General features: G+C 39.5%; 1 protein-coding gene across 3 annotated transcripts; it reads right to left on the minus strand.

Moving 5' to 3' along the window:
• Nucleotides 1-20831: 20831 nt before the first annotated feature.
• Ythdf3 (YTH N6-methyladenosine RNA binding protein F3) lies at nucleotides 20832-56089 on the minus strand. 3 transcript variants are annotated; one of them, XM_059254046.1, is made up of 6 exons: nucleotides 55980-56060; nucleotides 55529-55553; nucleotides 52356-52501; nucleotides 49950-50035; nucleotides 34139-35737; nucleotides 20832-23762 (listed from the first exon to the last, which is right to left on the minus strand). In XM_059254046.1, exons 3-6 carry the CDS (start codon nucleotides 52411-52413, stop codon nucleotides 23730-23732), a joined length of 1776 nt encoding a protein of 591 aa, XP_059110029.1. In that variant the 5' UTR covers nucleotides 52414-52501; nucleotides 55529-55553; nucleotides 55980-56060; the 3' UTR covers nucleotides 20832-23729. The 3 variants fall into 3 exon arrangements, with proteins under 3 accessions (XP_059110029.1, XP_059110030.1, XP_059110031.1); XM_059254047.1 differs by having other exon boundaries at nucleotides 20832-23898; XM_059254048.1 differs by lacking the exon at nucleotides 52356-52501 and having other exon boundaries at nucleotides 55980-56089.
• Nucleotides 56090-67421: the final 11332 nt, after the last annotated feature.

The following is a 67421-nucleotide window of genomic DNA, read 5'->3' on the forward strand; positions in this document are numbered from 1 at the left end:
CACAGAGAAACCCTGTCTCAAAAAAACAAGACAAAACACACTTGGTGGGGCAAGCGTGAGCAACACTTTCCAGGCATTCTACAACTTGACAGCAGATCAGCTAGAGAGTAGCTCGTCATCAAAGTGAGTGAGCCAGGAACACACTGAAGTTCAATTTTATTTTATTTTCTTTAAGTTATTTATCTATTTTACATCCTGACTGTGGTTTCCTTTCCCTCCTCTCCTTCCTTTCCCTCTCCCTACCTCCCCTCTGCATCCCTCTCAAAACCACTCCTCTGTTTCTGCTCAGAAAGAGGCAGACCTCCCATGGGTATCAACAAACATGGCATATCAAGTTGCAGTAAGACTAAGCACCTCCCTTGTATTTAGGTTGGGCAAGACAATCCAGTATGAAGATAGGTTCCCAAGAGCCAGAGAAAGTGTTAGGGACAGTCCCTGCTCCCATTGTCAGGAGTCCCACACATAGACGAAGCTGCACAACTGTGACATAGAGAGAGAGCTTAGGTCAGTCCCATGCAGGCTCCCTGGTTGCTGGTTCAGACTCTGTGAGTTCCTATGAGCCAGGTTAGTTGTTTCTGTGGGTCTTCTTGTGATGTCCTTGTCCCCTCTGGCTCCTACAATCCTTCCTCCCTCTCTTCATCAGGATTCCCCAAGCTCTGCCTAATGTTTGACTGTAGGCCTGCATCTGTTTCCTTCAGTTACTGGATGAAGGCTCTCTGATGACCATTGGGGTGGTCACCAAACTTATCACAGGAGATGACAGCTCAGGCTCTGTATCCACTAATGCTAGGAGTCTTAGCTGGGGTCATCCTTGTAAATTCATGGGAGTTTCCCTTGCATCAGGTTTCTACCTGTCCCCGAAAGGCCTCTCCTTTCCAGTCATCTCTTTCAGTACTCTCCCCCTCTACCCACACCCTAATCCAGTCCCGAAATTTCCCATTCCCACCCACCCCCAGTCCACCCAGGAGATCTCCCCCTTCTTCTCCTCTTCCCAGGGAGATCCGTGAGTCCCCTCTTGTGCCGTCCTTGTTACCTAGTCCCTCTGGGTCTGTGGACTATAGCATGGTTATCCTTTACTTTACAGCTAATATCCAATTATGAGTGAGTACATCCTATGTTTGTCTTTCTGGGTCTGGGTTACCTCACTCAGGATGATTTTTTTTTTCTAGTTCTGTCCATTTGCCTGCAAATTTCCTGATATCATTGTTTTTAACAGCTGAGTAGTACTCCATCTGAAGTTCAGTATTGACAGACCACAAATAAGACAGTTACCTAAGAACTTTGGTGATTAGAACTGAAGGTGAGAAAGAGCCTATCAGCGTAGACTCCACTGCAGCTCAGCTGTGTGACACACAGGCTGGCTGAGCGACACAGACACCACAACAGGTGGAGAATGTAGGGTCCGCCTGAACTTAGCCAACGGTGCTTGACAAGTGTTCTGTTTCTCAGTGTCAAAGGGGGGTACCATAATGGAGAACCACACCTCCAGCTTCAGGAACCTACGTCATCCTCTTCCATGAAACTCAACCAGGTCCTGCCATCCTTTCCTTGCCAGGATTACCTGGTGATATGGTGTGGTCCTGGCTGATCCTCACTGACACAGAGCCATGGAAAAGGACATACAGTAGAGTGTTGGGTCAGAGCCACAAAAGGAAGTGGAACTCCCTTTCTAAGACTGCAGCCAGACAACAGAGCTGTCATGTGTGAACTCGGACTTCATGTTCGCACAGCAGGCACAGCACCTACGGAGCTGTGTCCCTAGTCCCTGATTTTCGTTTTTGTTATTGATACACATATATCTGGGCATGGTGGTGTACTCCTTCAATCTCAGCACCTGAGAGGCAAAGGCTAGCAGATATCTGGGAGTTTAAGGCCAGCCTCAGCCACACAGAAATTTTAAGGTCAGCAGGGCTACCTACCCTGTCTCAAAACAACAATACACACACACACACACACACACACACACACACACACAGAGAGAGAGAGAGAGAGAGAGAGAGAGAGAGAGAGAGAGAGAGAGAGAGAGACTTTTTTCTTGAATGATTTTTAAGTTTATTTTGTTACTGTTTCTCTCCCTTTTCACTTTGAGAGTCAAATTCTTTCATTCTCCCATCTTTCTTCCTTAAATTACAGCCTTCACTTCCACATTGCTCCAGCTACTCCCTTTTCTCCGTTGCTTTCCATCTCCAATTTCTTCTTTAATTTTTTACTTGTTTATTCCCGTCCTCATCATGCCTACTGTTGTTAAAATTGTGATATTATAGTTGGCCCTTAATACTCACTTTCTTTCTATATCTGGTTCCTTGTTATCTGTAGCTGATGCTATTTATTCCCCCTTCTCTATGCAGTGTTGGGGATCAAGCATGACACCTTGAATGTGTTGTGTAGATGCCGAGATATGCTCCCGATGCAGCTAAGAGGCAATACACCTTTCTCTGTGCATAACCCACACACACCTAAATTTCAATGTGAAAACTTGAACTCAAACTATTGGGAAGGGATGGCCAGAGAGATAGTTCTGCTCATTAAACACCTGCTGCCACACTTGGCATGAGTTCTAGTCCCAGGACCTCCTGGCTAGAAGGAGAAAGGCAACTCCAGCAATGTGATTTCTGGTCCCACAGGCATGCTGTGGCATGCTAGCAACCCCTACCCCAAATAGTATTCAATAAAATTTAGTTTGTTTTTTTTTTTTAAAAAAAAAGGAGCTGAATTTAAAAAAAAAAAAAAAAAGAAAGAAAGAAAGAGATGCTCTGTGTGACAACCAAGATCTAAGTAAGGAGGACGAGAACCCACTCTCAGACAAGCCCCTGCTGCACCAGCAGTGACGTAACAGAAAGGCTATGGACACTGCCTGTGAGGGACTGCAGCACAGGTTTCTCCCTGTAAGACCCCATGGTGTTAATAAGATTACAGCAGTAACTACAGGGGCCAGTGAGATGACTCAGTAGGTATAGACACTTGCTGCTGAGCCTGATGACCTGAGTTCCATCCCTAGGACCTGCATATCGAAAGAGAGAACTAACAAGTTATCCTCTGACCTCTATTCACACGCTAGGGCGGGTGAGCACACACACAGGCATGTACATGTATTACACATACACAAATAAATAGATGCCAACTTTTTTTAAAAGACATTAGTAATCTCAGAAGGTGCGCTCAGACTCTTCTACAATACACGTCCCTGATCTACTAGAAGTATCCCACTCTTGTCAAACCTACAGAAAAGTTGAACCCTTGCATATGGAAGAGAATATACTGAGTCAAGCTGTATTAATCACTGCCAACGAAGCAACAGAGGCACTGGAAATCACATCGAAACAATATCTGTAATCATCAGGGTCCTCTAGATGAACAGAATGGACAGAATGGATATAACTTAAAGGGGGCATTTATTAGATTGGCTTATGTGATATTGTCTGGGTACTCCAACAATGGCTGTCTTAGAACAGAGAAGCCAAACACTCGGTTGATCAGTTCAGAAGGCTGGTTGTCTCAGCAGTCTCAATCTGGTGCTGAAGGCCCAGATGATTCCTACAGAGCTGCCGGTCTTCAGTCCACACTGATGGCCTGAAACTGGGTCCTAAAGTCAGCCCAGGAATGCAGCAGCTGTAACGATAGGGTAGATGATGAACCTATCAGAGATAGCAAAAGAGTGAAAGCATGCAGGAAAAGCAAGGCTTTCCTCCTTCTAAACACCAATTTAGAAATACAAGAAACATGAAAATACAAGTGTCATGACTCTCCAAAAGCTGTAATTGTCTAGCAACTGATTCCAAGGTTAGTGCAGTAGAAAAATTCTTGATAAAGAATGATCATTGCCGGGCGGTGGTGGCACATGCCTTTAATCCCAGCACTCGGGAGGCAGAACCAGGCGGATCTCTGTGAGTTTGAAGCCAGCCTGGGCTACAGAGCGAGATCCAGGACAGGCACCAAAACTATACAGAGAAACCATATCTTGAAAACCAAAAAAAAAAAAAAAAGATTCTTTCCAAAGACCACCAGATTCTAGGAGACTTCAGAAAGACCCAAACAATACAGGTAATTCCTACCCCCACTAGTTACCGACCAGAACTAGATAAGAAGACCCTACTACTGAAGCTGCCACATACCCTGGTAGTAGACATGGAGAAATCAATCTAGAACTCAGAAGCATTCTGATTGCTAGCCCCCAAAGTGTCCAAAGATGCTATGTAGGCTTCTGAAGGACAACTTATCAACTGCCTTACTCTTCTGTGGGCTAGTTAGTCTGGTGCAGAAGTAGCATGTCTGTTACAGGGTATCCAACTACTTTGCAATTGGAGTTGAGGCTCACTCCACAGGAGGAAAGCTACATCTGACATTGTAAACCTGGTAAAAAGCCTGTGCCTGTGGAGGTCATGGGCAGGAGTCGGGAAGCTATTGTTGTGATTTGTTGTTGTTACATTAGACAGGATTTATTCCATTGGTTTTTATGATATGGACTGGATAGTCCAACAGTTCATTGCTAAGAATCTGGTAGCTGCTCAGTCGACCACAAGGCTGCATGGCTTAGCAATACACATCTGGTATTGAAGGCCTGGAGGATTCCTGGCACTGGCCTTCAGATCAGAAGGTTCTGATGTCAAAAGAAAGAAGGCAGCGGCCGTGAAGTAACAGAGTAGCTGTTGTGATTAGCAAGGAGCAAAGACAATAAAGCAGCCCACATTGTTATTCAGCTAAATGGACATGGTGTGCCCCTCAGCTGGCCTTCTAAATTATTAATGCATGCCCATAGATTAGTGCTGCTCTCAACTCTAGTCAGAGAAGCTTCCTTTTTGCACTGGACAGCAGTTACTGCAGAGACATAGCTAGTCAAAACACAGAATAAATAGGCCATCTAAATCACACCCTTCAAAGTGCGGGGAACATCATGGAAGAGAGGATTTTAAGGAATTTAAGAGCCAGAGAAAGGGGAGGAGCATTGCAGGAAGCTGTCACCTGGGTAGCCCATGTCTCCTCAGGACCTATGATTACCTACCTTCACAGACCTGCACAAGATTGGACCCATCATCATTCCCTCAAGAATTCAGGAGCAGTTTGTGAGGTCTTTCTCCTCCTGGGAATTTAGAGGCAGTTATTGGTTGCTAGCAAGAGGTGGGAGTGTGGAGGGAACACATGAGAATCCACACACCTTCCTGAGAAGCTACTGGCAGTTAACTGGTTGCTGGGAGGAGACTTATTATTCAGTGATGTACCATCATTATGTTGCCCATGCATGGTTTTGTAAATCTCCTCTCACCCATGCTCATGTAAGCAGCCTTAATCAAAGTCACGTTGTCCTTTGATGGTCTCTGACCATCAAAAAGTAAGGAACAGTCTCTTTGGCCATGATGCCCTGCCCACATGCATGAGGTCAAAAAGTGTACCTGCAACCGTGAGCCAAAGTGAATTACTCCTCCATTCAGTGCTTTTCCTCAGATATTTAGGTCATTATGACAGATCCCATTAGTACTTTTTGTTTTACTCCAAAACCCCTTTCGCCAAAATGTGATAAAAATCTGAGTTTGCAGCCTACCAGGCATGACACTGGGAAGGAAACTTCACTTCCTTTAAGTTATCTCACTTGCTCACAGGCATATTGATAGCACTCTTGTGGGGTTGTAAAGGGCAATGCACTGGGCACACACCAAGAGCTATTGCTGCAAGTCCACAGGATACAGTTGCTGGTTTCCGCTCCATCAAATTCCTGCCAAGCTTTCTGACCCCAGGACCGCAGATCACCCTTTTTCTTTCAACTTACGCTAATTCTCTCCCTGAGTTGGCTCTTCCTCTTAACCATTTCTCTAAGTTCTTCCCTGTTACTGTTCATCCCAAAGCCAGACCCACGTGCTGATTTGGGGTTTCTTACAGAAACAACCCACTTCAAAGAAATGACTTCTTGTGGTTTCTAAGCAACAACAAAATGTAGGGACCTAAGCAAACAACCATGCTGTGTTCACTCTCACCTTTCTGTAGGTTGAGCCAACTCAGTGGGGATGTTCCGCTGTGAGTGGGGAATGACCAAGCCATTTACAGGTTCTCTAGGGTGCTGAAATGGGTCTGGCTCTATGCACGCAGCATCATGTGAGCTCTGCCATAGGACAGCAAGATTTACATATGTCCAAGTGGGTATCCTTAAACTGTAAGACTGGAAGCTGAGAGACATTTTAAAACTTGGGGTCATTAGGTAAGATGATCCTATCCACTATGTTCTTTTGGTTACACAGTCCCAAGGCCTCATTCAAGGGGAAGATTATCCCTATTTCCAAAAGAGGGGAGCCAAGCATGACAAAGGAACTATGGCCATTTTTATCCATTCCAAAGAGGTTTAACAAAAGCATCACAGAAAGAACTTGCTACTATATTGGCATATTGACCTTCTTGGCAAAAGCTTTGCCATAGTACCTGGGAAGAGAACTGACCTTTTCACCGCATACTGGGCTCCTACACAAACCATCTTTCAGTTTTATTCAGGCACACTTTCTTTGGCTCCATTTCCCAAGATAACTATCTTAGATAAGAAGAAAAGAGAGAAGAGTAGGCAAAGTTTAAAACACGAGACACCAACTATCACTTGTCCTATTGCTGATAAAAAAGAAAACGGGGGGGGGGGGGGGAGACAACAATCTGGAAGCTAACACCAAGCACATTTTCAGTTTCTTGCTGGGAGGAACTGTAGCAGCTGACACTGAATTTTTACAGCATCTATTTCTGCCATGCATTTCACTCACCTTGGGGTGGCAGTTTTTCACACTGTTGTGTGGACCAGGTTCAGGGAGCAGGTCGCAGAGAAGTGAAGTATGCCAGGTCTGCTGTAGATCAAAGTGCTTCTCAAGAAGAAGGAGGAACAGCCTGACTAGATCACGTTATGTAAATGATAACAATTAGATTCTGGCAAGTATTATCAGACTTGGACAGAAGCCATGGGTTGACTCATTTATTGTTCATTCAAAAATTCGTGTTGAGAAGATTCTGATACTGGGCATATGCAGCTTACAAATTTCAAAGCCTAAGCGTGATAAGAGGCAGCAGGAGAGAAGTGCATCCGAAAAGGGTAACTGGTAAAACTGCAGGACCACACATCTTCCCTGAAGCACAGCACTGCCTTGACCTCTCTGCTTTCCTTCTAGAAGATAAGTCGTCCAGGCGGGAGAGGGGGCTCAGTGGATAAGAGCACTGGCTGCTCTTCCATAGGACCTGGGTTCGATTCTCAGCACCCACATGGCAGCTCATAACTGTCAATAATTCTGGTTCCAGGGGATCTGACACCTTCACACAGATATACATGCAGGCTAAACACCAATGCACATAAAATTAAAAATAAAATAAAATAAAATTTAAAAAAGATAAATCCTCATGCCTACAAGTGGCCACAGTAAAAAAATAAATGAGAATATGGCTTCTGGATTGGTGAAACATCTTAGGAGGTAAAGGTTCCTGCCACCAAGCCTGAGTTCAATTCCCAAGGCTCGCATGGTGGGAGGTAACGACCTCCTACAAGCTGTCCTCTGAGTTCCACATGTGCATCATTTTCTCGGGCCACCAGATACATACACATATAAAACAAAGCAATATCATTTAAAAAACTTTAAAAATATGATTTCCTGCTAATTAGATTTTTTAAAAAAAATACATAGTGTAAACATAACCTGAATGGCTACATTTTCTTTTAACTGTTTTCCCAGCAGGGTGCCTAAAGCCAGCATTTAGATTCACCTTTTAGAAAAACCAATAGAGAGCTCTGGGAGACAAGTGAGCAGGCTACAGTACCCAGCCATAGATAGGCTTGCTCTTCCAGGTACTTGACTGAAAGCATGGCTCAGAGTGAATGATGCAGAGAAAATGCGTTCACAGAAAACATGATGTTTTATATAAGTGTTAAGAACATATAGAGAAAGCAATCACCATGGTCAGAAGTTGTGGTTTTTATGGGTATCCCCCAAAGGGCTACATTAAAGGTCACGTTATAAGGTGGTAGGACATGTAAATTGGGCCTAATGGGAGGTCCTTGAATCACTGGAATAAGCTTTTGAAAGTCTTTCTCTTGTTTCCTGGCCCTGAGGTGAGCAATTCTGTCCTGCTGTGTGCCCCCTTGCCACTATGACTACTACCTCTACCGAACACATCAATAGTATCAGTTACTCAATGCTGACACAGAACAGCACGAGCTGAGGCACCAGATGCCAGCCTAGGCAAGAGAAACCCTATCCCAAACAATCAAGCCACAATTAGGAATAATGCCATAGGGATTAGCAGACTTTGATAATCCAGATTTATGCAGTGGAATCAATTCATGTCTAAAATCTGGATAAAACTATCATTACTTTTCTGACATCAATTATAGTTATAGAAGTGATGGGGATGATAAGAGGGAAGATGGGGAAAGCCTTGATTTTTTTTTTTTTTTTGCAATCTCTCAGTTTGACATAGCCAGTCTCCAATATGATAAACTTTTCCTGAATATTGATAATTGAGATGAGAAAGCTTAAATCAAAGCATTGTATTTTGGATAGTAGATATTGATCAAGTAGGAATGGACAGCAGAGGGAGCTGTTCAAATCCCCCAGAACACCTGTTAAAAAAAAAAATCAAACCAAAAAACATAGTGGCATGTGGTTATAATTCCACCACTGCAAACACATGCAGATCCTTGGGGCTCCCTGGCCAGCCAACCTAGAAAAAATTGTGTCAGGCCAGCATTCATTCCTGTGGAATGATACCCAAGACCCAAGATACACACACTTCGGCTTCAACAAGTGCATGCATACACATACACATTCATGTACACACACAAAATTTTTAAAAAGCATAATTTGTAGCAAAAACAAACAAAATCCAACAAACATAAAGAAAAATGCAGTCAAGTCTCAATAGCTCCCTCTGCTGTCCATTTCTGTAATTGTTTTTGAATTATCTTTTTAAAACTAGATGCCAGATTAAGCCAATTTATAAAAGCAGAGTTATGCAATACCTGACACTTTATCGAGTTTGAAGCCTGATCATACATCATTTTTTCAGCCCTTTTCCTGTATGCTAGAGTACAAATGAGGAATGGTTAGGTTCCCAAAAAGTGCCATCTATACTTAACTTTAAAGTTTCACTTTTGTCCTCTATTTTACGATACCTCAATCAGGAACTGAAAATCAGTCTTACTTAGAGCTGACTTTGAAGGGGGAACTAGAAAGTCTAGGCTTACAGTCCTGTTGTGGTCACTATCCGGGAGATAATTAGGACTAAGGCATGTTCTGTACATGGCCAAAAGTGGTGATCATGCATTTAAGTTTACTGGACTGTGCAGGAGGCAAAATTGCCCAATCTAAGATTCCTCAACCTCAGAGTGTCAAATGACAGAGAACTGCTCCCTTCGTCAGAACTAGATCCTGAGATAACTCCTGCCTGGAAGTTTTTTATTGTTTTGACCACTGTGTAGCCATTTTGATTTTTGTTATGAAAGGAAAAGCAAGACTAAAATAGTATCTTTATTACCCTCATAAAAATCCATCTCAATATACAAATCACGATGGCAGGTATGGACCAGTAAGTCTCAGCTTTTCTCGGAGGCTGAGCTAGGAAGATCCTTTGAACTCAAGAGGTCAGAGTCAGTCTGGATAACATACTAAATCACTTCAAAACAGGAAAATCCAAATTTGCTTGTTAAATTTTTATTAAGTGTCGTGAGAATGATGGGTGGTGAGATGGTAGGAAAGTAAAGGAAAATCAGCAATAAAAACTGACACTATGAATCCATTGCAATGAATATGCTCAATGAGAAGTACACCTGACTCTGTGTATTGAGATCAAGAGGAGACAGAAGTTCACTGGTGAGATGGCCAGAGGTCCTGTGTTGGAGCTTATCCAATAGAACTGCCGAAGAAAATCCATCTACATTGAGGAGCATGGAAACCAAGTGGGCCACCAGGTGGCACTGAGCAGAGGTACTCTCAAAATGAGTCCCAGTGCCAGGAAGATCAGAAGGGACACTGAATGGTTTCATGTGACAAGAGATACTGCAACAGACTGAATGCAGAAGACAACCCAGAACATTCTTCTAGATGAAGCAGTGTTGTGGGGGTGGTCTTTCTCTATGCTGTGAATATATGTTGCTACCATTGATTAATAAAGAAGCTGCTTTGACCTATGACAACACAGGTTACAGCCAGGCAGGAAATCCAAGAGAGTTATAGGAAGAAGAAAGGTAGGGTCATAGGAGACACCAGTGGCTGCCCAAGAAGCAAGATGTAAAAGTACCAGTAAGCCACCGGTCATGTGGTGATACATATATTAATAGAAATGTGTTAATTTAAGATGTAAGAACTAGCTAGTAATAAGCCTGAGCCATAGGCCAGTTTATAATTAATATTAAGCCTCTGAGTGATTATTTTAGAAGCTGCTGTGGGACCACGGGACTGGGTGGGACAGAGAAAGGACTCAGTCTATGTTTGGTGCCCAATGTGGGGCAAGAATTTCCATATAAAACCTGAGAGCTTAAAGAAAGTTCTAAAATGGAGCCAAGAACAGCTTCCTAGTTCAGGTCTCATTACAGGCTGTGGTACAGAATGTGTCCCCTGGCCATGGTAGGTTTCAGCAACAACATGGCGGACACCTGCAGTCCTGCAGGTGTTTATAAAATAATCACTCAGAGTCTTAATATTAATCACAAACTCTTTAGTCTATGGCTCAGCCTTATTACTAGCTAGTTCTTACATTAGCCATTTCTATTCATCTATGCATCGCCACCTGTCTCCTGGCTTTACCTGTGCTCCATTACATCTTGTTCTCTGGCAGCTTGCAGAGTCTCCCCAGCTCTGCCTTTCTTCTCCCTGTATCTTTCTTGGATTCCCTGCTTGACTATAACCTGTCTTACCATAGGCCAGAGCTGCTTCTTTATTAACCAATGGTAGCAACATATATTCACAGCATACAGAAAGACAGCACTTCCCTTTTGCTGGCTAATCAAAAAGGAAGATTTTCATTTTAACATAGTAAAATTACATATAACAAAACAGTTATCAAGCAAGAATTACAGTTATAATATCTAGTCTATTTGTACTTAGCAAATTTAAAGAAAATATTCTATCATCTCTCCTATTTTTGTGAGTCTAAAGTTTTACATCTAATTTATCTTTTATCACAACTAAGGAAAACTGTAATTGTAACTATCTAGTCTTCAACTCCAACAAAGGCCTCAGAAGGATATAATATTATCTGAGTAAACAGGAAATACATTGCAAGCAATTTCCATAATTCTGGAAATGACAGAGACACCTGGCTGTCTGGACAGTCATCAAAATTATTTAATATTTGTTCTAACTTACAATAGGAGTAAATGTCAGTACCTAACTCACATAAACAAAACACTATTAGTTTGCTCAATGTGTAGAGAGGTCTTGAGACATATCAGTTAATATTTAAGAATATTCAACTTTACATCACCATGAATTATGTAACAGTACAAATTTGACACTACTGACAGTACTATTAGCAAATTATCTGAAAAATCAAGTAAGAGCAGAGTAATTTTAGGATCAAAGTTACTCAAAATCCAGCAGAAGGCAAAGTGTGCTGAACTGGGCTAATATAACCACTGACACACATGTCTTTTTAAACCTGAATCACCATGCTATCCAAAATAACTTTTGTAAAAATCTCACTTTCTAACTTTGTTGTGATGGTTATTCTTGGTTGCCAATTTGACTGCATCTGGATTTAACTAAAACCCAAATGATTAGGCACACCTGTGAGGTGGTTTTTTTTTTTAATTAAATAATTTGAAGTGGGAAGATCTACTTCTAATCCAGATTGGTTGAGGTGGGAAGGTCCACTTTTAATCTGGCCCACATCTTATGCTGGCAGCCTATATAAAAAATATGGAAGGAGGAGCTGTAACATGAATTCTAAATGGTCTTTTACTAAAAATCCAGAGCCTGATATTGGGGTGAATGCTGAAAGATCAGAGACAAAAGAACAAGCCACCTCTTACCTCTAGGACTCCTCAGCCTGAAAAGCTTTCCTCAGCCAAAAGACTTTAGTTCCTGTCTCCTCACGCCTTTCTCTGGGCCCCCATATCATTTCCTGTCTCAACTTTCCTCGTGCTGGGATTAAAGCCATGTGACTCCCAAATATTGGGATTAAAGATGTGTGCCACCACTCTGTTTCTCTCCTAGACTGAGTTAATCTCATGTAGTCCAGGATGGCTTTGAACTCACAGAGATCCAGACAGATCTCTGCCTCCCAAGTGCTAGGATTAAAGGTGTGTGCCACCACTGTCTGGCTTCTATGTTTAATCAAGTGGCTTGTTCTGTTCTCTAATCTTCAGGCAAATTTATTAGGGTACAGAATATATCACCACATTTCCCCTTTTTTTGTCTAAAATAATAAAAGGTTATAACCAATATAAGAAAAACTATACACAATAAGTATAATAAGTATATACAATATATACAGTCAAGAATTACATTAACAATGTCCAGTCCATTAACATTAGACAGGTTCAGAGAAAGTATTCCATTATTGATCCTATTTTTTGAGTCCAAAATGTTGTACCTAATTCACTTTCTATCATAACTTGTATTACCAACCGAATACTATCTTTTGATGTCTTTCAAACTTAAACACTTTATATCAATTTAGTGAGCTTCTTTTCTGAATTTGTTAACAAGGAAAATTATAACTATCCAGTCTTCAATTCCCTCAGAGACTCAAGAAAAAAAAATATTACCTAAGTAAGCAGGAAGTACAAGTAAGCAACTTCCAAAAAATGTGAGAAATGACAGAAATAGCTGGCTGCCAGGACAGTCACCCAAGGTTCTGACATGATACAGAGATTTTGCACTTTCTTTTAACAAGCATGCTTAGGTTTAGAGGAGAGAGCTACACTCCAATTCCAAAGCCAGCTTTAATTTTTAATTGAACTGGAACTACATAAAGACCATTTGCATTATGTGTCTGTAGAGAACAGCAGAAACATTTAGGAAGACTTATGAAATTTTATCCTGCTAGATATGCGATATACCAATAGGCCAATTTACTCTTTTTCTTGGGACATTTTTTTCTGGATGATGTCCTTTTTCTTTAAATGTTTTATTGGTCCAATGTTCTTCAGATTCCTTAGCCTTCAGTCTCATAAAAGACAAAAACAAAAAAACTTTCCCCAAGCCTAACTTTAGGGAGGTTCCCAATTAAGAGGTCTCTCTTGTTCAAATCGAACCTTTATCAATTTTGATGGTATCCACGGCTTATCTACTCCTGTAGAAACAAAAGCAAAATCTCGTCCCCAATGTAACACATATCCTGGTTTCCATTCTGAAGTCAGCACATCCTTAAAGTATATAGGCTAATTTAATTCTGTAGTTTTTGCTATTCAATGTCTCTCTGCAGCTGTTGTTCCTTTCTTATTAGCATTGAGAAAATTCAAAGTTAACATCATTATATAATCTATGTCTGGGGGGTTTTGTTACCCCTTTCTGTTTATTTAGCATATCCTTTAGAGCTCTGTTTGATCTTTCTATGACTGCTTGGCCTGTAGGATTATGTGGTATACCTGTAATATGCTTTATATTGTAATAAGCAAAAAACTGTTTCATTTTACCAGAGACATATGCTGGAGCACTGTCAGTTTTAATTTGTGCAGGTGTGCCTGTGATGGCCATAACTTCTAGCAAATGCATGATTACAGAATCAGCCTTTTCGAAACTCAGAGCAGTTGCCCATTGAAATTCTGAATAGGTATCAATGGTGTGGTGTACTTATTTCAATTTTCCAAATTCTACAAAATGAAACACATCCATCTGCCAGATTTCATTCCTGAGTACCCTTTGAGTTACATCCTGCTGATAGTGGAGTTTGATTGTATAAAGAACCAGTAGGACTGGTCAGTGTTGGCACACGCCTTTAATTCCAGCACTCGGAAGGCAGAGGCAGGCGGATCACCTGTGAGTTCAAGGCCAGCCTGGTCTACAGAGCAAGATCCAGGATAGGCTCCAAAACTACACAGAGAAACCCTGTCTCAAAAAAAAAAAAAAAAAAAAAAGAACAAGTAGGACGTTTCCTTATAATTGCCTTGGCTTGTTGCCAGGTTGTGGAAAAATCCATTTTTAAACCCTATTGACATGTTTCTTATGAAATCCTGAGGCCTCCAGCACATTTCCTATCAATAATTGATCAATCTCGTCATTGCCTTGTACTAGAGGGCCTGGCAGACCATATGAGATCGGATGTGAGTTATATATAAAGAATGATTCCTATTCCTGATTCTTTCTTGTAACCAAATAAATAACGAAGTTAATTCTGACTCATTGCCTGCTTGCTCTCACATTGCTAAACAAGTCCATTCCTCCACTAGCATTAAAGCCTACAGCTTCAGGACTCCAGAGTATACTGAAGATCAGATGAGACATCCAGCCTCATGGACTGAACAATTACTGGATTTTTGGGCCATTGGTAGACAGCCATTGTTGGACTAGCTAAACCACAGCTTGTAAACCATTCCAATAAATTATATATATATATAAAATTTATTATATGTAATTTATTATATATGAATGAGTGACATGGAAGAAGGAAGCTTCCTTCTATATATGTTCTCTTCCTCTAGAGAACCTTGACTAATACAGTCATCTGAAATAATCAACACTGATCAAAAATTAGTTTATTTCTACATATTATTTATTCTATTTGTTTTTATTGCATGACCTTAAAAATAGTGCCTGAGAAGTAAGAGGGCATTAAAACAAAGCAAACTTAGCTCACAACCCAAGGCTACAGAATTTCCTGCCGTATTTAACCATTAACTCCCTCTTACACTGCCAGTTGGGGGAAGGGATGGGTTGTTATTAAGTTTTGAGAAAGGATAGAAGGTGGTTTAATTTCTCAAGGCAGTCCTCAAAGCCTGCTCTCCCAGTGGCACTAGACTCCACAACTGTTGCCGGGTACATTTCTTCTCTCCAACTTTTCATTACAGAACATGTCACTAAGACGTCTGAAATAAGTATGCAAGGACCAAGAATGTTGTACTCTCTAAGTGGCTTAAGCACTTTTCATTTTTTTGCATTTGAAGAAGCATAACAGTTTATGATTATATGTGTACATGTGCAGCAACATGCAAAAGAAGTCAACTTATTTACTGCAAAGAAAAAGTAAGCTTCAGAATTTTAGTAAAAAGTATTTTAGGTTAAAACTTTAAAAATGGACAGCATTAAAGGAAGTATGTTTGTTGAGGAATGAATTATAAAATGTGACACATACAAACCTTAAACTGGTTAAAATATAATTTAATTGCATTGGTTAACACTGGTTCAAGACATTTTCCTTTGAGTAAACAATGTGCTGAGTTCATTTCCCTGATGTCTTTCCTCTATGACCTCTAAAATACATCAAGATTTCTCAGTGGGGTAAGAACTGAAAGACTCATTTTGTAAACACTATAAGCATAAACTCTTCCATTTTTACAATTTCCCAAAATACTTTTAGAGTTTCATGTCTACCTGAACAGCTCATCTTTATCAGGTATATTCAAAACAGCCAAATTATCTCATAAACAATTCTGTCATATTTGATCAATTCACATACTTAAAACTTCCAATGCAAACAAATACAATGGGAGAAACAAACTTATTAAGAAACACTAATGAGTCTTGGTAAGAACAGGAAATGTTTAGGGTATCTGCAAAGAATGACTCCAGGACTCCTCCTGGATGCTCAAATCTGCAGGTGTTTAATTAAGTCTTCCATCACACTTCCAATCACCTCCAGCTTCCTGTAATACCTAACACAATGTAAATACTGGTAAACAGCTGCTAGCCTGTAGTATGGGAAATGATAAGGAACACACAGTACACAGACATAATTTTTCTGAATTTCAACCCATAGATGGTAGACTCCTCAGACTTAAGATCCAAACATATGGAGGCAAACTGTACATCTCAGCTCAGGGCACTTCCCACACAGCACAAAACCAGTTAACCCAGTGAGTCCAAGTAAAAACAAGCTTGTGCATATTTGTTGGAGTTAGTATCTCAAATACCGGCACACAATACTTTTATATTGAAGGTAACAATTTCACTTGTAAATGTTAGATATTTTCCTTAGTGTGGCACTAGAATAAAGCTGACATTTCATTTTGTGTATACCAAATGCTGCTTCCTTTTAGAACTGCAGGATTCCACTGTTGACAAATGAGGTAACACATGCACATTTATTTCAGCTCTGCGACTGGTCAGTGAGGCGTTTAGTTTGCCTACATGACAAAATCAAGGGGGCATTTGTAGTAAGAAAAAGACAATTTCTACTCTCCTTTCCGGAACTACTTCAGTTGTTTACTGGCTTCTCTTAACCATTTTGCCTCCACATTTACTTTCCATGTAGTCTATTTGACCTTGTTTTAAAGTCAGCTCCAGGAAGATAAAGTACTGCTAACACTTTCCTTAGAAAAGCTATGGGTGATTATTACTAAAAGCAATGATGGGCTGGAGAGATGGCTCAGAGGTTAAGAGCACTGACTGCTCTTCCAGAGGTCCTGAGTTCAATTCCCAGCAACCACATGGTGGCTCACAACCATCTGTAATGAGATCTAGCACCCTCTTCTGTATACATAATAAATAAATCTTTAAAAAAAAAAAAAAAAAAGGCAGTGAAAGACAAAGTAGCAAAGAGACATCTGCCCTCCTAGAGGGCAACCTTTTCATTTTATTATTATTATTTTTTTTTTAGTTAAAAGCGAGGTTTATTTTGTGGGGTAACTTACATGTGAAGGGATTGGTTACAGGGTCTGGGAAAGGTGTAGCGCAGTCCGGAGGTGTTCTCTGGAGAACTCTGCTCGGTCTACCTCCAGTGTCCAGGGTCCAGGAACCAAGAGAGCCGGCACATCTGGATCTTGGGTCTTCAGGGTCCTCTCTCGGCCCTGCCTTGTAGGCGTGACAGTTACCTCAATGAGTTAGCCTCAATGGGGGTTGGAACTCACAGATCAAAGCTGGAAGGGATACCCACTACAATTGTATCTTGTTTTTTCGAGACAGGGTTTCTCTGTGTAGACCTAGCTGTCCTAGAACTCACTCTGTAGTCCAGTCTGCCTGCCTCTGCTTTCCAAGCGCTGTGATTAAAGCCTTGTGCCACTGCCCAGCTTTATTTATATATGGAAGCCTGGCTACTCTGCATTTGGGACTGGGGATGTTGGATTGGGAGTGCAGTTTATGACCAACATTCTAGTAGTGTGTGTGTGTGTGTGTGTGTGTGTGTGTGTGTGTGTGTGTGTGTGTAAAGGCTAAGCAGCCAAAATACCACCTTGCCAGACAGCCTCCTCATCCCACCCCCACACACAAAGAAACAAACAAAGGATACATAATTAACAAAGCTTTATTACTACAGTGATTGTTCTGGGTTCTCAATAAAGCAGTAAGAAAGTAGTCCATTTTCACTGCAACCTCTAAGCTGCACTCAAGCAGTAAAGATCACCCTAAAATAACCTTTAAGGGCACAACAGACCCTACATTCTTCATCAACAAAAAAGGACAGTTCATATTTGAGGGCTCAAAGCAAGCCCAGGGATAGAAATAAACACACGATGGTATTATCTCATTTAACCATTTTGAAATAAATCTTATTATCATTATTGTACTATTTTGCTCTCTTAACCCACCAGAAAATATAGACTGACTTAGGTAGGGGTTTCAGATTCCAGGAACAGTTAGTTACCCACCTCCAAAACTCATGTTCTTGGCCACTATATTAAAAATCACCTTACAATGTTCAAAAGAAGTTCATCAACATTATGTCAAGCAAAGCCAGCCAGGCACAGAAAAGTAAATACTGCATAATCTCACATGACCTCTGAGAGCATAGGACAGTGGTTATCAGAACCTGGGAAGAGTGGGGGAGGGGTGGGTGGTCAGTAAGGACAGCCTTACCACATAGTAAAGCTACAACTGACAGCAATTAATGCTTACGTCTGAGTGACAGACATGACTATTTTCACCTGACCGTTACATGTTGCACACAGTATCATTGAACCTCACAAAATATGTACAAATGCCATGTTGATTTTTAAAAGCATATATAAAAAGACTCAATTACAAAAGATGCTACACTGTTTTAAACACCTTTTCTCTTTTAAAGAAACACACCAGTCTAATCATAGCAAACATCTACCTCAAATTTTTCTCCAGCAAAAGCTCAATGACTATTAGTTCCTACTCACACACAACAGCCAGAATTTCCCCCATGACCTAAAATTTGCTTATCTTTTACCCCTTTATTAGAATCATTGCTTCTTCATACAATTATGCTTGAAATAGGTCAGTCCTATTAGAAGTCCTTCAAGATCTCTGCTGTCCCCTTGAGAAAGTGAGATGTATCTTTCTAAAGGGGAAGTACTGACATACAAGCATTCAGGAATTGAGAGTGAATAATTACATTTCTCTATTTTATAATTATAAATCTTTGTTAAATACAAGAATTACAGTATTAATTCTCCCCTCAAATATAGACTAGAACTTCCTTTGAATACACTGGAGGAGTAACCTGCAGGGCATTGCGGTGATGCACACTTTCAATCCTAGCAGAGGCAGCAAAGGGCAGATTATAAATTTGAGGCCAGAATGAGTCACAGAAAGAACCTATGCTTTAGACATTTTCTAACACTAACCAAATACCTTGGGGAAACAGAAAATTTTTGGTTCCTGGTTTTATCATGGCAGGAGGGGGGCACATCATAGTGGCCAGGAAGCAGAGATGTTTACATTTCTTCTCCTTTTATTCCCTCTGAGCCCTCAGTCTATTAGATGATGCTACTTCCACATTCAGGGTCCTCACCTATTTAATGGTCCCTGGAAAAGTCTTCACTCACACAGAAGCAACCCAGAAGTACTTCTCAGTTCAAACAAGCTGACATTCATGATTAGCCATCATACCCTTGTCTCATAGGACAAAGGGAAGCTAAGTGGGCCAGCAGTAGAGTACTTAGAATGTGCCAAACTCTAGGTTTAACCTCGGGCATCATACACAAGAGTAAATTTAAGAAACCTGACATTCGCCACCTCAGCCAGTCATCACCAGTCACATTATTGACGTGACAGAAAAAAAGCCCTTCATGTGTGTAGTCCTCCTCCCTAAAACTTATAACCCAAATAAACAGAATTACCTACCAGCTACATTCCAAAGGAGGAATATTCTCTACAGTATCAATCATTATCATCAAACAGAAGCCCAAGAAACCACTACAACCAAGGAGATGTAAAAACCATAAGTGCCATGGTACTCTTGGGGGAACCTGACAAACGAACATTGGGTAAAAACTAAGAAAAATTTTAAAGTGTACATTGAGGAAATAAAGGATCCATACTCATTAATTTCTAAGATATCAGGAACTCAGGGAGCTGGGTATAAAGTAGGTAAGAAGTCTAAATATTCTTTTCAGATTTTCTCTAAAATTGCTCTAACCTGATTTATGAAGAATAAAAAGATACTATGAAATGGTAGAAGAAAAAAATCTGGATGTCTTTGGGACACGTTTAATACTCTTCACACACAAAAATCACATGGTTGGCCAAACTTACTTTCAAAGGAAAAACATTTGACATCATTAGACACTACCATAGCCTACAAATCTAATTGTCTACATAAATCCTGTTACAAAATCTCAAGAAATGCACAATCTTAGCTGTATTCTATTTGCACACTAACAACTAAGAGACTGGTTCGGTATCATCCCATCAGTTAGATGTAACTCAACTGACTTATTCCTACATCCCCTAAATGCAATTCCATCATCCAGTGTTTCCAAATGCACAGTATGTAAAACTCCAACTTTAATATATGAACTCTTCAAATATATGTTCTTTGAAGGACCAAGTAGGATGGCAGAAGAGGTGGGGATCCAACCTGGGCAGTTACTCTGAATCCCTATCTTCATTTTATGTTTTCATGGGAATAGTTTTTCACTTAAATTTAGCTCCAGTGTTACATAGATAACCAACATTAAGTCAATTCTGGATTTAGTGCACTACTTACGAATAAACTGTACCTAGCCTACTACCACTACATACAGGTACTACACAAGAATTCTGTCTGTCATTTTAGCAGGGGAAAACTCTACTACATTTTGAGATTATATACTGGTAAGTACTATAAAAGTAGAAAGTAAAGATAACCACCTTGATCAGCTAACTCTTGGAATATCTTAGTTCCTAGAACAGAAATTCCCAAATCCAGCACTGAGAAGCAAGATCAGTGAAGAATACTCAGGTTCTAACTACAGGTGACTAATGACTACCCTCAATTCTATGTACACTAATGAAACACATACTTTCTCTTGGGAAGACCAAAAGGAGGCTCCTGCTGCTACTGCAGTGGGTGCACTGGACACAGCCAGTGATTTTTGTATACACACAACTGGCTTTGAGAACACAAAACTAAAATGTTAGTTTTCTCACCCAAACAAATGCTTTATAGAGAGCTAAGTTAATGATGAACATACCATTCAGATAAATTCCATGAATTCTAAAAGATAATGTAAAAACTGTTAGAAAAGCATTCCTTGGGGCCAAGAAAGAGATAGGCTCTTAGACAGCTGGCATTACTACTTCCTCCTGCTACATTAAAAAAAAAAAAAAGGCCTTCTCTTCCTCTTTTCTCTTAAGTATTAAGAACATGTAAGCCAATAGGCTGGTTAGATTGAATAATGGGATCCTCCCTGTCTTTAATTCACTCAATCTAAATGACCAACTAAAATGAGTAACTTACATGCATTTGCCAATCAGGAAAATCATAATAGGCAAAAGATATTTCCTAGCAAGCAGCATATATTTATAAAGATAGATAAAAAGGAAAGAACACAGATATGAGTGAACAATTTTTATTGAAACCCTCAAAGATTAAAGAGGACCAAATGGTGAGTTCGGTACCATAACAAAAAAAAAAAATCTCACCTACTGTACCATCATTCACAGGAATGAACAAACCCAAACACGACAAAATTCAAATTCTCATTTGTAACTGCTACAAGTGAATGTAAATGAACTAATCATTTCATCATACCCTTCCTTTAATCATATGAAAAAGGGAATTTACATGGCATAACAAAAGATATGCAAAACTTAATGAAAACACAATTCTCTTAAAATCTCACAAACTTACTTGTAAAGGATGCAGAATGCACTTGAAATGATTGAATGACTTAAGCTGATTGAGTTTTTTTTTTTTATTGCAAACTGTTTGAACATCAGCTTAACCTTCATGCATGGTACTCAAAAATAACACAGCTTTTCAATTAGAAAGATCACGTTAAAATGAGGAATTAAGCACTAAAAGGCTGAGTTTTTTGTTTTTTTGTTTTTTTAAGGAATTTTCAAGTACCAATATGTATAGTGAGAGAATACTAATTTTGGTTACACTTTCCCCCTTACTGTTAAATATACAAACTATAATACCTTTAAAAATAAAATACCCACATAAGATAACTTTAATAAGAATCATTCAAATGACAAATTGGAAAAAACATTAAGCAAGAAATCACGGGACCAATAATGTCTTAATTTAAGATTATTCAAACATTTTATTATATATCTACTCTTGTAGAGCCCAGGCTCTCTCCCTTTTGGTCCCCGCAGTTAAGAAACATTCTGTTGGTTGTGCTATAGAGACAACCTGTAATGATTTCATTTAATGGAAAAATAATCTTGCAATATACTGACTGACCAAGAAGGAAGAGAAGGCTGGTGCTTTGGGGAATACTTAGGTGAGAAAAACACAAAGTTACCAAGTGGAAGCTTTTTTCCCAAAGGAATGCTGCACCCATTTCACTTAAGATTAGAAATTCAGGTTAAAGGCACTGGGATGTTCTTCTCACCACGAACAGACTCTCAGCTACACTGGCCCTGTCTGAGTCTACTGCAGTCAGCCTGCTCATTGGGTATCTGATGACATTTCTTACATAAAACCTAATGTAAATTAAACAAGACTGAATTAGTTTATAATGTAACTAGTTTTATAAAAATATCCAGAGTTGCTAATAAAGCACCAAGAAAAAGAGAACCTCAGGGGGAGGACTCAGCTCCTTCCTACAAGGTCACCCTTTTACAGTTTTCTCTAGTAGGAGCTCCAGAATGACATGAGTCATCTTTGAAATGTCCTACCTATACAATCTTAAGGATATAGAACATTGCTGTGCTGACTATACCCAAATGCCAATTTTCATTATAAATAGTTAAGAGACATGTTACAAGATTTCATGGCTTAGTCTCAAAAAGGTAAAATAGGTGCAATTTTCCTTTATGAAAGTTCATTCTTTAATATACCATTAATGTTTTGATGTTCCCTTCAGTAAACACTGACATAACTACACTGGGACTACCAAGTAACTGTGAAGTAGCTATGGTTATCTACAAATACTGTATTCTAACAAAAAATACAATATTTGCACATTCTAAAACATTGTACAAAAAAATTATATAAATCAAAGTTTCAAAGAAATATCCATCACGAGGCTTTTGAGTTGAAGTGAGCAAAGACGAGAGCAAATGAAAGTATCTCTAAACACGATGTAAACATAAATGGAGTAATGCAAAACATCAAGGTATTCAAATCTACTGTATTGCTATTTTCACCTTTAACATATCATTCTACATAGCTTTCTCCTTTCAAAACAGTAATATAAGGGGCAGGACATTATTTTCATAACCTTATGCCATCAAATCACTCAATACAGATGCACAACACATTCAATTATACAAAATCAATTTGTTTCAAGATACAAAATTAATGTTGATATGAAAAAAATAGGATGTTAAAAAGATAACTATAAGAATACCCAGATATATGCTGTATTCCCACTTATATAGATCTGATCAATAAAACATCAACACATTCACTTAGATACTGATTTAATTCATGGATCAAGGCCATATTTTCAAAGTATTTTAAGGATGCCAGGACACTGCAAAAGCTGGAGAAGAGTTGAGGAACAGTATATGCTTGCAAAACAAGAACTATGTTTATTTAGCTAGTGAGTACCTAGAGTAATAAATTTTTACTTCATGATAGCAATCCGCTCGCAAACACCCAGAAACAGGATTGAAGGGTTTTAAACGTAGTTATAAAGGTCATAAAAAGTCTGAGTAGACTGAGGTACATTTACTCAAAATGTTGAGATTCAGTTAAGTGGTAGAAACAAAAATCATCCCTCAAACCAATGTACATATAATTGGGGAGGGGGGTGTGCATTAATTGAGTCCACCAAGCTGCATATCAATATTCTGTTACACCAATAGTTTGAAGACAAGGGCAATGTTCTAATATAATTTTAGATTATGTTTCTTTTGGCTAAAATAGAGCATAAGGTTGCTTTGCCATATTAAAAGTTTGCTACAATAATTTTTCACATAAACATTCAGACTTGAACTCCAGGACTAAATATGGCATGATTATTTTGCTTTTAATCTGTCAAATAGCTAACAATGGACAATTTAAAAACTACAACAAAGAAAAGGTTGAAGCAGTGAGACTCTTACATCATTGAACCACTTCTAATGGTTAACTGTTAGTACTTAACAAATTCAAAAGTTAATGAATCCTTGCATTCATTCAGTCTTCTGTGCCTTAGCTAGGATGCATAATTACAAAAGACAGCAGGTACTGGTCAAAGCTTCAGGACAGAAAGTGCTTGATGAAGTTACAGTTCTCAAGTGTGTTTGGTGAGAGTATAAGGGCAGATGCGCTGATGAAAACCATTACAAGAAGAGTCAGTTTCGTGTTAAAGTGTTCAAAGATGTCACCTTAAGCAGAAAAAAAAAAAAAGCTTTAATAACGTCTTCTTTGACTTATTAGGCATTTCCAGAGTCTACATCATTAGTGTTGTCATTTTAATAGGACATCTCCACACGGTGGTTATTGCTTGTTTCTATTTCTCTCCTGAAAGAAAAATATAAATATTATAACATAATACAATCACCATGTAGTGATTTTAACTACAGGTACATATAATGCAAATCATCTCTAGACACAGCTCTTCAATTACTAATTATTATCTCTATTTATCACAGTAAGATGATTGATACAAACCTTTTAAATAATCAACTCCAAAAACAAAGGCCTATTTCAAGATAGTTTATATCCTCTTTACATTCCTATTTTAAGGTGAGAATATTATGCTCTTTTGAGTCCTTCCAAGTGAAGTTTAAATAGTGTAGTATATCAATTTAAAAGCTTTTTATTGGCTGAGATGGAGACAACACTACATTAAAGGTATATTAAGAGGTCAGTATAATTTTTAAATGACTCTGATTAAAAAGTGTCCACCACTTATTCTCAAATTTAGTATATTGCAACTTTTTATATCAAGAATAAAGAAGACCCAAGACTGTGTCCTGAGGGGGATTGTTTGCTATTTTAGAGGAAGAGGGAACAGGGATCAGAGGGGGAGGCGAAGAGGTAACTACTTAAGGCTACATTAGACAGGAAGGTAAGAACCAGTTACAACAATGAGAATAATGTATTTTAAAAAAAGAAATAGAATGTTTTAGTTTGAACTGTAATTAACTTTTTAAAAAAGATTTATTTATTTATTATGTATACAGTGTTCTGCCTGCATGTATGCCTGCAAGCCAGAAGAGGGCACCAAAAGAGGGCACCAGATCTCATTATAGATGGTTGTGAGCCACCTTGTGGTTGCTGGGAATTGAACTCAGGACCTCTAGAAGCAGCGCTCTTAACCTCTGGACCATTTCTCCAGCTCCTGTAATCAACTTTTACAAAAATCACTAAAATACACAGATTATATACTTAATTCATCTCTCTTTATAAAACATAACTTTCAAGTCAAGGAGCAGAAAAGGAAATAGTAAAGAAAACTATAAAAGAAAACTCCATTAATCTAAAAGATGAGAAGACTAAAAGATCTTAGATTAGAAAATAAGAGGAAAAACAAATATTTAATTTTTATAACATGAGTCATAATAAATGTACATTGATCCATGAAAATGAAAACCAAAAGCATTTTTAAATCTCATATTACATATTTATGAGAAATAAATCCAAAACACACAGACAAAGAAAAGTTAAGATAACAGATACACATTACAACATAGACCAAATCATGTCAGACAAAATATTCAATAATCAGAGATGAAAGCTACTGCTATATAGACAGACATTTGAATTGTATAAATGGTACATTCAAGTTTCCAAAAGCTGTAACAATAGTTAGCAAATTCTTAATAGGAGAATGTAACAAGTTTTCCTTAGTAAAACAAGTACATCGATATTTAAACATAAAAATCACAGAAAACTGAATTCAGAGTTCTAACTAGGACACAAGGCTATGACCACATGACAGCCCAGAATGCAAGTTCCAATAATGCCAGCGTTCAATTGTTTTCACTTTTCTAAAAACCTCTGTATTGGGGCAGGGTAATTAGTCTACTTGTGGCAGTCACTTTCCTCATTTCATCTTGTAGGTTCCAGAGTTCAGACTCAGCTCATCACACTTGGCAATAAGCACCTTTACCTACTGAGCCATTTTGCTGGCCCAAAAAATCAATTCTATACACACTCTGTTTTTGAACATCAATTTCAGAAGCAAAACAGATAAGCAAGCAAACACACACACACACACACACACACACACACACACACACACCCCTAAAAATTCTTACACCTCTAAAACTGTTCAAAAAATATCTGATGTTAGAACATTTTTCTATGAATAAAATGTTAATTATAGCCTACCAAAGAACTAAAAATTTACATCAGTAGAGTTTCAAAAAATATTCAAATGTGCAACAAAACAAAAATGAAAAGCTAATTTTTAGTAACCAGTGAATGACTGCTTTGAAAACTGAAACAAAGCCAGTCTTGGTAGCACACCACCTGTAATCTCAGCACCTGAGAGGCTGAGGCAGGTGACATAGGGCTGCAGAGGAGAGCTTGTCTCATAAATAAATAAATAATTGTTAGGATGAAATAAAAGCACCAAGAATGCCAATATGCCAGTAAGTCGAGAAGGTTAAGACAAAATGAACAACTTTTAAAAAGGCAGAGCCAGAGAGAAACTCAGAACAAATATTAAAGTGTAGCCACAAGACTTACTGATGGATTAGATCAAAAGCAAGGAAGAAAAGTATTGGGCTGGCAAGGTTGCGCAGTGAGGAAAGGTACTTGCTGAGAAGACCTGAATCTGATCCACAGAACCCACCAATTTCTAAGTTGTCCCCCTAACCTTCACAGGCATGTTGTGAAATGCATGTTTCCCTCCCCAAATTTCATGCACAGGCTCACAACAATTATACCTATATGATTTTTTAAAAGAGGAACACTATAGTGCCCTGCCATCTAAAAGGTAGAGAAAAAGTCAGGGGCACGCAAAGAAATAGGGATTATATTGGATTTAAGATATTTATGAGTGAGGACTTCAAATAGAGATCGAAATAGATGCTCCTGGATATAATAAGACCATTCAGGATGGGAATGCAAATTTGGAAATTGTCAGTGTATAGTAAATGTCCACCAAGAAAACTTGAGTCCCCAGAAATATATAATCCATTTCTTTCAAAACAGTAATAAGGCTGAGAGATGGCTCAATGACTCATGACTCAGACATAAGGACCTCAGTTCTGATCCCCAGTATGCACTAAAAGCCGGACAGGTAATGCACATCTGGAATTCCTGGAGGCTCTCAGGCCAACTAGCCTAGCATATGCACTATTAGTGAACAACAAGAGACACTGACTCAAACAAGATGCAAGGTGAGAACTGATAAGCATACCTACACCTACCTACACATGAACAGAGAGAGAGAGAACAAAAATCCACATTTACACTTCCAAAAGGTAGGGTTGTGTCTCAAATTAAGTATATATTCACAATGAAGTATTTATAGGCTATCAGCTGCAGATCAGAAGAAAATGAGACTTAGAAATGATGGATTGCCAATGATCTCATCGACTTGTTACAAAATGAGAAATTTATCACACAGTTGGCATCACAATTACATGTGCTGTTAAAGGTAAGAGAGATGAGGGAAACATGATTTACATACAAAGGGTTACCATTCAGTGCAACCTAGGAAAGGATTAATTATGCAGAAAGTCACTAGACATTCTTTTATGTTATAATCCAGATGATTCAGAAAATTAGATTTTTACTTTAATAACTAACTGATACTTTAAAAACTAATTGAGGAGAAAAATCCTTCCTCCATTTTCCATCCATAGCAAAATGCCTCCACTGAGCTGACAGTGAGATAGGAGAGCTACTGAGTCTTCGAGGGAAACAGCCATGTAATAGAAGAGGTCTTCCCTACCTGAACTAAGCATAAAACACTAGAGAGATGAATGAAGAGCACAGGGCCAGGACCAGAAATATGCCCATGGAGATGAACTCTTGGCACATTTACTATCTTCTATTCTTTTGACAGAGCTAAGACTTCCATCTCCTTCAAACTAGAAAGGAGTTAGAAAACAAGACTTTTCCAATATCCTAAGAAGGCCTTACGGCTTCTTTTATATCATAGGCAAATTGCCAATTTTCCTTCTAATGACCTGAGGTTTATTATCATTAGTATCATTTCTATAACCAGACCTAAGCCTGCAAATGAGCCACAAAGCTATTTAAGAACCACAGCACCCAGTAAGAAAATGAGCTGAAGCTCTGAGCTGAAGGAGGTGGTGAATGCCTGGAAAAGGCAAAGCAAAACACTCAAAAGTCAAATGCAACCAACAAACAAAGTATTTTTTGTAGATAAGAGCCACTAATTTGCCCCTCAGATAGAGTTTCTCTGTGTAGCCCTGGCTACCATGGAATGCACTCTGTAGACCAGGCTGGCCTCAAATTCAGAGATCCATGCCTGCCTCTGCCTCCCAAGCGCTGGAATTAAAGGCACAGGCCACCACCTGGCAAAATCTAATTTTTTAATTAGAAAAAAAAAAAGTAGTTTATATACTAAAGGGGTAAGTGATCACTCACTCCCTAATAATATCTGAGTTAGGAAAAAAAAAAAAAGTATAGTACAAAAAAAAATAAACAAACGACTAAACAGACACAAGAAACCTAAGAGGCACTAACATAAACAAGTAATCAAAGTTAAAATCACCAATACTAAGTGACATATGATAAAATGAACACATTTGTTATAGCCATGCCAAAATTCATAACCTCAATCTAATGAATGCTTGAAGCAACCTGAAATTAAGGGACATTAAAAAAAAAAACAAAACACGCCGGGTGGTGGTGGCGCACGCCTTTAATCCCAGCACTCGGGAGGCAGAGCCAGGCGGATCTCTGTGAGTTCGAGGCCAGCCTGGGCTACCAAGTGAGTTCCAGGAGAGGCGCAAAGCTACACAGAGAAACCCTGTCTCGAAAAACCAAAAAAAAAACAAAAACAAAAAAAAAACAAAAAACAAAAAACAAAAAAAAAACCACCTGAGCAGGTGTTTGGAGAGATGGCTTAGTGGTTAAGAGCACTGGTTGCTCTTCCAGAGGACCCAGGTTTGATTCTCAGCATTCACTTGGCATCTAGCAATCATTCTGTAACTCATGTTCCAGGGGATTTAACAACCTCCTCCAGACTCCACCGCCACTTCATGCACACGGTGCAGACATACATGCAGGCAAAACACTCAAACACACAAATAACAACAAAATTAACAACAAAAAACCCACCTAGTCAGTAATCTTTAAAAATGAAAGGAGAAACAAAGACAGAGAAACCACAATAGACTGGAGGTAACTAAGAAACATAACAAAATGCAACGCTGGTATCCAGACTGGGTTTTGAAACAGAAAAGGATATTACTGAGAAAATACAAGGATGTAGGAAAAGCCTGTACTATATATAATTAAGACGGATGACCCAAGTTAAAATAGCTCATAGATTCAATGCTTCAGGAAACTTGATGGCTTATATGAAAGAACATCTGTAAATGTCAGAAAAATCTATGCTCCAGAGTATGGATGCACAAGGATGGTGCCGTGCCTCAGTGGGTTAGGCAAGTGTAGCACAAACTGATGAAACCACTCCAGAATCCATGTGGAAGAACTAACTGCACAAAACTGCCCTCTGACCACCACCACACGTCTTATGACGTGCATATTCTATGCATGCGTACACACACACACACACACACACACACACACACACACACACACCCCAATACTAAATAGTGTTAAAAGAATATGTAGGATAAGACAGTTACAGTGGGTTAACAACCCTATCCATTCAGAAGCCAGAGCATGTGTGGTATAGCCTTTCATTCTGTACAAGCCTGAGCTAAGTTTCTGGTATAATCTGCCCCAACAAAGGTAGCTCCTTTTTTGTTAGAAAGCAAAAGAAAACAGAAGAAGTCTGCAGTACACAACAAATTCTAAACTAGAGCCACTAGGGAAAAGGCAATGAGTTTGCTTTGAACAAAGAGGTTGTTTTAAACTTCTATTCCTATTCTAATTCTACCCTTGCCCTTCTCTGCCCAGCCACAGTTTGATCTACAACTACACTAACAGGTCCCAATGACAAAGTCTGCACTTACACAGTAAGCATTTTGGTGGCTCGTGAGATGGCTCACCAGTTTAAAGCACTTGCAGCACACATGTTAACTGTCTAAATTCACAACCCAAGATGCAAGGAGAGACAGACTCAAGTTGTCCTCTAACCTGTGCACTGTGCAACTCTGAATACGACCACATCCATGTAACTATTTTTTAATATTTCAGACTTGAAAAACATACTCTACTGAAATATAAACCAATCATTTTTTTGCCAAAGATCAAATAAACTAAATTTGTACTACAAAAAAACAGGAAAAATGAAGAAATTAACAGAAAAAAATTATTTTATGAAGTGTTTCCTAAATGCTGGGCAAGCACTCTACCAAGAATGCTGCTTCTTCAGTCTGGTAGAAAGTAGCTTATTGTCAAAAGGAAACAAAACAAGGCCCTTGGTCTGGCAAACTTTGAACTAAATTCTGCCAAAAATGACTTAGATTCTAAAAGCAAATCTCTCATACCAATCAGGGCTTCAGGTGTGACTCTAGGCCCAGCTTGAGGCTGCCACTTGTAAATAAGTTGGGCCTAGAGTATCAGTGTTATATCTCAGGGCTTTAAATAATATGCCTAAGGCACTAGTTCCTAAATTACCATAGTATTTGAATAAACTGTGCTAACCTCAGAAAGATAAAAATGTGCATGTGTCCCCTACCCCATCTCCTAATGTTCTACCTAGCACTGAACTTTTATAACTTACTGTTTGTACAAATGGAGAAATCATATCAACAGGCAGCATTTATTATATATACCGAACAACCAGTAAATACTAGAGATTAGACCAATGAGGAAGAAAAATTCCAAGACACAAACTTTGAAAGTCTTTAGAGCAGTAGTTCTCAACTACTGGGGGTCACAACCCTTTTAGGGGTGAAAGACCCACAGAAGTGGTTTACAACCATCAGAGAACAGAGATATTTACATTATAATGCATAAGAGTAGCAAAATCACAGTTACAAAGTAACAAAGAAAATCATTTTGAAAATCATTTTAAGGTTGGGGGTCACAATACCATGAAGAACTGTATTAAAGGGTCACAGCATTAGGAAGGTTGAAAACCACTGCTTTCAAGCATTTACTCACTTGGCAGTATCTTCTTAAAGGCTCTGTGACAGTCCTTCTACCTGATGGTAAGAAATGAACGAAGAGCAAACTCTCTTGCTCTCAATCAGCTTATACACCTGTATCAACCAAGATTATCTACAGGTTTTTGTTTTTGTTTTTGTTTTTTTCCCTTCTTCTTCCCATATTCCTCTCCCTGCCAAGGATAGTGGGTTCCAATCATAAGCCCATTTTGTTTGTTAGGCTTAAAGACTCTTACTGCTCTTGAGAAACAAATCTGTTTAACTGAAAATGTGTTCAGGGTCCCTGTGAGAGGGTATTTATTCCAGGATAACCAATAGCTACATGGAACTATCAGCATTTCTTTGATTCTTTTTTTCATTTTGTTGAAATGCCTCTTTCAACCTTTCTTTAAACAACCAGAGGAAGCCAGGCAGTGGTGGCGTATGCCTTTAACCCCAGTACTAGGGAGGCAGTGGTAGTACTAGGGAGGCAGCCTGTGTGTTCGAGGCTATCCTGATCTACAGAGCAAGTTCCAGGATAGCCAAGGCTACATAGAGAAACCCTATCTCAAAAAAACAAAAACTATGGAGGCTAAGTTCTTACAAGCCTGGACTTCACTGCTTTACCTACCTGAGGGATGCAATTCTACACTCCCCTCTACTGCACCTTGAAATATTTCACTTTTCATACCTAGGGTTAGAGAGGGCAGGACACATTTTTGATTAACCTGCTTATCCTTCCTTTGCAGTATCTTTTGCTTAGGAAGTCTCAAGATTTTTCTGCTTTCATGTCTTTTATTATTTTAAACTAATCTGCTAATCATTTGTTAAGCCCATTATTATTCCATCTGAAAACATGGGATTCTGGAAAGGTTCCTGTAATTATCCTTCCCACTGTTTTTTTCCTACTGCTTAAAAAACTCAGACCACTTCTCTTTCCACTTTCTTTTCCCTTTTATATTTTCATGTCAATTGCTCTGCATTGGTTAGTGTTTTCAATTTGAACTTCTAAAGCTTTAACAAGATCTATCATGGAAATATATTCCCATTAATTTGCTGGCTCACCTATTTTTTATTCTGATAATCATGTTTTAAGTTTTCAGAAACACTTTTGAGTATTCTGCTCCAATCATGTAGGAATAGGAATCCCTCCTACAAAACAAATTATAATTTTGTTTTATATGTGTATGTAATGTATGTATGTTATGTATATAGTTGTTTGTTTTTGAAGGGTCTCTCTACATAGCCCTACCTGTGCTGGAAGTTACTATGTAGAACAGACTGTCCCCAAACTCAGAAATCGCCTGCCTCTGCCTCTTGAGTGCTGGGATTAAAGGCGTGAACCACTACACCTGGCTTCTATATTTTAAACTATCTTTTGCTCCATGAACTATCCAATTTTTTTATCTTGGTTTTTCATGAAACTTCACTTTACTCAAATATAATGAAAACTGGCTGTTCAAATCTAAGAATGTGTCCACATCAAACAATGAGACAGTACCTATATACTGACTGGAATAGATTTCTCTTGAAGATTCAAATTCCCCTGAAACTTCTCATTCTGAAATACGAGAACCTGACATTTTAGACCATATAAGGCAGATAGGATATGCCAAATTGGCTCCTCCACAGGAATCTTGTTGCCTGGAAAAGCAAGCTGAAGAACTCCCACTACCAAAATATTCAGGAGGGGGGAAAACTCAGTAAATAAGATTAAAACATTAAAATTAAGCAAGGTGGTGGTGGTGCACGCCTTCAATCTCAGCACTTGAGAGGCAGAGGCAGGTGGATCTCTTGAGTTCAAGGCCAGCCTGGTCTACAGAGTTCCAGGACAGCCAGGCCTACACAGAAAAACCCTGTCCCGAAAAATAAATAAATAAATAAAATTAGTAAAACCACAACTAAATTTTCAGACTAGGTAGGAAAGAGACATAAAAAAATGTACTTGTAGTAGAAGAACAAAAAAATCTTGTAAGTATTTCTTTGTCATATCTTTTCTCCTGGACAATCTCATCCCACTTTAACAGGCGCAGCCATGGAAGAACAAAAAAACCCTCAAGTCTGACTCCCATCTCTCTCAACTATCTAAATCAAGGAGGGCTCTACCTCTATTTTTCAAAGATCTTAAAAAAATAAGCATATCCCAAAACAACGTCTTTACCCACATCACACTGTCCACATTCCAAATTGTTCTCCAGATCCACTGTCTCATAGTAGCAATTACAATCTATTACTTACCTGCTAACTAAAAAGACTCCCTGGCAACTTCTTTTTTTTTTTGTTTTTTTTTTTGGTTTTTTTTGAGACAGGGTTTCTCTGTGTAGCTTTGCACCTTTCCTGGAACTCGCTTTGGAGACCAGGCTGGACTTGAACTCACAGAGATCTGCCTGTCTCTGCCTCCCGAGTGCTGGGATTAAAGGCGTGCGCCACCACCGCCCGGCCCCCTGGCAACTTCTGATCCTATTATTTCCCTCACTTCCCACATTTAAGTAGGCGAAAACTCTATTTAGCAATTCATTTGAACAGCTCTGAATCACCCCAAAGCCAAGTTTCCAACAGTTCAGCACAGCAAAGACTGGCACCAGAATCACCTAGGGTGCTTGTCAGAAATGTAACCGAAGTCCTTACCAAATCCATAAAGTATGTTTTACAAACACTCTAATAAATACTTCTGAGCCTTCAGATCCTACTACAGATCCTTATCTCAACAAAATTCACCAGAGTGCTCACTCAATGTTAGCTGAAGCCATTTCCTCTTCTGCACACATGTAAGAAGCCATAATATATTTGAGATCGTACATCGAAATGAATCACTGCTTTCATGAAGACAGAAGTGTGTGCCTTAACATTAAGTTTCCCATAAATATGTCCACAGCGAATGTATTTACTCTTGCCTGTTTTCAAAAGAACCTTAAGTGTACTTTTTATTGAAAAAACCATTCATTTCCTACCCTCCCCATTCTCTTTACATCTAAAATCTGGCCCCCAAATTGATGTTTAGTTCTGAAGAGACAGCAACTCAAGCCTGTCTTACCTTGGGACCACATTCCAGTCGTATGCAAATATATGTAAATTCAGAAAGTCTCCCTCAGTCTCACAGAAAGAGTGTTAACAAGAGAAAATCAAATGCTACAGATCTAATGCTAAAGGTCATGACCTTCGAAACTCCCTTCCTAATTCTTGCTCTATTTTGTTACACATTTTGGTCCTATAATATATATACTATAGTTTTACATAAAACACACACACACACACACACACACACACACACACACACACACACCACCTTTCTCATAAAACAAAGCAATAGCAAACATTTACTTGAAAATAGTGCTCCAAATTTTAAATGTATTTTCTCATAAAACTAACATTTAAGAACAGTGACTAGAAGGGCTGTGGATTTGAGGTAGTTTAGAGTTCTGTTTCTTAAGCTTTTGATTTCTCTTAGAATAAAGTGCATAAACTAATATTAAGAGGTATAAAAAGGATGCCATTCCATGCACTCCACCCATGAGGATTAATCCTCACACAAAAATGACTGGATTCTTACTTACCCTTCGCATGGCTTCCTCCTCCTCTTGACGCTTTTCATAATGTGCAAAGTCATCAAAGATTGAGGTGGTATGCTTGAAAGTAGCAATTATTTTAAGCACTTGCTTTGCTTTTTCTAGGGGTACTTCTTGAGTGTCCCTTGAATTGGTTACTGGTTTGTTGTCATTATTTTCTAAGCGAATATGTCGTAATTGGTTATTGGGAACATCTTTGACGAAGATCCATTTAACTTCAAATTTGCCCTTCCACTTATCCTGAGACCAGACACCAGCATATGCATTATAGTCCACAACAGACTTCATTTCAGCCACTCCACAAAAATGTCCACTGCCATTCACACTGAAGAGTAAATAGAGTGGGCCTTTACCATTCAGAGAACGGTAAGCTGCATCCAAACGCTTATTACCATGCTCAGTACTACACCAGATAGAGTACTTGATAGAACGATGGATATCATCCTCAGAATAGCTCTTAATTATAAACACACGTCCATTCTTCAGGTTCCAATCAAAGTCTTTGGGATTATAGTTGTTTATGGCCTTTAGTTTTTCCAGCACTGGATGCACCTCTACACTAGAAGGTGAAGCACTAACAGGTACAACACCTAAACCAAAGTTTTCACTGCCCGCTCCATTGTTCTGGTTGAAGCCGGTTCCCCTATTCCGAGGAGCTACCCAGCGATTCTGCAGCTGTGGCTGTTGAGACTGCACTTGGTGAGGCTGAGCCTGTGGCTGAGGTCCTTGTTGCTGCTGTGGTTGTGGTGGCTGAGGCTGCTGTTGAGGCAGTTGGCTTTGCACCAATGGTGGTGGTTGAATTAATGGCTGAGGCTGCTGGATTATAGTTTGAGGAGGCAGAACTGGTTGGGTTGGTGGAGCCTTTACCACTGACCCCTTTTCATCCCAAGTTCCAATATTCATGTTGTGTTTTATAGGAGGTGGTGGCACAGCAGAACCCCCAATTCCCACATTGCCCTTGGGTTTAAGTTTCGGTTGAGGTTTGGCAGGCTTTCTGGCAATAGCAGCCCAAGAAGTTGGTTTAGGTGCTGCACTGCTCACAGGGGGCACATTATTGGTTGCAATGCTAGTCATACCACTGCTGCTCAAGGCTGTACCTACAGTTTTTGTCACTGCAGCCGTCAGGTCACCACCAATTTTCAGTCCTGTCATGCCTTGCTCAATACTACTAATGCCAGGCACCTTACTCAAAGTATCATTGCCAAATCCAGCCTGTCCATCAGTAATAGCTCTCCCAAGAGAACTAGGTGGATAACCATAACTGCTACTATAAGCAGAATTTTGTGTTGATTGTCCCTGAGATCCACTTGTCCCCCATGTAGAGAAATCAGCATTACCAGGAAAAAAGTTAAATCCATGTTGACCAAGAAATGGAGGGGTATTTCCTAATGCCCCTGGTTGACTAAAAACACCATCTGGTATGTAATGATGTTCTCCATTACTCATTTGTCCATAGGTTGTCAGATACGGCATAGGCTGGTCTCCAGCCGTGGACCATGCTGCTTCTCCAAGAGAATATGGAAATCCAATGGATGGAGCATAGTAACTAGGCATATATGGATCTGACATTGGTGGATAGCTGTTATTCTGCAAAACAGAAAACCACAATCAGTAGTGAAATGTTCACTTAAACGGAAAAGAAAAAAAGGTTAGATGAAAGACTGAGAGCAGTTTTAGGTGAATGGAAAAGAGATGTATTTGTTCCACACAATTAAAATTCCAAATCAATATTATCAGCAGAAATATTATAGATGAGTACCATCACCCTCAAGACAGTCTTGCTGCCCAGCTGGCCTCAATCTTACAATCCTCCTGCTTCTGCTAAGTGCTAGGATTATGTGCCACCATGTCAGTAGTGAATAATTTTAAAATATTAAAAATTATAGCATTTTTAGGCAGAAGGTATAGGAGTAAAATAAAGATTGGGTTTTTGTCCCAGTTTTAAAATTCTGAAATTTCTACAAAATGCTAATAAGCTTTACAGGCACTAAATTATAATGTACACACTAGACTTAAACAAATCCGGAATGTATGTCAAATAGAGGAATTAAACTGGAATCTTTATGATGGAATCAAGTTTGGCCACTTAAATTTTGTACTTAAGAAAAAAACAAAATGTAGAAATGCTATATCTGAGAAGAAAATAAAAATCAAGATTATGCTTACACCATGAAACACAATTAACTGTTTTACTCTCCTCTATTTTTAAAATGAAATACAATAAAATATCCTCTTTATCTTATTGCTGCTCCCAGAAGTCACAGATTTTTTAAAAGAAAATCCCATTGCCAATCAGGGAGACTCCAGAGGCCCTCAAAACAATACAGGCTATTGCTATAGCTCTTTGGTTGCCCACCAGAACTAGATGATAAGACCCCACTACTGAAGAGACCATACACTTTTAGTTTTAGTAATCAAGAAATCAAGAGGGAAATAAATTAGAAGCTTCCTCTCTTCCTCTCTGCTTGACAGCTTTCATAGGTGTCCGAAGACACTGGATCTTATGGGAGAAAAGGCATTAAATGTGCACCCATCTGTGGACCTTTCAAGCTACAATACCAATCTGCCAAGCAAGAAGCACTCAATGGTGCAATACTGGCATGACTGTTATGAGGGGTAACCAACAGCTTGCTGCTTGGGTACATTTTAGGTCTGCACCACAGCAAGAATTTATATGTCGTACTGTAAACCTGGTCAAAAAGACCACGGCAGGGGAGGTTATAGACCCTAAAGAGGAACCTACTATTGTTCCTTTTCTAAATGGATATGGTGTCAAAATGGTTATACTCATAAATTAATAATGCTTTCAGCATTGGTCAGAGAAGCTTGTACGCAGCAGGTGGCAGTTAATACAGGGAATTCCTAACTGGTCCAAGTGCTAAGAAGTGAAGAGAGCTTAGCACTAAATGGGTTATCTGTATCACCCTCTTTAAGGCTCAGGGAGTGCTATGAACAGAGAATGCAGAGTCTAATAGCCAGAGGATAAAAAATACTGGGAAAAAGTTATCTTCTAGACATGGTATAGCTGTTATACTTCGGAACTCTCAGAATCAGTGGCTATCTAAACAAGAGCTGCACAAGACTGAGGCCCAGAGCATTATATCATGGATGGGGAAGGGACCATTCATAAGGCCTCATAACTCTAAAAAGGAGTTATAGGAAGATAATGGCTGCTGGGGGACAGGAATCCTCTACCCAAGCTCATGCAAGCAAATTCTAAATGAAGTAGGTCATACACACAAAAGGACATGAAAGGAGGAAAGCTTGTTAAGAGGAGACTGGATAGGAGAGGAAGGGGATAAGAAGATAACAGGGGGGCTGGAGAGATGGCTCAGAGGTTAAGAGCACTGGTTGCTCTTCCAGGGGTCCTGAGTTCAATTCCCAGCAACCACATGGTGGCTCACAACCATCTGTAATGAGATCTGGCGCCCTCTTCTGGTACGCAGGCAGAATACTGTATACATAATAAATCTTTAAAAAAAAAAAAAAAAAAAAGATAACAGGGGGAAATACCCTCAAAGTTGTGTGTGTGTGTGCACGCATACACAAGAGAAGGAGAGAGAACAAGAGAATGATTGGGAAAGAATAAATTTTTTTTTAATCTTGGCTTAAGGATATGATACTAGGAAATCCATTTCTTTTATGCTGTTCACTACTTATCAAATTCTGACTACCCATTTAAAACGTGAGACAAGGTCTTGCTATGTATATGTTGCCAAAGCTGGCTTCTAACTCTTTATGCTCTCAGACTGGCCCCAATACCATGATTTTCCCTTCACCTCTTAAGTGCTGAGACAATAGCTATGAACCACCATGCTTTTAACTTTATGGATCAGAAATTTTTCACTACAGAAACAGCAATTTTTTCATTACTACAATAAAAAAAATCAAACTTCAGTTTGCATATTAAATAACTGTACATTTAAATTTTCCCAAAATTGAAAACAGCAAGTTTTACTAATGAGAAAAAAAACACCCCAAACTGTTACAAATCAATATAAAAAATACTCTAAAATTTCCCTAAAAATAAGGTATTTCCCCAAAAATGTCTTTAAGGCAGATCTTTGCCTCTTAATATGTTTTTCTAGACCCAATCCCCCAGTCTCACAACAGCTCTACAACAAAACACCTTCAAAAGCAGCCTTTTCTGCCTCCTCACCTCTCCTCCGACAAAATCATCTTTGGTAGATCTCACAAATTTTCCCCTTCTAACCTCTCCCTCCTAAAATGTTCCCCTCTGAATCCCACCCCCTACTTTAACCAATAGGCACCTCCTGCTGACCCAAAGGCCACTCCTGCCAGGAAAGCTGACTTTGACCTCTCTTTTTGCTCCTCCATATCCAATCCCCCACTCTCATCTCCAGCTCTGTAACGACCTGCTGCAGTCTCCCTTTCCTCTGATTCTATTGCCAAAGGATCACAAAATATCTACTCCTCCAACCTTCCGTACCCCAACTCATCCAATTATCCCAGCCTCCAACACCAACAAGCATTTCCTGGGAACACAACTGAGCAGGCAAAGAAACAGAAAATTTCCTACCAAGCAACACGCAGGTATCACACTCTCCTCAAATCCAGAGAGGAAACAGAAACCAAGGGAACAAAACACCCACCCAACAAAAACAAAACCAGATATCAGCACCAGACAGATCTGTAATCATCCCAATAGCAGATGCCTAGATGCCAGGGTAAAAACACAATTACAGCCAGGAAAATATGTCTTCACTAGAGCCCAGAACCCTACCACAGCAGACCCTAAATATTCCAACACAGCTGAAAAAGAACTCAAAATAGCCGATGTGACTAGGAATAGAAGTCCTTAAAGGAGAAATGAATAAATCCCTTAAAAAAATCCAGGAAAACAATAACAAACAAACAAAAAGAAATAAATAAAACTGTTCAAGACCTGAAAATGGAAAAAGAGTAAAGAAAACCCAAATTGAGGGAATTCTGGAAATGAAAAATTTAGGAATTTGAATAGAACTACAAAGGCAAGCTTCACCAACAGAATACAAGAGCTGGAACACAGAATCTCAGGCATTGAAGGTATGGCAGAAAAAAATGGATACATTAGTCAAAACATATGTTAAACCTAAAAAACTCCTAACACAAAACATCCAGGAAATCTGGACACCATGCAAAGACCAAATCTAAGAAAAATAGAAAGACGAAGAAGAAACCCAGCTAAAAGGAACAGAAAATATTTTCAACAAAAATCTAGTTTTCCTAACCTAAAGGAAGTGATGTCTATAAAGGTATAAGCATACAGAACACCAAATAGAGTGGGCCAGAAAAAAAAAGTCCCCTCAGCACATAATCATCAAAACACTAAACATACAGAACAAAGAAATAAACCTATTAGAATTGCACCTAACTTCTTAATGAAGCCTCTAAAAGCCAGAGGACCTGGACAGATGTGCTGCAGACTCTTAAGAAACCAGAGGCCAGCCTAGACTATTATGCCCAGCAAAACTTTCAATTACCATGGGTGGAGGAAATAAGATATTCCATGATAAAACCAAATTTAAGTAGTATTTATCAACAAATCTAGTACTACAGAAGGTGCTAGAAGGAAAACTCCAAGCTAAGGAGGTTAACTACAACCATGAAAACACAGGAAATAATCTCAGACTAGCAAAATCAAAAGGGAAACTCTCTCCTCCACCACCACCAACAAAAACAAGAATAAGAAAATAACGAGAATCAATAACCATTTGTCATTAATCTCTCTCAATATCAATGAACTGATTTCCCCCAATAAAAAGACACACACTAACAGAATGGATGAGAAACAGGATACAACCTTCTGATGCATCCAAGAAACACACCTGAGCACCAAGGACAGATACTACCTCAGAGTAAAGCGTTGGGATATACCAAGATATATCAAGAAAATGGACCTGAGAGTCAAGCTGGTGTAGCCATTTTAGTATCTTACAAAATAGACTTCAAACCAAAACTAATCCAAAAAGACAGGAAAGGACACTACATACTCAATGGAAAAAATCCACCAAGATGGCATTTGAATTCTTAACCTAAACACATACCCTAAACACAGAGTACCCAAATCTGTAAAAGAAGCACAACCAGAGCTTAAATCACATATTGACCCTCACACATTGATGTTGGGAGACTTTAATACCCACTCTCACTAATGGACAGGTCATCCAGACAAAAAGTAGAGAAATGCTGGAGCTGACAGACTTTCTAAACCAAATGAACCTAACAGATATCTACAGAACATTTCACCCGAACTCAAAAGAATATACCTTCTTTTCTGCACCTCATAGAGCTTACTCCAAAATTGACCACATACTCAAGATACAAAGCAAGTCTCAACAGATTCAAGAAAATCAAAATGACCCCCTGAATCCTATCAGACTACCATGGATTAAAGCTGGATTTCAATAACAGAAACAAAAGTCTATAAACTCATGGAAACTGAACAACTCTCTACTGAAGGAAAAAACGGATCAAAACAGAAAAAAGAAATTAAAGGCTTTTTAGAATTGAATGAAAATGAATACACAACATAGTCAAACTTTTGGGACACAATGAAAGGCAAGTTCATAGCACTAAATGCCTAGGTTTAAAAAAAAAAAAAAAGTGGAGAGATTGTAGCCAGAAGTTTTCTGTGTCCCACAGCTGCTCAGTTCCAAATAAACACACAGAGGCTTACTATTAATTACAAACTGTTTGGTCTATGGCTCAGGCATATTGCTAGCTAGCTCGGACATCTTAAATTAATCATTCCTATTAATCTATACTTTGCCACGTGGCCATGGTGTTACCAGTCTGCTGGCATCTTGTTCTTTGGGCAGCTGGATGGTGTCTCCTGACTCTGCCCTTCTTCTCCCTGTCTCTGCTTGGATTTCCCTCCTGGCTCTATCCTTCCTTACCACAGGCCAAAGCAGCTGTATTTATTAACCAATGGGAGCAACATATAATCACAGAGTACAGAAAGATTGTCCCACAGAGCAAGAGATCTCATACTAGCAACTTAACAGAGCACCAAAAGCTCTAGAACAAATGAAATCACACCCAAAAGGAGGAGATTGTTAGGTATTCTCAAACCCAGGGCTGAAATCAATAAAATAGAAACATACAAAGAGAAAAATAAAGAATCAAAGAAACAAAGAGTTGGTTCTTTGAGAAAATTAGTTAAGATTGACAAACTTACCCTGATAAAATTTTGTTTCTGATAAAATTAGAAAAAAGGGGGGTTATAACAACAGACACCAAGAAAATTTAGAGAATCACAAGGATGCACTTTAAAAAGGTACCACTTACCAAAGTTAAATCAAGATCAGGTAAACACTGGTACAGAGAAAAATGTTCTGAACAGAATTAGCACAGGCAGTAAAACTAACAATTAGTAAATAGTACCTCATGAAACTGATGAGCTTCTGCATGGCAAAGGACACTGTTAATAGGACAAAATGGCAGCCTACAGAATGGGAAAGATTTTACCAACTCCACAGCTGAGAGAGCACTAATATCCAAAATATATAAAGAACTCATGAAACTAGATATCAAAAAACCAAATAATTCAATTAAAAAATGGGGAATAGATATATACAAAGAATTCTCAATAGAGCAATCTCAAATGGCTGAGAAACACTTAAAAGAAATGTTCAACATCCTTAGCCATCAGCAAAATGCAACTCAAAACTACTTTGAGTTTCCATCTTACACCTGTCAGAATGGCTAAGATCAGTAACACAAGTGACGGCTCATGCTGGCAAAGATGTGGAGCAAGGGGAACACTCCCCCACTACTGGTGGAAGTGCAAACTTGTACAGCCCTCATGGAAATCAATAAGGCAGTTCCTCAGAAAGTTGAGAAATGATCTACCTCAAGATCCACCATACTACTCTTGGGCACATACCGAAAAGATGCTCCAGCATACCACAAGAACACTTGCTCAAGTACGTTCACTGCTGCTCTATTCATAATAGCCAGAAACTGGAAATGACCTAGACATCCCTCAACAAAAGAATAAATAGAGAAAATGTGGTATATTTTTATAAGGAGTATTACTCAGCTGTTAAAATGACATGCAGTTTGCACACAAATGGGTAGAACTAGAAAAAAAAAAGATCACCAAGTGAGGTAACCTAGAACAAAAAAGAAAATATAGTGTATTGACTTATATATAGATACTAGCCATTAAATAAGCAATAATCAAGCTACAATCCATAGACCCAGAGAAGTTAGGTATAGACAAAGGGTCCAGAGGGAACACACCTACCTAAAGGTAGAAACAGGATGGATTTTATGGGTAGACTGGGGGCTAAGGGTAGAATGGGAGGATCAGTTGGTGAGGAAAAGGGGATATGGGGCTGAGGGAGAGACTGTAGGGAGAGACAGCTAGAACTGAGGGGCATTTGAGAAGAGGTAGGGAAACCTAGTGCAGTGGAAACTTCCTAAAATATATTAAGCCAATTCTAATGAAGTTTCCAAATAATGAAGATAGAGTCCCAACTGGCCATCTCTTGTCACCACAAAGCTTCCAACACCAGGACTGGGTTTCATCCAATTCAGTTGTTGGCCATAAGGGTCCCATGGAAATCCCCAAACAACCCAGGCTGTTGCCAAGACAATAGGTTGCTCTCCACAAACTAACAACAAGGCCCCACTGATGAAGACAACACCCACACAACTCACTGAACATAGAAAGGTGAGCTGGTGCCTACATAGAACCTTAACCCCCATGTTCCAGCGTCTTTGGTATGGAAAGATACTCTCCAGGCTACCAAAAGTGAAACGTAAACACCAAACCAGCCACAAAACTTTACAATCTTCCTGCCTGAAAAATATGCTAGGGCAATGGTGGAACAAAGCTTGTGGGAGTAACCAACCAATGTTTGAGTTAAGGCCTACTCCATAAGCTGGAACCCATACCTGACACTGCTTAGGTGACCAAGAACCAGAGACAAGATAGCCCAGAGACCTAAGGTAAAACCAAATACTACTAGTCTAAGCAACAACAAGAAAAGTAACAATAAAATGACTCCTATGATAGTATGCTATACTCATAGATTGATGCCGTATTTAGCCATCATCAGGGAGGCGTCTGTCTTCCTGTAGCAGATGGGAACAAATACCCACAGCCAGACATAATGCATAGAGAGAGACCTTGAAACATATAGCCCTAAATGGTATGTCTCCATCAATTCTCTCCCCTCAGAGCTCAGGGAACCCCACGGAAGAGTAGATGGAAAGAGTATGGGAGCCAGTCGTGATTGAAGACAACAGAACAAGGCCTTCTAAATCAACTAAGCAAGGCTCCTATCAACTCAAGAGACTGAAGCAGCATGCACAGGGCCTAAATGGACCTACACCAGGTCCTCTGCATATAAATTAAAACTTTCACTTTAGTATTTTTATGGGATTCCTAAGTGTGTGACCAAGTGGGTCTTTGATTCTTGTGCCTTCTCTTGGAGCTCTTTTCCTTCTGTTGGTTTCTTGTCCAACTTCAACATAATGATTTTTGTTTTCTCTTATTATATTTTATATTGCTAAAAAAAAAATAAAGTAAAATGTTTTCTTAGAAAGACACATTAATAAAAAAGGAAACGTCTTTGAAGTGATTCCCTGATTCTCATCAGAGTCTCTATTGATGAAAAATAAATACATTTAATGACAAATTTCTCAGTCTTTATGTTCGATATCTGAAGCTCAGAACAAAGTTTTAGGATTTGTAAAATCATGAAAGGTAGTAGGGGAAAAAAACCTACCTCATCAATCAGTATTTTCTCTCAGGGGTCAGTACCATTGAGGCTGGCTTTTCGGAGTGCCCTAGCTGGGCCCGGACCCCATCCCTGGGCACCAGCCACTCCGGGGAAGACCTGCCCAACTTGGCCCCAGGTTCTGGCCACTGGGCAGGTTCCCTTCTAGCCCCACTGGGAAGGATCCCCTTCTCCAAGACCCCTGGCAGACCCTGCAATCTCCACGCCCTGCCCCCACGCCCATCCGCCTGAGCCCCCAGCCTCTTCCTGAGACTTAGAGGCCGGCCCCCAGCTCCCATCCTGCCCTGGACTTCCCTTCTGGAGCACAGGTGAGTGCCCTAGCTGGGCCCAGACCCCATCCCTGGGCACGGACCCCATCCCTGGGCACCAGCCACTCCGGGGAAGACCTGCCCAACTTGGCCCCAGGTTCTGGCCACCGAGGCTGGCTTTTCACTTATATAGAAAGATATAAAGTCCAAGATCTTATATTAAAAGCTGGGGGACACTGTTCGATGGCATAGCACTAACTAGAGTACAAGAGGCCCTGGTGCTCAAGTCCTGACCCCACAAAAAGAAATGCCAATATAAACTTATCACAGTAACATCACAGATACTATCTGGAACAAATTTCCAGTTTTTTAAAAAGCTTATTATTGAAAACTTAGATATTTTAGTACTACTATGTCATCCGTCCGTCCCTCCCTCCCCCCAACCCCTCCCTCCCTCCCTCCCTCCCTCTCTCTCTTTCTCTCTCTCTCTCTCTCACACACACACACACACACACACACACACAAAGTGAGTGGGGGTAGACTGTAGACTGACTGACCTTGTATCACAAAGAAAATCAACAAGGACAAAAAGATTACTTAACAGAAGTAGAAAATAGAAGAGGTAAAGGAATGTGTGTAAATGGGAAAGCAGAACAGAAAGGGGGAAAAGGAAAAAAACAGGAGGAAAACAATGAGAACAGAATATAGTGACACCAATGTGTAAGAAAGCCAAAGCATGATAAATATAGTTACTATCTAGTGCATTCCAAAACAAGTAATAGTAAAAGTTTCAAGTGTCCACAGCATAAAGAAATTGTTAGAACTATTTAAGGTATAGTTTAACTACCTTGATATAATCACTCCATGTTATATATCCATGAATCATAACCTTATAAATATGTGTAACTCTAAACATCTGATTCATGTAAGAAAAAAATCCTCAAAATGTCCCTGGAGGTCAATACAAAATTAAACTCAAGAACTGAAATTTTTTAATGAAAGATGGTCTATATTTGGACACTGGCTTTGGTCACAGGTGAACTTGGATTTTGCACCTTTTATATAAATTTTACTTCTAAAAGAAAACTAAAATATTTAAGAATACTTATAAATGAGAATGCTGATCCACTTAAAAATAAATTATAAAAGTCTGTAACATTTTTAAATGAATAAAAAAATTTTAAACAAGACATAAGATTCAATTTTAAAACAAGAGAAGGAAGGTGAACCTAAGAAGAGTTGAGGGACGAAGCTAAAAAACGATAAAAAAAAATCCTACGAAATTCTCAGATAATATAAATATTTATTAAAAAGAAAAACATTAAGAAATGGAGATGTTGCCCAGGCAGTGGTAGTACACACCTTTAATCCCAGCACTCAAGAGGCAGGCAGATCTCTGAGTTCGAGGCCAGCCTGGTCTACAGAAGAAGTTCCAGGACAGCCAGGGAAACATGGTGAGACCCTGTCTCAGAAAATGAACAGGTAAACAAAAAAAGTACCTGAAGTACTTCAAAGACTGATTCCCAATTTCCAAGCCCAGAATGGTAGCACGCTTCTATGATCCTAATACATATGGAAACTGATGGGTTCAGAGCCAAGCCTAATGTGAGCTACATATACCACCAAACCTAATCTCAAACAAACACACACAAACAAAAAGCTCTCCTGATTCTGGAATTAATGAATGGGTTAGTGATTTCCACTGTATCTATAATGATAATATTTACTCTCTTCTATTGTTCATTGCAAAAACTGAGATTTTTACAATGCAATGCAGTACAAAAGCACTGTCAAGGCAATAATCCCAGTACCTGGGAGACTAAGGCAGGAGAGTCTTAAGGTTAAAGCCAGCCAGGGCTATATAGTGAGAGTGTCAAAACAAAATCATAAAATTGTTAAATATAATAAAATCTGTGTTTCATCAACTGTAATTCTTCATTCTGTAATTCAACCAAATATCCTAACACATTCATCCACTTAATATATATTTCACGAATCCCTTGTCCTGCCAGATACCATCACACCAGTGACTAGAAATAGAAAGATAAAGAATTCATTCTTTGTACTGGAGCACTCCACAATATAGCAACAAGAACTAACCCTCCAACTTAACTGGTATTATACTCATGTATAGAAAGTAAAACAAAACACATCAGCAAATAACTAACTCAGAAATATAAAACTTCATGGGGTGATGACTCTGAGGCTTTTCATAAAAAACATGCATGACAAATACAAAGATTAGGGTAATTTTTTTCTTTTTCTTTTTTTTTTTTTCTTAAGAAATCAAGAAAACATTTGTATCTCCAGAAAATAAGTCTTATTTCCCAAGGATGGCAATGTTAATTAACTAAAGAGGAGATCAAGTATGCAAGTCATTTTAAATGCACTCATATGACAAATATAACCACTTCTGTGAAACTGTAGTAGTGATTTTACGTGGGCTTTATTTTTTGTTTTGATTTTTAGGAGACAATCTTGCTATGCAGTGCAGGCTAAACTCAAATTCACTATGTATCCCAGTCAGCCTTAAATTTGAGATCCTTTTGCCTCTTCCTAAGTGCTAAGTACACTATCACATCTGGCAGGTAATTTTTTTTTAGTTAGTATTGACAATCACACAATCAGACTTGGATTTTGGTCTGTGGCTTGGTAGTTACTGAAACGCCAGTGGAAAAATCACATCAATGGCACATGATGCCAAAACAGAATACAACTCAAATGTAATTCTTTTCCCAAGCCTCCACTGGAAAAGCATAGGGGCTGGCTGAATGACTTAGGATTCCACTTGGTTTGTGGTACTATATACCCCTCTTCTAGTAATGTGCATATGTACACACTCCTCTCCAATCAATGCAATCAGCTCCTCAGAGCCCCACCCACAGGGGCCTACATGAAGATATCTCTCTGAACAAGGGGACAAGTTTTTACTCGAACAATTAAACTCAGAAAGTTTGTATTCAAAAGTATTCTCTGTGCATTCTAGTCTGAAGATCGGAGGACGGATCCAGCCAGGGCTGGTTTGGTGTACATGAACAGTAAAACAAAACTGCATCTGTTTAGGAATTATACTCTAAATCCACTTTATTCCTCTGTATATGACTAAAATTAGATGCACATGGGAAGGAATATGCACAATGGAAAAATTATTGTATGACCTAATCTATCAATCAAAATAAAGAACCATTCAAACTACAACCTTAGCAATCAGCCCATCCTTCCTTTAGACCTCCTGAAGAGAGAACCCAGGCAGCAACTTGAGGCCTTGAATATTTTCACTCAGGTGGCTGGCTGCTCCCTTGAAGTATATGCTAAATATTTCTACCGCTTTGCCTTAAATAAAATTTCCTTGCTACTTTTGCAAATCAGTGTGGGTTTTAATTTCAATTCTCTGAATAAATGGTCAAGAATCTGGAAACACAAAACGCCAACACTGACCACAGGTAACATCAGTATTCCAACTTCCTCTTTAAATGTATTTGCAAGTTACATGGCATCTTCAACAAAAAGGCAGCTGAAACACGAAACCTGGACTCAGGGAATCAATGATCTGTTTCCTTCCTCCTTTACAAAATAAAACACTATAAAATGGAAGAAGTATGCTGCCAGAGGAGTAAAGCCAACAACATTTTTAGCACAATCCTAGAGTTAGCTGCTATGAATTAGATCTAAGCATATAAAACAATTTAAATCATCAGTCAAAAGTATTAAAACACCTTTCCCACCAGATGATTCATCTTTGTTATTTAAAACTTTTGAAATTGCACGAAGAGATTAATTTTAAAAACACATTTAAAAACGCGTAGAGCTGGAGAGGTGGCTCAGCAGTTAAGAGCCTTCCTGTTCTTCCTGTCCCAGAACCCAGCTTGGACAACTCACAACTTATAAATCCCAGGTCCAGAAGATCCACCACCCTCTTGTGGCCTCTGTAGGACCCACATACACACACACAACTTATAATCACACACATACACATAAAAATAAATCTTAACAAGAACCTCACAATTTATCAAGTTGAATTTTAACTGAAAAACTACTTTAGTTAGATCAGCACTGCAAGGAACTAATTCATTAAATATTTGAATATTTGCACAACTTTATAAAGTCTGTCAATTACGATTACTTGAAATATTCCAGCAATATATTCAGTTTCCACTAAACTGACAATACTCTTGAGTTATTTTAATTTTATAGTTCAGCTAAGAAATTCTGGATTATTTAAAACCTTATTTATATAATTTACCTTTAAGATTTTGGACAAATTTCCACTTTTTTTCTATACAATAAACCTAGTTTCCAACATTCTAAATTGTTATTGCTCTTAAAATGCAAGTCTTGTTAGAAGTAATCATTTTTGGTACTGTGGAAAGGCAAATGCTGACATTTTTTCCTACTCCTTCCTGCCAAGCATTCACAAATTCTACCACTTGTTTTCATTCCTCCTCACTTATTTATTCCTCTCCAATGTATGCTAAGAATCTGAGCCAGCACACAAAGGAAAGTGGATAAAGAGAAATGACCAACAGGTAGATGAGATTGAGCAAAGCCATCACTTCTATAAGCTACAAATCAAGTCTACATTCCACAAAGTAGAAATTTTTTGTTCAAATTGCTAACTGCACAGTTCAATGGGAATACTTAGTGCCTTTTCCTCTTACACTTTTAAAAACCTAGGTTAAAGTTTCAGAGTACATTTTTCATATATCTTTTTACAAGTGAAGGAAACAGCACTAAAACTTCATTCCAGAATATTCTCATGAACTGGTAGAGGCTGAAATTGTGTTTTCAAAATTTGATTCGATCAATGACACAAATTTAACAATAAACATGACAGCAAAAATTTTGTCTAAATACCAAATATCATTATTTTACTCTTCTTAGCATTTAAATTATCCTTATAAACAACTTCTCAGAAGCTACTAGGGGCTAGGCATGTAGCTTAATTGTGGAACATGACTTAGCATGTACAACATCATAGATTCCAATCCCAGAATTGGGAGGGGGAGCACTAATGATATGTATTAAATCTCCATGTCCACAATGAAGATTTATAAAATCCTTAATTCTATTCTCTAATACTGCAAAATGAAAAACTGCAGTAACTTAAATTCATGTCTTAAAAGAAAATACATTTAACTAAAGTTATAAAACACAAACTAATTCTTATCTAGTAAAACTTTCCAGTAAATTAAGTTTAATTTGCTTTAGTTAAAAATACATGGCTGTACTGGGCGATAGTAGACCACTCTTTTAATCCCAGCACTTGGAAGCAGAGACAGGTGGATTTCTGAGTTCAAGGAAAGCCTGATGGGCAAAGTGAGTTTCAGGACAGGCAAGGCCACACAAAGAAACCCTGTCTTGAGAAAGAAAAAAAAAAGAAAAGAAAAAACAAACAAACAACAAAAAATAAAGAACATGGCTGCAATAGTAAAAGATTAAACTACCTTAATATTAAAAAATTCTGAGGGGTTGGGGATTTAGCTCAGTGGTAGAGTGCTTGCCTAGCAAGCACAAGGCTCTGGGTTCGGTCCTCAGCTCAAAAAAAAAAAAAAATCTAAGCATAATATATAAAAATGATGTTCATCTTTAAATATTATAGAACCCCATTCAGTTACCTATAATCTCAAAAGTAGTCTCCTATGCCATAAACCTGCAAGTGTTATTTACCACACGTAGGCAAACTACATGGATTAATTCACATTATATTAGTCTTGTATTCAATTAGATGTCTATTTGGAAAAACCAGCAAAACCTAATAGAAGTTTAACTTCTTAAAATCTTAATCTACAAAAAACTTACCTGATTTGTCTGGCTACTTAAGTATGGCTCAAAATCATCATCATTTACAGCATCTTTTTGATGAATCGAACCATTTTGTACTGAAACTAAAAAACATACTTGTATTAGAAACGTAATCCTTATAAAATTTATAGCACAATCTAACATTTAAAAAATTTTTCAAGTCAACTCTGAAAAAAATAATCCTGAATTCCTTGCTGTTTTAAGAACCCTCTTAAGGATAACCTTTAGAAATAAATATTTAATGTGTGCCACAGAAAACTTAGAAATCCTGTGATTCATAAGTCCAAAATTATATAAGCCAGATCTATACACTCCCCCTGACCAAAATCTTAAACACCCCAATTTCAACATTGTAGTGAACAAAGAAACACAGAAATGTTGGAAAGGGCTTCCTAAAATTTTGTGTGACTTTAAAACAACTTTAAGTAATGATGCAGACAATATATTTGAGCATGTGACCTAACTTTATAAAAGTCTAATAATCTGATAAAGGTAAGAATTTTTTTCTTACCAAAACTGGGTCTTCCTATGTTACCCAGGCTAACCTTGAATTCTCAATCCTCCCACTTCAGCTTGTGAAGCAATGGGCATATAGGCATGTATACAGCATCAGGCCCAGCCTTCTAGTAACTATTTATGACCTAAAGTTCCAGTAATTACTTAAATGTCTCAAGTCAAAGTGGTTAAAATTCATGATTATGAAAAATCTAGAAAGGACTGGTCTGATGCCACATACTGGTTATCACAACACTTGAGAAACAGAAGCAAAAGGATCTCAAGGTTAAAAACCAGTGTGGACTATGGCCTTACGTTGTTTTGGTTTGGTTTTTGGCAGTACTGGGGATGCCAACCCAGGCCCCGTGTATGCTATTTACGTACTCTAGTTCAAATATGTAAGACTGATTCTCTAATACATGTGTGTGCACATACCTCGATTCTCAAAGGCTAACTGAGGGTAACAACTCACTGGTGAAGTTAACATGTACTGAGGCTTTGAATTCAAATCCAAACACCAATAAATAAGACTTTCACATGAAAGTAAAACAATTAAGACACCAAAGATGATGATGATTACTCATGAAACACATGAGAAAACAAATTAGAGGATAAATCAGAATGTCACGCTAGTTCAAAAGCTATTTCATAAACACTGTAAAAAATATATTTGTAGTCAAGAAAAAAATATATTTGGACACTGTCCCAGCAGTGACTGAGTACAACATATAAAGCCACCTCCTGGATTTCAATTTCAGGTCTACTACCAAGGAGGCTGGTGGTCTCCATTTGAGCTCACTAATCTGATGACTATTCAGGTTATTCAGTGCCTACTTCATTTCATCTTCGTATTAAATGACCATATTCAATTATCTTTATTAATACTGAATACTGCAACACCCCAAATAAAACTAAAATTTTTCTGAACCAGAAAAACAGACAAAGGTTACTGGGATAATATCTGATATGGTATCAATATTTATTATTGGAACATGAAATGAAAAAAAAAAAGCAATTTCTGAGGGATATCAATCTCTTAGAACTACTGCTCAAAACTATAATATCACAAAGTAGTGCCAACTAATGTGGGGTTAATTTTATCCAGAGCATCATCAACTCTAATTGTGCCCTAAGTGTACATCTCCTAAAATGTAATGTTAGTGAGCAGTGGCTTATAAGCAAAGATCTGTAAAATTTTCTTCATTCTTTCCATCCAGTGATGATCAGGGATGGCTCAAAAAAGTAAAGTTACTCTGAACATGAAGCCTTCAAAGCTGATCTCTATGACCCAAAGATCAAATGGATCCTGACTCCACTTATAAGATTTAACTGTATTTCATAAGGTCTTCATTAGAGCTAGACTTAAGCTAAATGTGCCCCAGAATTAAAATCTGTTTGTCACCACTAACAAGATAAATAGGAGGGTGCCACAGGATAGACACAATGCCATCTGAGGGCTGAGGTAACCACTGCAGTCCCAGTCTGCTACACCTGTGCTTCCCACTGGTTTGACTATTCCTTTCTCAACAGCGGCGATGCACCATCTTTTACTTCTTGAAGAACAAAAATAAATAAATAAAAGTTTACTTCTGGACTACTAAACTGGTATGCATATCAGCCAGTATCTAAAACAATCATTTCTATCTCTTGCATCCATTAGTTCTTGGTTATCTAATCCATACTGCTATATAATCAAAAAAGTATGAACTAAAAGGCTCCTAATAAGATATTAGCTGTTTCTTTAATTTCAGAAGCGTATTTTTCTTAAAATAACTGTTTTTTTGTTGACCATTGTTTAAGGGCAATCTAATGTCTTGGAGACTGAAAGTCACTGAACAGTTAATGAAATCTAAGCCACTTCTATATTGTGTAAAAGTTCTTCAGGGGAAAAAAGAACAGATGACTTACATGATTCTTCGCCTGTTTCCTCTGCCCTATGAAGCAAAGTCAAATCAAGATAGAACATGGGCCTTAGAAGCCAGGTGATTCTCTGCTCTGGTCCTGACTACATCAAGTTAGGAAAGTCAACAGATGTGTGCATCATGTTTTCCCACCTACAAAAACAGCGACAATACCATATACCCTCTATCTCCTTACAGGAATGTTGTGAGGATTAATAATATGAAGCCAAATAATGATAGTATGGTGCTTTGAAATCATTTCTTGGGGGGACAGAGAGAAGGGATACAACATAATATTGCCAAAATATACTACTTTTCTGAAGCATTCAAACAACCAACTTCAACCTAATTCTTTTAAACTGCAGTTGTATAAAATGGTGTACATGTCCCTCCTACAGAAGGAAAGAGGAGGAGGAGAAAGAAAACCGATTTCCACGTGTTGCTTACTTATATAAGGGACAAAAGAAAGGAAGGAGGAAGGCCCAAGAGGACATCCGACACACAAATGAAGACACAGCAAGCAAAGTTCTTATTAATAAAGAAAATTATGGGCCAACAAATAAATAATTATCCTTAAATTTTAACTATCCTTTGGTGCTATCTTGCCAAGTATAACAAGCAATTCTGACATTTTATATAGGAAAAAAATTTAGTTAAAAAAAGGAAAATAAAAATGTAAAAATAAGTAAACCAAAAAATTAGGGATTATATTTCAGAAGCTTTTTTGTCTTCCCAAACAGACTGAACAGAACTCCTTTTCATTCCTTTACTACAATAAGCCTGGATATACTTGAAAACTCTGCAGAAAAACAGACACTAAGGCCAGGTGTTAGGCCAACAACATCAGCTAAAGGTAACTCAGAAAAGAAACACAGCATCTCAAAAATCATACTACGTCAACTAGTTTCAAAATTTTAACTGATACCAACTTCTTAGAACATAAAGTTCTTAAGCTCTGAATTCAAAATTACTAACCATATCTTTACAGTTGTAAAGCAGGAAGAAGTTGTACTTTCTGCTTGATAATAGTATACAGACTTACTATAAGACAATTTCACTAATTAAAACTAAGTCAGCTAAGGCAGAAGCTTTTCTCAAACATACAAAAGCTCCTACCGCCACTTGCTAGTCGCCCTGACTTGGCCTGTAAAGTATTTATAAGCTTACTATGGTTTCTATCATTTTAAATCAACTTACATGATTTTAAATATACCGATACTTTTGGACCAGTAGCTTTTCTTCTCCTCAAAAGAGGATAAAAAATAATTCAACAAATAGCAACTAGAGCAATAAGCTATTATAATTATAATAATCCTAATAATAATAGTCACTGGCTTTTTTTGTTTATAGAAGAGAAATTTAACAAAAAGGTACAATATGCTCAGCAAACTTAGTAAATCAGTAGCTATATGTGGTATTAGAACCCAGGACTTTAAGAAATCCCAGTCTCATCCTAGGATAAAATTATAAACTGAACAAAAAGAGTAAAAGAAAAACTGGGAGAATAAAGAACTATCCCAAAACCACAATTTGTATGTGTATCTAAATATTAAATCAGAAGTGATACTAATAATTAAAAATTCTCATATAAAAAATTTAGTCACCAGGTAATGCAGTCTGTGGCTCGCTTCTATCTGTAAGGTGATTTATAAATAAGTGATGTATAACAACAAAGAAGTCATTTGGCAAAATGAAGTGATTCTTGAGTAAACCTAACTTTGATAATATAGGACAAGCTTACAATACCCAATCTAGATGGTCTATATTTCTATATTAAAAAAAAAAAAAAAAAACTTCACGGAAGTCACTTACCTTAAAACAGGTAACACAAAGCACCTAGCACTTCAAATAGCCTTGCAAAGTGCCATTCCCCATAGTTCTGGGATAAAATAGTTTACACTAGGCAATAATGACCATAGATTTCACAGATGGTCAGATAAGCCAAAAAAGAAAAAGAAATTCCTTTTAAATTTGCAAATGTTTAATAACTAATTTTAAATTAACCTCTAATTCTGAAGTTTATAATTATAACTGAAATTCTATGAATTAAAAATTCCAAAATATTTATATGCTGAAAGAAAACATCATTAATTAAAATAACGCAGTAAGTTTGTTACCTACACACTACAATGCATCTGGTATATACAAATTCTTATATAAAATGTAGCACAACATGAACGAAATTATTTTGCGAAGAACACAATTATTTTCTAATTAACCAGCATTGCAACATAAAAACTCAAGGAAAAAAATTAAAATCATCAATAGAAACACAAAACTTACACCTAAAGGGCCATTATAGATCTTATTTTCTAAGTAGTACTTGATTACTGGGGGGTAAAAACAGGAAGTGTAATTGTATTTAGTGTCATTTCCGGCACTACAAAACGTTATAAATACATAGTTCATTGTAATGGTCTTTAATTGGCACCATCCCAAGAAAGGAGTTATTGTTCTACACTAATATCACATGATTTATGTCATAATGTTTCAATCAGCTGACTACTTAGTTCCACAGGCATAAATACAAGCTACATTTATGTTTTAAATGCCTTACTTTTAGTGGTAGTTTTTAAATAGTAAATCATATAATACTAGCAATAACTGCACAAATAGTTTCCTTCTCGGGCTTTTGTAAGATACCAGATTGAGACACACCTTGCAATCAGGGCTATACAGTAAGACTACATACTTGCTGTTAGGAGTTCTGTACTGTTGCTGCCTCTTTGCAAGCAACTTCTATGGAATCAGTGATTAACCGTATGATTTTCATTAATGGGACATAGAACGCCATGAGAATTTCAAGTTTAAATGTAAACCAGACATTTCAAACAGAATGTTCACTTTAAAAACGTACTTAACTATACACAAATGCAGAAAATTGTGTGACCTAAGTTATGTAACGAAGATAAAACAGAAAACTAAAGAAACACCATTACGTTAATTGAAATACAACCAAAACAGCTGTTTATTCTCGCAGTACCTCGGTTTCTACAAACGTAGCTTCAAACCCAGAAACTACCTAAATGTTGGCTCTCTCAGCTGCGATGGATGTTTTCCTAACCTTTAATATTTAAGAAGAAGAGCAAAACCAAGAAAGAAACCTCTCGCCGTTTAAAAATAACATCTAGGCAACCTCTAAGGAAAAAAAACAAAAAAAAAACAAAAAAACAAACTCACCTTTATTTCCTTGCCCTTTAGGTCTCTGGAGCAAGACGAAAGATGTGGTGAAGGGAGGGGTGGGGGGAGGAGAGGAAAGAAAAGTGTGTTAATCAGAGACATTCTCGCGGACAAGTTATTCCGAACAATCCGCGTAGGAGTGAACCCCACCAGCTCCTCCGCAGCCGGTCGGCCTCCCGCCGCCCCTCCGCATCGCCTCCAGCGCCCGCCTGCTCGGGGCCCCGCCGCGGCCGCCGGGACATCCGGCCCTCGCTCGGAGCGGTCCCGGGCCCCGGCCCTGCGCAGGCTCAGCCGCCCAGCGCGCACGCCGGACCCGGGCGGCAGCCCCGACCCCCGGGCAGCCGCGGCGCCGTTACAGGGCCGGCCAGCGGCGGCCTGAGGAGCCGCGCCGGGCGCGAGGGTGGAGCTCTGCGGCTCAGGCCTTCGCCGAGCCCGGGCCCTGCTCCCTCACCTGATCCACGCTAGTGGCTGACATTCTTCACCGCAACCCGAGAGGAGGAGCCGCCGCCGCTGCCGCTGCCGCTGCCGCCGCCGCCGCCGCCGCCGCCGCCGCCTGGGCCTCTCCGCGAGCACTCACCGCAGTCGGCTGCCGCCCTCGCGAAGCTCTGCTGCCGCCGCCGCCGCCGCCGCCGCCGCCGATCGCGGGGACTCCGGAAAGCGGGCTCGCGCTCGGGAATCGCGGAAGGGGGCCCGAGCTCGCCGCCTGCACGCTGCTCGTCCCCGCTCGCCCTCCGCTCCTCGGGCCCACAATGGCGGACAAGCTCCCGAGCCCCACTTCCGCTCCGGGCCGCCCTGACCTTCCGCTATCCAGTCTGACGTCCACGCACACCTCGCAGTTCCTCCCCCACTCCCGCCACAGACCCTGGCTCCGCCCTCGCCTCGTCACGTCATCTGAGCGGGTGGGGGGGGGGGGGAAATAGGAGGGCGGGGGGGAAACCAGCGGAACGCGGGACGCATGCGTGGGACGGAACGCGGCGGGGTCGGGCGGCGCCGGCCTCGGGGCTCCAGCGCCGGAACGCAGCGCGAGGTGACTCAGGCATCCTCCGGATGCCGATCCCGCAAAGCCAGCGCGGGGTCCCGGACCACGAGCTCAGTCGCCACTTTGTGCCTCTCGGCTCGCGTCCGTTTGGTTTTTGTGAATAAAGTAGCCTTCCGGGAGAGAAACAGTTGCAAGACAGCGGCCCCACGCCCCGACAAAACAAATAATAATGTTAGGATTCCACTAGAAACTAGTAGTTACTTTCTTACCAGCTGGCAAAACACAAAGGAGGTCGGTCCATTTGTACTTTTGACATTGTTATTGAATTCCCTTCCCAAGAAAGATTGCTTGGCACTTGTAGCGTGGACTCTTTGTAAAGAAACGATAGAACTAGTCAAATCCTTTCAAAACTTCAAAACCACCTAGTTTAAGTGCTAACTTAGAAAATTAGGAAAAAAAATCCATCTTCTGTCGTAGTATGACAATAGTTCAGAAGCACTGGATGAAGACTGCTTTTCGTGTAAATCCTCAGATGGCATTTTTAAGGTGTGGGCAGTCCAAATCCCTTTCTCTTCTGTTCTAATCTCAAACTGCGAATCCTTCCATTTCCCAAGGTTTCTCTTACTCTCCATTGTTACGCCTATCTTCCACTCCCCAGACAGTTGGGCATTTTTAGGGAGATTGTTGGAAGAGGCACTGGGGCTGGGAAATTGAGATTAGACAAGAGAAAGAATAGAAAAGCTCGAAGGCCTTGCCTTTTCTTTTCAGAAGCATGGCTTTGGAATCCCATGAATCTCAGCTGAATGCTTACCTGGCAATGATTAGTTTATTGCTCCTATCTGAGAAGCACGGCTTTGGAATCCCATGAATCTCAGCTTGAATTCTTACCTGGTAATGATTAGTTTATAACCTTGGAAAAGGCACAGAACCTAACTAAACCTTGGCTTTGTGAATAAAATAAGACCACATGTATAATCAGTGGCACCAGTAAGCTTCCCACATCTGTAGCTGTGTACAGATAGTTCTTCCTTTGTTGAGTGAGTCCCAGCGTCAGAATTGTAACTTAGTATTCATTAAATGTCAGGCACTGTAATTGATTAAATATTCACAGTATCTCGTGTGTTGACTGCTGTTATAAAAATTGAAGGCCAGGTGGCACATGCCTTTAAACACTTGGGAAGCAAAAGCAGGTGGATCTCAGTAAGTTTGAGGCTAGCCTGGTCTACAGGACAGCCAAGGCTATGTAGAGAGACACTGTCTCAAAAAAAAAAAGAAAGAAAGAAAGAAAGAAACACAGTAAGGTTAAGACATAAGTCCAAAGCCAGCAGAATGGCTGGACAAGTAAGGACAACTGCAACAAAAGCTGACCATGTGAGTTCTACACCTAGAACCCACATGGTAGAAGCTGAGAACCACTCCTGAAAATTTTCCTCTGACCTCCACGTGTGTTCCCACACACAGGCAAATGGAAAAAAAAAATAGATACATAGAAACAATGGGCTGAAAAGATGGTTCCTCAGTTAAGAGCAAGTATTGCTTTCACAGAGGCCTGCAGTTCACTTCCCTGCACCTACCACTTGTGATTCACAAACCCCTATCACTTATCTCCAGGGGCTAGATGCTTTCCTCCGGCCGTCACTAAAAGCTGTACTCACGTGCACATACCCACACAGAGACACATACAGCATCTGGGGACAAAGTAGTGACAGAAGACTTGCCTAGATTACGAAGGCCCTGGGTTCAAAGCACAGTCCCTGGTACTGCAGAAAGGAAAGAATGGGCAGGGTTGAGAAAGGGGGAGGAAACCCTGATTAGTTTGTGTGAGGCAGGATTTAAACATGGGCTCTTGAGTTTCTATATAGCCTCCATGTAATACTGCCTAACAAAATACTGTTCTCATGAGTTTCTGTTGTCCTTCATTTCTTCCCTTTAAATAAACTTTGTTTCCTTTCTTTGGCCTTTTCTCCTAACAATAAGGTCTGAACTTGATAAGTAGAATGCTAATTTCCTGCTGATAAAATCCACTTAATACAAAGTTTTTGCTGTTGCTGGGGATAAACTCAGGACTTTGTTTAAGCCAGGAAGTTACTCTGTCACTGAACTTTGCCCCCAACTGTGCTCAACTTTTTTTTTTCCATTTTTCTTTATTAAGAAATTTTCTACTCACTCTACATACCACCCACAGATCCCACCTCCTCCCATCTCCCAGCTCTCCCTCCCAAGCCACCCCACATCCCCACATCCCCAACTTCATGGGGAGTCAGCAGAGTCCAGTACACTGAGCCTAGGCAGGTCCAAGCCCCTTCCCACTGTACCAAGGCTGTGCAAGGCGCCTCACCACAGGTACCAGATTCCCAAAAGCCTGCCCATGCACCAGGGATGGATCCCAATCCCCCTGCCTGGGTGCTCCCCAAACAGTTCACATGCTCAACTTTTTGAAGTGTGTCTAGTAACTAGCTAGAACTACTTCAAGTACTGCTAAGAGTCTATAGATGAACCTGGGGAAATCCTTCTGCAGAATCTAGATGACAAACTACTCTCCTAGAGGGCTATGAATACATCAGTCCCATGGTCTTCATAACATACTATACACAGCTCAGAAAAGAAGAGGGTTGGTTTGACTTAGTCATTCACTATGTCTCACTTGGTGATCTCATGCAGTGAAGTTCCTTTCTGCCTAACTGTAACTTGTGGATGACTTTTTGTCTACATTCAAGTTAGGTTCAACTATAGGTGTCATCAATTTCAAAATAGTGGGAATTTAAATGGTTGTCTGAGCCAGGCAGTGGTGGTGCACGCCTTTAATCCCAGCACTCAGGAGGCAGAGCCAGGGGGATCTTTGTGAGTTCGAGGCCAGGCTGGTCTACAGAGCAAGATCCAGAAAAGCTACACAGAAAAACCCTGTCTTGAAAAACCAAAAAAAAAAAAAAAGAAAGAAAGAAAAGAAAAGAAAGAAAGATAGTCTGTGTTTCTTTTCTGTAAATGTGATCCAGAGGTTGTACAGGGCTGAAACTTCTACAGTGTCAGTTTTTTCTCAACTATGCAGTATACCAATCAATGAAATGACAGGTTTTGTGAAGGAGAAAGTTTGTTCACCAGAAAGTCAAGTGTATAGAAAGTAACAGGCAAGTCTCAAATTTACCTCCCTCAGTATAGCATTTAGGGATATTTCTAGAAGAAGCCAGGCAGTCAAAGGCACAGGGCAAGGTGATTTTGGATAAGGAAAAGTGATAGGTAGACTATGTATGCATGATCAAACTCAATGGTTCTTTATGGAATGTATGCTCAAAACATAATGTTAGCGTGCTCTAGGGGTCACCCACCAGATGCTGGTTCAAGAAAAAAGGGTTAGTGCTTATCATTGATTTGAGTTGCTTTCATATGCTTGAAAAACAAGATAAACTGTTATTATGTCCATAGGAAAGTTCATGGGAATCTATTACTTAGCATTGTGTCACCTTACATCCATGGGGCATTATGCCTGGGAAAACAAAAGAGGAAGGATTTATTGTGACTTGTGTTGTCATAGGTGTCATCCACAGCTACTTGGATCTACTGCTCCTGTTCCCGGGGAGAATTCAACATGCCAAAGTGGCTCACTTCCTGTTGGGCAAGAGGCACCCAGAAACAAAACGTCATGGCCAGGATGGATATACTCTGCAAAGATGCACTCCCCCAGGGACCTGTTTCCTCCAGCTAAGCCCCACCTCCTCATAGTCCATTCTGCTGTGGATTAATCCTTTGATGAGGTTACAGGGCTCATGAGACAATCAAAAGCCCATCAGCTAGCATCCACTTTTTGACATATAAGCCTTCAGAGGACATTTTTAGATACAAACCCATATGGGACATGGTATCTAAAATTTGAAACAAAAGTAACTAAAATCCCGCTTCCCCTAGGCTTCACCGCTAGGGCACTGACGCCCCTAGGTTTCACCTCTAGGGCACTGATGCTTCAGCCAGTGGCCTGAGGTGGCTACTGTGCTTCCAGCTACCTTCACCACATTCCCATCATACAAAAAAAAGAAGAAAGAAAAAGTGGGGAAGGGCAGAGTTCTCTCTGAGGCTATTTCATAGCAATTTTATTTCCCACTTCTGTCTGCCACAATGTAGTAACCACATTTTCTGAAAATACTTAGTTGCGGGGAAACTGGAACACGTATTGTGAAATGTATGCTCAACTGAGAATCAGGAAACTTACCCCCCAGGAAGAGTGACAGATGACAAGAGAGATACATAACAAGTAATGAACTGTGTGCAGAGTTCCTTCCCAGCTTCACTCTGTTTGCTACTAGTATCAAATGTTTCCTTGAATTTTCCAACGTTAAAGTTAAAAACCTTTTTTTTTTTTTTTTTTTTTTTTTTTTGTTTTTCGAGACAGGGTTTCTCTGCGTAGCTTTGGTGCCTTTCCTGGATCTCACTCTGTAGACCAGGCTGGCCTGACTCTGCCTCCCAGTGCTGGGATTAAAGGCGTGCACCATCACCTCCCAGCTTAAGTTAAAAATCTTAGGAACCTGCATTATCTTCAAGTAACACAGTAAATTCATAGGATTGAGTGCTGCATTTTAAAGGTAAGATTCCTAAATGTTGTATATGCAAAGGTAAAACTGAGAGTTAAGGACATTGAATAAGGTAAATAAATAAATAAATAAATAAATAAATAAATAAATAAATAAATAAATAAATAAATAAAATGCTGTTTTGAAACCCGCATAGTTCCCAAAGATTCTTGTGGTTGTTTCGGGGAAATTTACAGTGGCAAGAAAAAGACAGAAGAAAGCATGTAGCCTTAGATTTCCTTTCAGTGGTGTTTCTCAAGTGCGGCTCTTGTCTCTTGGGCCAGCGACAGCTTTTCCCAGGAATTTGTTAGAGAGGCAGAGTCTCTAGACCTAGGCTAACTTTACTAAATTAGAAATGATCAAGTATTGAACAAAGTATATATTTTTAGATAGAAGAAAAAAGGGTGTCTATTTTGAAGTAATTTTAGATTTACAGAAGTGTTGCAAAGATGGTACCCACAGTTTCTACGCATCTCTTGCTCAGCTTCCCCTAATGTTCTTGTCTTACACAACCACCCTACAATTAAAAAAACAAGGAAATCCCCTGCTGGTTGATTGACTCCAGCTGTACATGTAACAGAGCACCAGACCTTAGTAGGCTCCCAGACCTTAGCACAACTGACTCCATGATGGAAGTGTCATTCAGTCTGTAAAAGTCAGCACCTACACAGAACCACTAGCCAAAATGGAAACAAAGACCTAATCTATCAACATCCATATAGTTCTGGAAAAGTCTCTAAATATACTAACCTTGCTTTTTAGCTTCTGTAGTTCCACTTCTGGCTAACTGCTCTTGTTAACTGAAGTATGTCAACCCGGAACATGGTTTTTTGTGCTTAAAAGCTCACCCTGAGAAAAGCTCAGGGCTACACTGGGATCCTGAACCCAGTGTAGTCGCCAGCCGACTAATAAACATTTCCTATTGGCTTAAACCGGCATCCAAGCAGTCTTCTCTGGTAAATACTGCACAACACACACTGCTGAGATTTCCCTAGTTCCCACACTTATGTTCCTTTTCTGTTCCAGAATACCATGTTACATTTCAATGTCATGTTTTCTTGACTTCATCAGATCCATGACAATTTCTTCACATGTCCTTGCCTTTGAATAATAAATACAAATTATAGGAGGGCATTGTTTTCAGTAAAGCTCCTTTAGGGGACCCCAAAAATCAGACTAAAAATACCAATGGAACCATACACACTTACATTCCTCATCACCAAACTGTTTGTCTTACTTTTGGAAATCAGAATTAAAACAAAATTCCTTAGTCTAGTTGAAGTGACACAAGAATGGAAATTTCCTGAGCTTTCATTCTTACAGAAATGAAACCAAGCAATAGAATTTCAACTAAATTTTCCTTCCTTTTTCTTGTTTGTTTGTTTGTTTTGAGATGCAGCCCCACCCAGGCTGACCTCCTGCAAGTAATGGCCTTCCTGTCGCAGCCTCCTAAATGCTGGGATTCCAAGTGTCTTCCAACACACCATACTAATCTACCAGTTCTGTACAACTCCCTACTCCCGCCCCCATTGGTTGGTCGGAGTTCTTACTTCTACCAAGTTTTGTATAACTAAACAGTGATTGTTTCCAAGCAAATCAACAAGGCATATATCTCTCTCTGCCCTGAAGTATAAAACTTCAACATCCCCAAATAGGAACATGTTTTCCTTTCCCATTTCTAAGCTTGTGGCAGGACAGGATTTCCAGAAGAATGAGCATGAAGAGTAAGGAGACTACACCAAGCCAGGTAGATGGTTTAGTTCTTCCTGATGCAAACCAAAGCTATGCAACTAGGAATCACTCCTATGGGCAACACCCATCTCCCGACATTCCCAACTGAGGCTTGACCACCTCCCCAGAGTCTAACAGCCAGTGTTCACTTCACAATACCCCTCGCCCTCAGTTGCAACCACTGGTTTGATACCTTGCTGCTGTGATCATCACACAACAATGCAGCCTGTGGCTAGTCCTCAGTTTGCTGTATCTAGATGACTATACAGAAGCAGCCCATCACTGTTTCCCACTATGGGGGTTGGGAGAGGCCGGCATGAGCAGTCAAATAAATCCAGTGTGGGTTTGACTCTAGGTCTACATGATGACAGGGTCAGTCATGGTCTGTGTTGGCTATTTTTATGTCAACTTGAGACAAGCTGGAGTCATCTGAGAGGAAGGAACCTCAATTAAGAAAATGTCTGTAAGAGCAGACTGTAGTCAAGGCTGTAAGGCATTTTCTTAATTACTGATGGATGTGGGAGGACCCAGCTCATTACAGGTAGGGTCATTCTTACACTGGTGGTCCTAGATTCTATAAGAACATAGCTTGAGCAAGCCATGAGGAGCAACCAGTAATCAGCACTCCTTCATGACCTCTGCATCGGCTTCTGCCTCCAGGTTCCTGCTGTTTGAGTTCTTGTCTTGACTTCCTTTAACAATGAACTATGATGTGGAAGTATAAGCCTAATAAACCCTTTCCTCCCCATGTTGCTTTGGTGATGGCATTTCCTAAAAACAGTCACTCTTACTAAACATGCTCCATGAGAGGGCCTTGAATCTCAACAACCTGTCTGTTATGAATTCTTCTAGGGTGGTTTCTACTCCAGACAGCAGTAGATTCAAATGCCACCACCCCTAGGGCTTTCCCTTAGTCCAGAAGCATCTCCAGTCTGCTACCCCCCTCCCGGCAGCTTCTCCAGTTTTCCATCCCACAAGTGCTCTCAGATGCTCAATTTCCTAAAAGCTGAGGATCATTTCCTCTAGGGAACCATCCTGGGTGGGAGCTCATAACCCTGACCATAGGGAATGTGACTCAGAGAGTTTAGGAATTACCAAAGCCCAAAGCACAGGCTGTATGATGTCTGCTCCGCCTAGGGCCCAGTCTGCTCCCACTAAGTAGATTCCATGCTGCCACTGTGGCTACTAAGGTTCTTTTCATATTATTTTGTCTCCGTGGCCCCTCCTGCCAAAAAAGTCAAATTCCCTGGAGAGAAGGGATTGGGGGAATTAGAGAGGAAACAAGATTGGTCATGAGTTAGTTATTGTTGAGCCTGGGCAAAGGCTCCCTAAGGATGAATTATATTATTCTGTCTACATATCTATTGCAAACTCTCAACAATAAAAACATTTTAAAGATAATTGGATTATAAAAACAAGTGTATACTCCATTGTTGCTACTCACAAGTTAGAGTCTATATAAAGTCAACTCCAGTGCTGAATTAACTATCCTAGGGCCATTGCTCCCAGGAGTAGCACAGGGTTATATTCCCCCGAGCCTTGAGTCACATATTCATCAACAGATCATTTGTGTAGCCTTGTTTTGCTAATGTTTGTGCTTAAAGATGTCTTGTTTAGTATAAACTGTTGATTCATTAACCTCCAGCTCAGAGACCACAGCACAGTGACACCTGTCTGAACAAGGGTAATCTAGCACACCCACGTTTTCTGTAAGGTATATCGCAGTCTCTTGCAGGGGGTACACTAAATTTCAGCACTATGTGTGGCAGCCATTTTAAACAACGAAATCAGTAAGGAAAAAAGGTTTGAATGTGTGAAATATGCTACCCAAAGGAAGCTTATTTCCAGTGTAAGATCTGAAACAAGAGGGCAGAGCACGGCCTGGTTCACACCTTCTGGGACCAAACCTTTTTTCCAGCAGTGCAAATCCTTTCCCCATCCTGCACATCCACATGACTGTGACCAAGAAGAATGTGCTATCCAGTGGGTTTGGAGCCTACAAATACCTTAAAATTAGTAAGCATGTTATAAATACAATGTCAGCAAGCAAAGAGTCTCAGACCATATTTAAATTGACACGTTGTGATAAGTAAGTGAGTGTTCCTTCTCGTTGGTGCAGACAATACAAAATTATTTGGGGGTGATTAAAGGGTTATGTATTATCCATTGACAAGTTCAAAAATATGCAGTATATTTTGGTCATTTCTACCCTGCATTATCTTCTCTCATTTCTTTCTCACTCCTGCTGAACCCTTTCTTTATCCTAACAATTCCCTTCTCCTATTTTCATCTTTTGATTGTTGGTTTGTTTCTGTGACTCACTGAATTTAATTACAGTTGCTAAGAGCATGGGTGGGGGCTATTTACCGGAGCGCGGGGAACTTAATCGCGTCTACACCTGGGAACTTAACCATGTCTATACCATTGAGAAATCTAACTCCCAGAAAACATTAACAGCCAGTGCCTCCTCAGAGAGGGGTGGAGGCTCAAGGGTCCATCCTCTATCTTGGATGGAATGTTGACCAGTCCCATCTTGTGCAAGTAACCACAGCTGCTTTACTGAAAAGCAAACATCAGTAAAGCCACATCATACCTCAATGACAGCACTTGCCCATCCTCCACATCTTCCATTCTTTCTGACACCTCTTCTGTGATGCTTTCTGAATTTTAGAGGGCATGATATAGATGTCCCATTTATGGCTGATGATTCAATAGCCACTTATTCTCAGCACTTTGAGCAGCTACATGTTTTGGCTGTGAAGAGCAACTTCTCTGGCTAAGGCTGAGAACAGCATTAATCTGTAGGTGTAAGCAGAAATATTTAGTAAACTATTTGGCACCATGTTTATTTTGCAAATCTACAGTAAATCACCCCCTAGGGCCTATGGTATCCCCAGTCATGAGTTTTTGACCAAGTTTACCATACCAAACAGGAGTTCTTTTCATGGAACAGGTGTCAAACCCAGTCACAAAGTTCTTAACTACCTCTGTAACAGTCATACCAGAGGGCACACTTGCTTGTATGGTTGGTAGGATCACTCACGAAGTCCCCAACTAGATAAAACAACTGATGAGTCTTCTTCCTCATCAGCTCACATAGCACCCTATGGTCCTTTGTAAGCTAGCAAGCTTTTCAGGGGCCTCCCAGACCAACAACTCATAAAGAGGCATGGGTATTTTCATTTAATAACCCATGGCTTTCAGGAACAGCATTGTATAAACACACAGGGTACCTCCATTCAAACATCTTTTAAAAAGTCATATTTCTTAATTAACTTACAAACTAGTAGGTCTCTCAAATTCAGACATCTGACTTTAATTTTTGTCTTTTTCTCCTCTTGTGATATAATACTACAACCAATACAACTTATAGAAAGGAGCATTTATTTGGGATCTGTAATTCCAGAGGGATGGAGTCCATCACCATTATGGTGAGGAGCAGGGCATCAAGAAGGTATGGGACTGAACAACAGCTGAGAGCTCACGTTCCTATCTACAAACAGAAAGCAGAGAGACTCTAGGAACAGCTAAAGTCTTTTTTGGAACTTCAAAACCTGTCCCCAGTGACCCATACCCTTTATCAAGACCACACCTCCTTGTCCTCCCAAAACAGTTCCACTAACTAGGGGTCAAGTATTCAAACAGGAGCCTATGGGGGACATTCTCATTTAAACCACTACACATCCTTAGTTTGGTTAACCCCCATTCCCACTTCTTCCTCTTCTATATGGTCCCACTCCCATCTTCCTTTAAATATTTCTACTCCTGGGACTGGAGAGATGGCTCAGCAGTTAAGAGCATTGGCAACTCTTCTCGAGGTCATGAGTTCAACTCCTAGCAACAACATGGTGGCTCACAGCTATCTATAATGGGATCTGATGCCATCTTCTGGCATGCAAGTGTACATGCAGATAGAGTACCAAATACACAAAATAAAGAAATCTTTAAAAAAATATTTCTACTCCCAGAATTTTTCTCCTTTACCTTCATATCACACATATTCTATTATCTTTCCTCCCTGAAGGCTTCTCTCCCTTTTTTCCCAATGACCCCTTTCTAGCTTTCTGGTCCCTATATTGGCAGGTAAATCCACCAGAGTCCACCACACGGACACTTTTAAAACCCACTAAAAAGTCTATATTGCTGGCCAGAAGCTGCATGGGGAATTTGCCCAAATCATGCAGCCCCAAGCCTTATAGCTCTTTTTCTTTTATGCACAAAACCCACATCCTGGTTAGCCCATGTCAGTTAGCAAGAAACGGAACTACAAATGACAAAAAAACAACGTTAGTACATTTGGAGTTTGTTTGTTTGTTTGTTTGTTTGTTTTTTAACTCAGAGACTTCCCTGGAACTATGGACTAGGTCTCTGTTCCAATTTGGTAGGTCTTGGGACCTGTGTGCTGGGTTTTAAGGTGAGAATGGTACCTCTAACACGTCACTAGTTGTGCTAACATCTGGAGGCCTGTTACATTCCCCACTAGTTCTATGTGCATGAGTCATATCACAGGCTCATCTTGAGGGAGGGAATTATAACATCTCAGGACTAACAATTTAGTAGAATTCACTCTCGGTTTTACACAGTGAAGTATGCATTTGAGCAAGCAGGGTCCTAGAGTGAGGGA

Source organism: Peromyscus eremicus, chromosome 2 (genome assembly GCF_949786415.1).
Source record: "Peromyscus eremicus chromosome 2, PerEre_H2_v1, whole genome shotgun sequence".
NCBI lineage: Eukaryota > Metazoa > Chordata > Mammalia > Rodentia > Cricetidae > Peromyscus > Peromyscus eremicus.

Excerpts from the sequence above, each read along its gene's own strand:
- Ythdf3 (XM_059254046.1), bottom strand. The coding sequence starts at position 52,413 with ATGTTCTATCTTGATTTGACTTTGCTTCATAGGGCAGAGGAAACAGGC. Across the intron at positions 35,738-49,949 it reads TAAGTAGCCAGACAAATCAG|AATAACAGCTATCCACCAAT; the intron begins GTAAGTTTTTTG and ends TCTGTTTTGCAG. Across the intron at positions 23,763-34,138 it reads AGGAGGAAGCCATGCGAAGG|GTGACATCTTTGAACACTTT; the intron begins GTAAGTAAGAAT and ends TTTCTGCTTAAG.